The following is a 72,089-nucleotide window of genomic DNA, read 5'->3' on the forward strand; positions in this document are numbered from 1 at the left end:
TCTCATTTTTAATTCAGATTACAATTTAGAAACTTGAATTGTTTTGAATTGTTTTCCAGAAAGAAGCATAGAAAAATAAAATTTAAAAGAAGATTTTTAGAAAAACATTACATTTTAGTACATTTAAATAGTACTATTCACCACGAAAAGACACAATGATAATTCACATAAAACATTGTATTATCATGAATAACATTTCTAAACAACCTAGTGAATCTTAAAGACTCAAAAATAACTTGAAAAAAAAAATCTCAGAAATAACCTGAATGCATGAAACAACTATGTAGCTTTATCAGAAGGCTGTGAAAACCAAACTCTAAGGTTGTTGGGATGAGTTGTGAGTTTACACATATTACACCTGACTTTTTAAGCAGTTATGATGAACATCTTTTGGATATGGGACAGCATCAAAACCCTTCTAGTAAAGATACCTGGGAGCTTCAGGCTTACCATAACCTTCTCTACCTTATTCTATTTGATGAAGTACCATCCAGCTTAGGACTCAGAGGAAAACTGTATGGGTGATTATAACACTAGAGAAAAAGGCTAGAATTTTAGAGAAGACTAGAAAACAAAATACATTGGCTATTTTTTAGTAGATAAAACAACTCTTAGAAGACACCTAAGCAGTGTTTATCTTCAACTTCTGAGGCAAATTTCTACAATTATATTTATCTTGGGTATCTTCATAACTGATTTTTTTTGTTGTTTTTGTTTATCATCAAAACCAGTAGAATTACCTTTGTCTAGGCTAGCTTTATGTTGATGGTCACAGGACATCACAGAAAAAAATAGAAAATGGAACTCAAATTTGAGGAAATTTCCCAGTAAATATTAAGGGAAATGCACGGCAAGTGAGGCCTCATTTATACAGGAAAGTTTTAAAAAGTATGGATAAGCCAGTTGGTCTATAAGATTTGGAGCTTTAGTATTGTGCATAATCCCTATCAGCATTTCCCTCTTCCTCAAATACTAAACAAATACTTTTCATTTTCTTTTCAGAATAAAAAATCTATATTTTTCCTACTATAATACAAACAAGTATTTAAGCCAAATGTGATTGAACTTTTCCCATCATTTTACAGAATTCCTTTTATACTATTGACTTGGATTTTTTCTTACCTTTAGCAATCATTTCGTAAAGTCAGGGATAATAAAATTTAGCTTTTGAAACTGAAACACTGGATTTATTAAGCTCTTCAGAATGGAGAAATGCAAGTAATTCTGAAAGATGATACACTTCAAATTTCACATGGAGAAAAAGTTCTCTCTTTCAACTCTACCTCTGCGTAAGTAGGTTGGCCTGAGACACCAGCTCCACTAAAATACTCTTCCAAGGCCACGGTCATAAAACCATGACAGTGGAATATATACCCTCTTTCATATTCATGCTAGATTACTTCCACATCCTCATTCCATTTCCAAAATTGATAGTCTCATTTCTTTGACATGGTATATTATGAGGGGAATAGAGGTATGGAATAAGAGATCTGGAGAAGGTCTTTTCCTTTTTTTTTTTGTTTCTAGAAGCTTCATTGTTTAAATTAATTTTTAAACTACACAAAATAGATCTGAAAAACAAGGCAAAGCAGAACTTATATAGACTCAGAAAAAAAATGAAGAGGAGGAGTCATGGTTTGTGAATGTACAGACAAGAGGCTAGCAAAGTGAAGAACAGTATCTTGACTTTGTCACGTTGACGTATTTTAAGATGACTGCCATTGTAGATTATTCTGAGAAAGGTCCCACAGCACACAGTCACATCAGAGTTCACTCTTTTAAACTCAGATAAAACTCCAGTTAAATATTCTTAAATCTTCATCTCATAGCACCATTTTTACTTGGAGGAGAGGAAAAAGAGGAATTGATTTAATGTTTACATTAATAGTGACTCTGTGATCACTATCAGGTCTAAACAGATTAAGACATCTCTGTCTGGCAGAAGTGCAGCTCTAACACATGTGGATATTTCTGTAAATATGATACAAGGCTATATTTCTGACCATAATACCATTTTTTACTCTATAAGTAAATAAGTTGTTGTTTTCTTTGTTTTTCCATCTAAATTAATTCTATAAATATAATATAAATTAATTATATAATATAAATTAATACTATATAATATATTAATAAATAACAATATATAAATTAATTATGTGCTTTAGATGGAAAAACAAACAAAACAACAAAAACCCCACAAAGTCTATGCATATGGAAATATATATATATAAAACACCAATAGAAGTTCTTCCTAAATGTAATAGAAAATATTATATGTACATCTGCTAAGATCTATTAATTTGTCCTAATTATTTTATCATGCTGTGTCTCTGCAGTCTGTACTATGAGGTTGAGAATATTACTTTCTATTCTGGAGTATTAAGTAGTGATGGATTCTATGTCATCTGTTAATAATTAAGGGGAGATTAAAAAAAAAAAAAAAAACAGGTCTCTGGACTACTATCTCTATTGTAAATTTTTACTCTCTGGAAATAACCACTGTTTCCACAGTGAGGTATCACTCTTCACCTTCCCAATGTGTTTAAAACCACTAAGAACAAGAAATCATTCTAGGTTCTTGTAAGTTATTTTCATGTATATTTTGTGTGTGTATATATATATATATGTACTTTTATATATATATATACTTTGTGTATATATATACTTTGTGTGTATTGTGGTCATCTGAATGTTTATGCACCCAAGAACAACAGATGATGCCTTTGGCTCCAGATTGTAACCTACTTCCAGTGAGCTGTGAAGAATCTCCGCTAGGGTAAGAGTCTACACTTTCCTCCATTTCCAGTTAAGTATAGTTTGAGAATCTTAATGGAAAGTGTTATCCCCACCCTATACTTTTTTTTTTTTTTTCCCTCCCTGGAGTCACTGTGTGCCCACATGATGACAGGAGAACTGACATGACAAAACCTTGGAGGTGGAAAAGATAAGGAAAAAGAGGTGACAGTATTTTAGCTTTGCTAAAAAAAATCAGGGGAAGGGAAAATGGTATCAGTTAAGTCATTAAATAAGGGCTGACACACTCAGTGACAGCTAACAAGGCTAAACTCACAAGCAAAGTGATTTATCTGTAATAATGGAGCTGCTTCAAAATTATTTCTCTTACAGAAGATAGCCCCCTTCCCTCCTTTTTTTTTTTTGAATAGAGGGAACCAAAAGCCAGAAATGTTTGAGTCAAAAAATCCGCTCCAGTATCTCATTTAATTAACAGTCCACCTGCTTCATTTGGCCGTACTCTTGTATGGACTATGGTAGCAAAACTACACTGCCCAGTTGTTTCGAATATGGAACAAGGATTGATGTTAATGGACTTTGACAAACAGGTAAATGCATATAATCTGAATGTGTACGTCAAGAAAAAGAAATGAACTCTGTGCTATGATGTAGAGTGACAAGAAGAGGTGAGTTTTGTCAGCAGTGCCATGAGGGAAGTTCAGGATTATCTGTTTGAGCTTCTTGTTTGCTTTCTTGCTTTGAGGAAGCATGAGAAGTTTAATTTTGTTAAGGTTAAACTGAAGTCAGAACATCTAAAAGGCAATAGCAGAGAGATAGGATGATATACAGGAAGGAGATGAAGACGACAAGGCAGTAATAGGACTATTAATTCTTAAAAAGGAAAATACTGTCTTTCCTCAGGGAGAGGAAAAAAGAACAGTTAAACTTTTGTTTCTTTCGGGTATTAGTTATGAAAATTTGGCAAAATTTTTACTTCTGAAGGTGCTTGGATTTTAAGCTCACATTTATCTACTTGCAATATCTAGGCTATTATTTCTTTTGACATATTTACACTTTTTTCTGACAAGTAAATAACATTTATATTTATTTAGCAATTATGTGATATGAGCAGATAAATACTAGAAGGATATTTATCAAAACAGGAATGGAAGCTAATAAATATGCTTTTGTGTCAGCATAAATTATTTATGCTGTTTACAATAAATATTTTTGACTTAGTCACCTGGGAAATCAGACCTAACCACACATCAGTAGTCTGAATAGCAGTTCTAAGGAGGAAAATAATATATATATATATTTTTAAGGACTGTTGATCATAGATATAAGACAGAATCTGAATAAGAAGGAGAATAAGGAGAAACACCTAGTGAAGACACTTTGAGGATCAGGAGCCTTTCATTGCTCCAAATGCACATGGAGGAATGAAATCCATACTTGGCAATATTTACAGTACCAGAATGCAGCGAAGCAGACAATTACCTGTCATGTTGCTAAATGCAAAATAACTCGCCTTTCCCCCTTCTCCCAAGAGGATTCTCACCACAAGATATCACAGACTTATTTTCTTACAAGCAAAAAACCTGCACCTAATAATCCTTGGCCATTGCATTTAATACCATGATTATACTGTCAAAATCTATAAGTTGTATTAGGCTGCCTTTAATAGTTTATTTATAATTGTAATGACTCTTATTTCTGTTAAGAAAGAAAAGGGAAGAAGTCTTTACTTCCAAAAAGAAGGTAAATTCATGGATATTTGACACTGCAAATAAATAAATGGAATCTCAACTTCAGTCCAAATTATCGTAACTGTAACAATAATTTGAGTTAATTCTGTTCAATATTACTATCAAATTATATGAAACTTTCCTTTTACTGTTTGTAGGATTGTGCTTTCATATATATATGTATGTGCTACTAAATTAATCTCTACAATCTCTACAAACAAAAACCCAGCAGAACACTGTACCCTTTCTGAAAACAAATTAGTTTACATGTTTGGAATAGAATTTCCACAGCCTGGTAATTATATCATAAGTACAGGCTTTTTTTAAAAAAAAACAAATTCTAAGACTTAACATTTTTTTTTTTGACTATCTGAGAAATATAAGGTCACATAGAAGCCTTAATATTACCACTCAAATAATTAAATTTAAAACATATTATTCTTTAAAATATATAAATGAAAAATTGAAGTTATGATGCCAATTAACATATCTTAGCCCTTTAAAAATCATTCTCTTTAGAATAATACCTTCGCTTCTTTCCTCAAAAATATCATTGTGGAAAGCTGAGTATTAATAAAATTGATGAGCATTAGCTTCTGAATACTAATTAGAAAATTCAGTTTTTCCCCCACAGATCTCACAGATCTAAGTAAACAATTTTTATGACTATTATTATTTATTAGTCTCTATGCTTAGTATAGAAGCATTTATATATTTTTATATAAGCATTTATACATTTTTTCATTCCATAAGAATTAATAAATATACAAATGTCTGGACTAATACTAACTTCTATAATTCTTGCTTTTCTTTCCTTTTTTTCTGAGCTTTTCTCCATAGGGACCACACTATGGAAATACTGTTTTAGTAAATCTGCTTGTTAACACATTCAAAAGAAAATTCTGAAGTTAAATTTATAATATTTATTTAAATCTTATATATACATACATACAAAATAGTTATATGTTGTATAACCTTCTATATTGACATTTGTGTATATATATAAAAATGTGTGTGTGTAAGCATATGTATGTATGTATACATATATGTATGTGTAATGGCATCTGAATTACATTTTTCAGAGAGAAAACAGACTATTTTATTAATATTATAGTAATCAGGAAATATATATATATATATATATATATATATAAGAAACTACATTTTCTATTAGAAAAAGAAATAATAATTCTAGTTTACATGTTCAGCAAGATAGTCTTGCTTCTCTTACAAATAACTGTAGGTCATTGCTCATATTAAGGTCATATAAGGCCAGACAAAGGAATGAATTTTCTCTTTTATCATGAATCAGCAAATACCAATTTTGTGAATAGACTTGAAAAAACTGTTATGGATTATTGTAACAACTTTTAATTAGGTTTTCAGGTTTTCATATCAAATGACAAGAAGAGAGTGATTTCTGCCAGAGTAACTTATTCTAATGTAGGTGAGTTAAGAGCAGTGACAAAGCACAAGATGCAAGGAAATCTGCCATGAATCCTCAATACACAGAGCCCACCATGACCTTCAATCAAAGCTTGAGGAACTGTTGCTCATGATAAAAGACTTGATTTCCTGTTTTAAAAAGAAATAAAATCTAAGGAAATCAAAATGAGTAGGAACATGAGCAGGATAATTTATTTTTAAAGTGCTGTATAGGTTTCTTAATATCTTATGGAAATAGGGGTGTGAGGCTCCTTCAGAAATAAAACTGCTCCTGAAAATAATTTGTCAGAGTAAGAGTTGCTATTTAGAAAGCAGACAACATCAAAACTTTTCTCTAAACTTTCTTTTAGAGGAAAAATAAAAGCTTTTTTTTTTTTTTTTAGTTTTGCAGAATCCAAAGACAAAGCCTTAAACTTTGTTATGTGACAGGACAAGAGAAGATGATCTTTACTCGGCTTTCAGCTTTCCACTTCATTAATTTGCTATTTCAGGAGTAGCATTTAGAAATCTTTTTCTTTTCTTTTTAATTGAAATGCAAAGTACTATCTTATGTACTCTCAATAGGATTAAAGGGTGTGTCGTTCCCTCCTGCCTGGCTGGGTAATTGTACAGATGTATGTTAATTAGTTGTGTGTCAGAGTGTGCATCTTCCAAAGGTTCTGCTTTTTGGCTTGACTAGGTGTTCTCTCTTTTCAAGTTTGGAGTTCTTCTTGGTTCATTTTTTATTACTATTGTAAAACTTAAAAGTATACAAAATGCTTAAAACTACTTATTTCCACTTCTGATCACTTTCCTCAAATCAGGACTTCTGTGTGAGTGAATAAAGTTATGTACCATGTAAAGTATCTTTTTATGTACACAAATACCCTGTTTGATCAAAGATATCTAAAGTTATGCATATACAAACCATCACAATATATTATTTCTTTACCAGTTGCCACACACAAATAGGAATAGGTAAGCCATACTTTCCCTTACTATTCTTAGACTCCATATACCTTCACCTTAGAGGAGGTCCTAAGTTAGTGTTGCTCCTGAGCATTTAAATTTTATTGGTAGCCAGGATCACATTTCAGAATCAAACTAGAAAATAAATAGATATTTACACCCATACTTCCCCCCCCCTTTTTTTTTCTAAAGGTACTGCTCTGGGTATCTCATTTTTTAGGAATTTAATATAAGAGTTAGAAAAGTTCCTGATGACATAAAATACTAAGCAACTATCCATGACTGTTTTTTTTAAAAAAAAACTTATAATTCTCTATGAATATATATATATTTATGGTTAGCTCTACTCCTGCGAGAATTATTTATTTATTCAACACAACGAGGCAATTACCTCAAATTCTAAGATGGACACTTCATGTATTTTTGAGTCTGATAAAACTGGAAGACTTGATGAAAAGGAAAAAAAATGATGAGTTGGAAGTTATTCTGTATCAGGTTTAGAAATCAAGGATCATATACTTCTTCAAAACCAGTTAAATACTTTCCACTGCTGCTTTTAAATACAGTCCTTGGTATTCTGTAGGTACTACAGCCACAGAGTATGGAATGCAGTCTTTATACTTAAATGAGATAATTGACAGAAAAAGGTCTAATTTCCTGTGGTCTTTGCATCTCCATCTCTTGGCTGAAGAGTGAAAATCCCACATACATGTACATACATATATATGTGTATATAGATATATTTAAGTACATTCAGTAATGTTTTATTTTAGAAAGATATGAATATCAAAATAAATACATTGAAATGTACTTCAGTTATAGGAGGAATTGATTTTAGGGAGGAATAATGGGGTATCCCCTTCATATTCCATATCTGAACATACTGTTGAGGAAATAATTTTTATTCTGTGTCCTGAACAAGAAAGGATGAAAAAGACAACATGTGCATGGTACAGCATTATATGACATATATATGGTATGAAGTACAAGCCAGGGCCACTTAGGGCCTCAGAGCCCTGACAGCATCACATTCTTACTTCCCATGTGCTTATTTTACTGCTCCAGCTTAATACTGAAAGAAAGTCACATGGATACAATTCAGTATTACCCAGCTGTTCCTTCCATACATAGACCCAATCTTGCTCAATTTGTGTTCTTTATTATAACACTTTAACACTATACTTTGTGGGCTGCTTTATTAATCCCAGCATGAAATTTCTGAATTCTGCAGTCTCAAAGACCAAGGCTAATTCCTGAAATAAAGCAAATTTCTGGAAGATTTTCTTACTTTGGTTTATCCCCACCATCTTATCTGACAAAACTATTTTCAGCCTATGTTCTGCAAAGAAATGTGCTGAATGAGTGTATAGAATTATATCCATTATTTGAATACATTTGTTATATTAAAAGTTAATTTTGGTTTTCCAACCCTTTTTTAATTTTTTACAGTTTTGTGAATAGTTTTTTTTTTTTTTTTTTTTTTTTTTTCAGGAGTTTTCAGTCTTTTCCCCACTTATCTCTCCATATTATTTCTAGCTAGATCGACACACTTCCCAGTCAGTATTCATTTTAAAAATTTAGGAGTAGCTAAAGAAAATGAAAGTGGAAAAGTTCATTTAATTTATTTTAATGTTACCTTTTGGTAAAGTTCACTATTCTGTGAATAAGATACCAAAGAGAATGTGTATGACAGAGGATGTAAGAAACAGAAAAAATGGCCATTGAAACATTAATGACTTAAATTGCAAGTGATCCTTTTTGAGCATATTGTCATATGTATGCTGATTCCATTATATATCAGATAAAACACATAGTTTGAATCACACACATTTTCTTCTGCAAACATGCATCTACTAGAAATGCTAAAAATTGATGTCAAAGTTCTGTACTTGTATCTTGAATGTTGGGATTCACACGGAGGATCATTTTATTTTCTTTTATTCATGGCTAATACTAATACCTATTACATCCAGAAACATTTTTTTTTTGAAAATTAACTGTAAAATCTAGATTAAGCTTCTAAATCTATACATTCACTTATATTTTGCCTTTATCAATTATTTTGTTAGTACTTTATATCACAGTAAAAACTGACAATACAGTTCATGGAGATAAATGTTCATGGAAAAAAGAACACTGTTCTAATTCTATCATCCAGCACAAAATTCATAAATAAGAGAGGAGCAGAGGTAGCCATAATTACTAGTAGCAAAAGATCTGTGTTGTCTCTCTACAGGAAAAGAATACAGAAATAAGTTTAAATGCACTTTGTATTTTAACTATTATATTTTTTGCAACATTTTCTAAAGTTGCTAACATCACAGTATTCATACTTTTCTTGGAGATGCAATGCAAAGATGTATTCACTCAACAGACATGCTTATGATAAATAAGAAAGAAGACAGAAAAATGGAATGTCTATAAGATCAGCAGAACCTGAGGGGAAGATATAGGAGAAAAAGAGAGAAAGAGGAGGAAAGATAGATCTAATGCAGTGTGGGGGGAGAGCAGTATAAGTAACATTCTGACCCCAAAAGGAAATAAAAAGGAACACAAATGGAGAATAAACATACATAGGTGATTTAACTCGAATGATTTGTCAATCAAAGCAGTAGAGCAAGGACAGAAACAATGTATGTAACAAACAAATCAGATGCAAAAACTAGGACCAATGTTCTAAGTATTCATATAAAAAATAAAATGATCCATTAAATTATTGACCACAATAATTTGTGATCAAGAAAACTGACAGTTCATTCATGTTCATTAAAATATATTCTTTGCTGTTATCGGTCTTGAATGTCTTGACTTATATTTTTAGTATAGAACGTTCTGGATCCTCTTGTTCTTGTATTACATATCACAAAAAGCTGCTAGGAGCAGCCAACTGACCTTCACTGTACTATTCCAAGCACCAGTCGTGTGTTTCCTTTATGGCATTAGCTTCTTTCCTTTTTTTCTGTAAATACACCCTTAACATATTTTCCATGCTTCCCTGCACCCCTTCTTTCCCCACAGTGTCAGTAGCTGTAAATTGTCTACATTAGTTACAATTGTATTTGTTTTGAAAACTAGTAATTGACAATTCAGATAACATTATATAATATGAAATTTCTTTTTTTATTCATGTTTCATTATTATTATTTTATTTTTCAATAAGAGCTGGCAATTCAACTTGACTATGAACAGCTTACTGAATGATGGGCTTTATTAATTTTATTAAACAACCTACTATGTCACATAGACCTTTTCTTGAACAGTTACTGTTAATTTACAATTTAACATTTTGTGTGAGTTGTTGAAATTGTCTTGCAATGTGGATTATCTCATACTTGACCAGTATTGAATTTCACCTCCCTTCATGTTGACAAATAATCAGTAATGCAAGTAAATATGCCTCTGTGCACACAAAGGAAAAGATTTATAGTTTGAGAATGTACTATGAGTACAGCTGCTCTTTGCATATAACCATACTCTAAATATATTTTTACAAGTGTTTTCATCTACTGGGCTATAAAGGCATTGTAGCAAAATTATTGTAATCCTTTAAAATTCTTATTGTCCTCATAAATGAAAATTCATTGCACCCGAAAGACAAAGAAAGCAAAGCAGTAGCTGTTAGAATAAACCGTGTGACTAAAAATATAAAACTCCTCTACTTTTCTAGACTAAATAGTATTTTCAGATTCAGAAAGTTTAGTGCTTATCTAAATAATAACAATACACGCACAAGCACATAAATATATAATGCATGAGATGAATTATTCTGTTTAGAGATGTGTTTAGATACAAGCTTCTGGAATAAGGATAATTAGGATAGATAGCATCTAGCCAGAAAGTGTTTATTCATTTGTTGAGTTATATTAGGTGAAACTAAATATGATCTGAATAGAAGTAGGTATTTTCTGCTTCGTGTAGTGTTTTAGAAGACTATAAAATTGAAATACTTTTTTTTTTTTTTTTTTTTTGAGAGAGAGAGAGAGAGAGCAAGAGAAAAATGAAGAGAAAAAGCTATTTTGACTTTATGGATAACAAGAAAAATATTATTCTCAATGGATGGAGACAGCAGACTAAAACTTCTATCGTGATCTTTTTTTAAGTATCTGAGGTTCCATGTAAGTACAGATAATAGACTTCAAACACAGTTTAAAAGTTAATGATAAGGTTTTAAAAGTCAAAGGCTGTTTTCACTTTTTTGTTGCAAACAGATGTTAAACTTCTTCCACATGGAGATAACTTACGAACATCAATAAAGCCTTCAGAATGTATATGGTCTAAATCAAAAGTCATGGTTCAGTGTTGTGTAATTTAAGTCAACAATAAACAGCATAACATACCAATGACTAATGTTTTCTCCTTTTGCTTATCCATTTACTTGATACATTTACACATCTGCATTTTATTCTTAGAAAGAGATTAACTATTAGTAACTATAAGCTTTTGAATATTATATAGAAGATGCTACTTACTTGATATAGACTCAATCATATCAAGTAGGAAAACTAGCCACAAATATCAAATATATCAAATCTGAATTATTTCCTTTGCAGTTGATTTTATTTCCTTAAAATATTGTCTTCCACCTACTGAATTAAATACTTATTTACAATATGTTAAAATTTTTAATAGCTTGCAAAATATAAAGTTCATTTTCTCCAAATACATGGATATATATAGTGCAGCTGTTTGATTAGAAATAATCAAAAAAAAAAAGGCATGCACCATGATTTTTCAAAATCTCTGTTCTTATAATTAACTATTTCTGAATATATAATAACGCTTGAGCTATTTTATAGTGTTATTAAAGAACATTTATGAATCTGTTGAACAAGAAAAAGTTCTTCAGAACACTTTTAATAAAATAGACCTTCTAACAGAAGCAATTTTTTTTCTGTAAAATTTACAATTTGTCTGTGAAAATCAAATGCCCCACTTAGGAATTATCTTAGGATAAATAAATAAATAAATACTTTTCTGCATTATGTTGAAGAAAATGGAGTTAATTTGTGTCATGTCCAGAATCTTTGGTCCACAAGTCTACAACATACAAAATCCGCAGTCATTGCATGCCTATTATGCTCTCTCATAGGGTGACACTGGTGAGTCTTAAGGAACATCCTCTTGAATGAGAGAGTTTTGTCTATGAATGGAAGAGGAGACCATGACACATCCAAACTATACTTTACTAAAAAACTATAATGTCAATATGATAAATTTCCTGAATCGAAAATGACTTTGTTCAAATTATACAGATCTGGCTTCTCATTCTTTCACTTTGTGAAAGCTATTTTCTATGTTTGTTTACTTGTTTGGTTTCTGAGATCAGTTATAGAAGCTCCATCCTATTAATTCTGATCAGCCAGTGCTAGATCTAAGAACAGACCCTAAAATAATTTTAATGGAATTGCCTAGAGGAATGTAAATCATTAATAACTGTGGTTTTTCCCCTTCAAAAATATATCTGAATATGATTTTCTAGTTAAGATTTCTAACTATTTTTTTTTTTTAGATACGATTTCTAAAACCCTATAGTACACTTTTTCTCCTTAAGCTGTATTTGCAGATAGATACAACTTTTGAAGCTTCAGTCAGAATTAAAACATGTAGAATAATAATCCCAGAGCTAATTCCACAGTTAAACAAGCAACTTGGAGGTAAAAATTATGTTCATTTAGTCTTATTCCACCTCAGGCATTATTTGGCTTCAAGACTTACTGAAGATTGACGAGTAAAAACTCTGAAGCAATCCATTGTCAAATATAAATGCTTGTGGTAAGGGTGAATGATATAGGAATCACTGCATTAATACACCATAAAAATCAAGCCTATTTTACAAAGATAAATTGTTAATCCAAAATAAGAAAATCCAAATATTTTGATATTTATATATCTTTTTATAAGTTTCTGATATATAAACCTACATTCTTGAGGGGAAAAAAAGGAAACTTTAGTAGTAGGTTGACTAATCTGGTGTCATTTCAGTTTTCTTACAAAAGGCAGGAAAAACAAATGTAATTATATTTCTGTAATACGAGAATTGACTGTGTGATTTCCTGAGCCAAGGCCTCTGAATTTGATTTATTTTTACACCAAGCAACATGCCTCAAAACTAGAGAGTGCACACACAAGTAACAACTGTCACTGGTTACAACGCTGAGGAATTTGACCTGTGCTTTTTGTCCAAATGATACCTGGAACAACTAAGCAACCATGCTCAGCACATATCTCACAGTTTTTCTTTAAACTGTATGAGCATTTTGTTGATCCTCTGAAAGGATATAACTTGAGAACTATGAATGCTTCAGTAAGAGGCTGAAGTGAGAGAAGCAAGGATTGTCTACTGACAACAACCAAGAAACTATAGAAAAAAAGAAAGCCAAAAACAACCACAACAAAACAGAATCAAAAGCAATACCACTAGCAGTTTAAACAGAGAGGATATTTGTTCTTCACAATCTACCTAGTGATTCTCACTCATCACATAAGAATTTCCAAATTGCCACCAGCAGAGCATCCAGGGGAATTTATAACCTGTAGCAAAAATTCTGCCTGCTTCTATGGAGGTAAGATCTCCTTCACACATTCCTACTAAATTATGTTATATATATCTTGAAGGAACAAAAATAATGCTCTGAGGCATAAAATTAATATCGCATGGGTACGATGCAAAAAAACAGGATTAACAGAAAAAAGGTTTTTCACTCATTCCACAATCAGAGTCAAATGAATCATGGTATACAAGAATTCAGTAAATAATTTTTCCATCAAAATTATCTTCCTGTGCCATTTTTATACTTAATTGTGCTTTACTGGTGTTGGAGAATCTGTTTACAACATGGGATGACATTCACCATTCCCATATCCACAGCTACAGAGAACAACTTACTGAAATGTCAATTTTTCTTTAAATCTCCATTAATTCAGAGCATCTTATTATTTTTTCCTGATTAGAAATAGCATCTGATAAAAAAAAAAAAAAACAGAGTCTAACAAATCTGTGGGGTATATACATTTTTGATTATGTACATTTTTATGATGCATATGTTTTGTAAAAGTAAGCGTGCCTAGCAAATTATATACTCAATAATAACTGTCAAATGATCTTAGTTCTTATTTTAGGAGTAAGGGGACATACTAATATTAAATATGTTGTGGTTTTGAACAAATCATTCTTCTCTTCTGACAGAGTAATACTATTATAGTAATATGTCCCTGATGTCTAAGCTACATCTAACTGAAACACTGCTTATTACTGTCAAGCAAAGCAGAAGTCAAATATATATAATTTGTTTTGGCTCTGTCATCTAACACAGTATGGAATACAAAGTTAGTGTCTAATGTGGAAATTGTAAAGCAGGCTATAAATAACTTTTAAAAAGCAAGCATAATAAAGGTAATTTATGTGTTGAACAAGTACAGAACTTGCATTAATATCACAGTGCTGTTAAGCAAATAAAGGAGAATCTCATTAATCTCATTCTTCAGCTTGTGTATGTAAAGTTTCTGAAGGGGCATACAGAACTGGCGTAGCCACTTTATATTTTGAAACCTTATCATCATCAGTTTGTATGTTGATAACCAAAGTCATAGCCTTAATAAAATGCAGATCACATTCACATTGATTTGGGGGGAGGTAAGATTTCACCTGTGAAAATTTATTCTAGCTGAAGGTAGACAAACCCACAAACTGTTCCTGCTCCTTCTATTGTTGCTGCTTACCACATCCTCAGTTCTGCCAGAGAACTATTATAAACTAACACAGCCTGGTCTTACACATCTGAAATTACTGGGGTTGAGAAAGACAGCGATTGCACTGGTGGGAATATCCAGGCCTTCCTCCAGTTCCTGAGAGCTAAAGGAGCCCTGGAAATCCCCAGAGCTGGAGAAGACTCCTGGAGGAAGCTCCCACTTCACTACCAAGCTGTGAGCCCTGACTTGTGCAAAGGTCTGAACACCTATTCGAGCTAAGAAATTCCAGATTTATAAACCCAGAGAATGTGAGGTGGCAATATGGTTCTCATAAATCCAGGTGGGATGCCACAGTTCAGGATATCCAGACTGAAGACTATAAGTAATTGGGCCCTTGTGCACAGAGCTCCTGGAGTCCCTGCCAGGCAAGAGAATGTTTAGCCTAGATTTGGCTAATTGGTGTGTTTTCTATGTAACATTTCACCTTTTATTTATTTATTTATTTTCAGGACATTTTTGACCAGCTGCAGCTATTATAAAATTTGCCCACTCTTGGCTTTCAAATAACTCTGGTATTCAGTCTTAAATACTTGCTTCTGAATATTCACAGGTTATATTTTCAAGAAGTTTAATAGGTATTCCTTTGTGACATTACCCATTACAACTACTGCATTGCACTTTGCAATTATATGTTGTAGACGTGATTGCATGTATTTACACTAATTACACAATTACAGATAATTTCATGAATTATGGAGATGCACGAAGAGTCACTAAGCTTTATTAAAAGATATCAGATAAATCTGAAAAATATAAATGACCTTAGGAAAGTATGGAAATAGTGAAAGGATCCCACGAAATCAAATTTTTTCAAACTAAATAATTTACTTCCTGTGTATATTAGTATAAGTCAAACATTATTTTAGCTGAATTCATGGTTAATTCAATAAATAACAATTACTGCTTTTATTAAATCTGATTTTTCTAGAAGAGCCCTTCCTTGCAGTCATATGTTCTGTTACAAGACTACATAAATTTATGATCAGGCATAGCGTTTACTTCTGTAAAAATATCAGTGAGACTAGTTATGTATCTATGTTCTAGACACAGATATGGTGATAAGTATGAACATTTGATATTTCAAAAGGAGATGAATATATAGTTGGAAAACATCAAGTCGATCATCACATAATGCAAATTCTCTCTCTTCTCCTGCATCTCTTGTAGTCAATTAAATCTGCTCAGAACAAGCCAGCAGAGAGTTAAAAATATGTCCAAAATCATTATGGAAATATACACTACACAGTATATACACTAGGTGAGACTGTCAACAACATCTGTAGGGACAAGTGTCAGGAAAGCTTTCAAACGGGAAAAGAAAGGGTTCACTATAATAGTAGGAAAGCAGCAAACAACTAAGTGTTTGATCTCCTTTCTAAGCTGATTTAGAAAATAACAAGAAAATCAAAGTGTCTTCTCTGAACATCTTATATTCTCTTTCATGTAATTGTCTTAACCAACAAACTGATTGATTGAAGCCCATATAGTCCAAAAAGCTAGAAACTGAAAAAAAAAAAAAAAAAAAAAAAAGGAAAAAGAAATTATCACATAATGTCAAAATGATGGTAAATATATCCACTTTTCTCCAATTGGACTTAAAACTATAAATGGATTTAACAAAATTGAGCCCCCACTTGGCAAATATTTATGCATATGTATATTTACATGCATATTTCATTCATAGTACAGAATATCCTACAGAAAGTATTAAATCTACTCCTAATAATAAATTCCTCTTTTTATGATGCTGAAATATTAATGTATGGAATAACTTAATAATAGAGATATCTCACATAAGCAAAACGAATAATTAAAATTTCTTTTTAATTTACATTTTGCAATTGGGTAGGTATGATAGGTGCTTATCTGCTAGCCAGAAATCACCTAAGCTATTAGAAGCAGTTCTTATTGAATCATCTGCTCAGACTGCAGATGGTCAAAAGAAGCCATTTTATTTTCTCAACATAATTTTATGTGACACAAAGATTTTGAAAAGGAGCAAACCTAGAGCCACAAATGAGTGGGGTTCCATGTGTATGACATATTACACATTTTTTTAGATGACCAATGAATTTTATGGTGTTGTAAAGCCAAACAGATAACAAAATATTCTATGAGCACAGCCATACTATTTGTAGAAAACAAAGTAGATTTTGAATCCTATCTAAGGACATTAGAGCACTGGGAAACTGGTATGCTCACAGACAAACACGCCGTTGAAAACTTGGTGTTTACTACTTTAACAATTTTTCCTCACACTTAACAGCTTTCTGTATAGAAGAAGCAAGGACAGGCAGGTCAGGAAAAGTATTAGAGATGTCTAAGAAAGTATACAAATAACACCTGTAGGGAGTAAAAAAATGGTGCCAGGAAAGCTTTTAAACTGGAAGAAAGAAAAAAGTCATCATTGCAAAAAAAACAATTTGCAACAGGGATGAATAAGAACTCACTAAAAGAAATAGTCCAGAGGCACTAATTCAGAGACAGAAAAGGTTTTGGGGGCTGCCAGTTCATCTGCTAATGCATGTCAACGTAGTCTTTAAGGACTCAAATAGATTAGCTGTGCCAAATAATCATATTACTGAGCCTTACTATACACTTCCACTTCTATTTCTTCAAGCTATTCAATATTTCAGCTCTTTCACACCACAGCCTTGTAGCTTAGATTAAACCACTACTTCAGTCAACCCACACTGATACATCTTTTAAAAATTCTTGATTCGATGTTATTAGCTAACAACTTTCAGTAGAAAACTTAGACAACAAAAACATATAGCCTATTTTTTAATTAAATCAGCTTAATGGATTATATCACATACATGTTTTAACAGAGTTTGAAAAATAAGTTATAAATATATATATATTTATATATATATATATATATAAATGACAGTAACTGCCTGTTAAAAATGTATTTTTTATTATTATTTTTTAGATATTATTCACAAAATTTTTCATTTCCATCTGCCCTGTATTGGCATAACTTTAAGGAACATAAGTTTCAGTAGAACTTGAAGAAGGAATGACATAACATTGCTCTGTAAGGCCTCATCCAGCCTACAGCTAGTCAATAGAAGACACATTTGCCATAGCCTTAACAGGGAAATGAACAGACATCTTATCAACACCTATGTGATTTAAAATAGGTGTTTTTTAATAGGTGATGTGGTTTAAAATTTCTATAGCGTACATATTCATCCTGAATTGTATGATAACATATATGTCACATGTGGAGAGATAAGAAGAAGTTAGAAACACAGGCAAAGTAGAAGAAAGACAGGGTGATGATAAACAAACAGAAAGGCATTGCAAGAGGGTACCAGATGGCCGCAACCAGTAGGCTTTTGTACTTCCTCATCAGAAGATATACATAAACACAACAATGGCCTTCACCAGAATATCATGGCATTTTATGTGAGTGGAAATGAAGCTTCTCACAACTTGAGCACACATGCAGGTCCTTCTCACTGTGGAAAACAGAAAAATAAAATGTCATGTGGTTCAAGTTTAGCCTGACTTTAATAAATCACCGGCACTGCTGGTAGACATTTTTCTCCTCAGAAAAGTGTTATAACTCTCTAAATAAATCTTTCATCAAAATATATTGGCTTCAGTTATTCTTCTGATGGAACGGAGATGGCTTTAAGACAGTGCTTTCCAACATTTACCTGACTACCCTCCAGCTTCCCAACCCGACTCTTCTGACTACACCTCTGAAATAGACAGGGCTTCACAAGTCCATGACTAAAGCTAATCAAGTACTGGAGACAAGTCTGGGCCAACGACCATACACAGCCTCTTGGCTCAAAAACAGATAAATAAATACAGTCCATCAGCGCAACATTCAATCAAGGTATATGGCAAGACTGCATCAGGGTTTCAACTCTGAAAGTCCCTGTTTCAACCAAGGGCTGATGACTTATTCTGACTGGTCACAACCATTTTCAATACTATGCAACAAGAATCAAAACAATCTCAGGCAGGCTTAAGGAAAATGTTTCCTTTCAGAAGTGAGCAAAATATTTTCAGCTGTCCAAAATATGATCTTTCTTTCCAAAATTCAGTAAAAAGAAAGCTTGAAAACATAAAATATGCCATAAGACCCCCAAACCTAGACATTTCTGTTATTCCAGCGTGTACGTTATCTGTAAAAAAGCCAGCTACAAAGAACATCTAACTACCTTCTTACCTTCCTTTCTCCACATGCATAAACAGGTTTTCAAAACCGAAATAAAAATAGAAAATGCAACCAAATCTTAATATCACACTGAAATACAAACATCAGGACCTCTAAATAACACAGCCAAGCACTACAGAGAATGAAAATAGACTAGTAATTCAGAGGTAATCATGATGCCAATAGCAAAAAATTCCTGCTATTTTAGCTCCCCACAACCACTGTCTCCAAAACCCTGAATATTCTCACTGGTCATATCAAATCTTTAGCTCTTCCTTTGGTATATAAAGTTTGCAAAATAACATTTTTAAATGCGCTTAGATTCTGAAGCAAAAGCCTTGAACATTAGCAGGGGGAATAATCTTCCATCTGGAATTGTTTTCTAGTCAATATTCTTCCCAACACACAGTGAATTAAATATTTCTAGCATCATACTTAGTATTAGACATTTTTCTTCCCAGCAAGAAAAACAAAGAAAAAGTTTATACATAAATGAGATTAGCAATAAGCAACTCTTCCTCGTGTGTTTTGTTGTTGTTGTTAAAGTCCTGAGCACTGTCTAATCCCGAGTTTCTCCACCAAGTTACACGAAACTGCTAAATGTACCTGGTATGCACTAAACATATCAACTACCATACTAAACATAGCAAAAGAATTAAAGAACAGTAGATAAGAAGAATATTTCTTCATAATGCCTTTATAATTCCTAATAAAGTTTTCAGGGGCCAAGCTGCTGACTCCTGGGAGAGGTGGGCACCCTGCAGCACACGTTATATAATCCTGACACCAAAGAGAATTCAGAGAAACGATCTGGCTAAAGCACAGGTGCACAGATCCACTGATAGCTGGTGGAAAGTCAGTCATTTCACCCTTTCTTTCACAAAAAAAGAAAACAACTCATAAAATGAAGCTGTGATCACCTGAAGAAATAGATCCTAAAAACAAAAAGCAGGTCACAGCCCGCATCACAGAGGTGAAAATATAATCTTTGCCATTTTATCCTTTTCCTGTTTACACTAAAAGAATAGAGAAGTAAATGAAAGAGACTCCTTCATTTAATATCCTCTGATCAAAACAAAATTTTGTTCAGCTGGGAAATGTAATTTGTAACAAACAAAAAAACAAAGTGAAAAAAAATATATATAGGCTATTGATATTAGTTGCATTACAGTTTATATTGGAGTAAACTAGGATAGTGTTGTTGTGGCCATGAAGATCGAGGGCCACAGGCAAGACAAGTTTTACCAGTACAGCTAATACCTTTTGTTAGATCAGCTGGTATAATTGAAAAAAGCAGACAGGCCTGAGAACTTCTCTACTACTTTTAATTAGACCAGTCAGAGCTGAAAATAAATAAAAGATACTATCTCTCTGTACAGCATGTCTTGGAAAGCTATTAGTCCTCCAATTACAGACACATGGAGAATTGCTTCTGACGCCTATCTGACTTCCATACAATGTTAGAGCATGAGCTTATTTACACTGTCCTCTTGTTGAATTACCATGTCCTCCTATATAAATCTGAGATGATAGGATAACTAGTATTTTAAAAATTGAGTTCTGAGAACTTTTAACATAGGCTGTGAAAACTAAAAACAAAAGAATGTAAACTATACATCTTTAATCAGGGCACATGTAGAGCAGGTTTTATCTAGGTCTAGAGGTAATTATACTCCCTGCTCTTTGATCAAATATCTTCTAAATCAAAATGACCAAAAAAATTCAGGACCTGTTTTAAATGATTTTAACCTGCTTGCATTTCACTTAGGCATATTTAATACCAGAAGTATTTACTGCCCCAGATAGGCAGTTCTTGGAGCTTTTCTTAATTAGTCGCTATTGAAAATACTAGTAGATAAGGCTCAAGAAAGAATCTCAAGTTGTTCAAATCATCAGTAAAATTTCTAAGCCTTGCCAATTGAGTAGATGTTCTGGAACCATGTAAAAGTAACTCTATTCTTCAGGTTAAAGAAATGTGTATGTAATGTATGTATATAATGTATGTAATGTGTCAGGTAATGTATACATATGTAATCCTAAAAATACCTAACTATAGGCTAGAAGTAACTAAAGGAGAAATAAGTCAATAAATTAAAAATTATGAAGCAAACACATAAATAGTAGCTTTGAAACGGCCATCAAGTAAAATAGCAGGCTGTCAGAACACAAATCTATGATAGCATTTAAGGACATGGCAATAAGATGAAAGCAAAGCCAAAGCTCATTTCTAATTGCCAAATTGAGCTACCCAGTTACTGATGCAACAGCAGTTACTATCATCTTATTTTTCTCTCACCTGTCACTTTCCTAATAGAAGTAAGAACAAGGGAGACTGGCCTCTGTTGTCTTTTAGATTATTCATATGCTAGGAAGACATTAACAAAGAATAATTATAATGTTTTGCACAAACTATCTAATTAAGGAATTTAATATTTCAAACTACTCCATTAAATATATATACACATAATATAAAGATACATCATATATATTATGCATATATAAATTTTATGTATATATATTTGAGAGGAATTACAATATCTGTCTATACTGAGAGAGAAAATGATACTTGTTACTATTTTTTCTATTTTTCTAGATCAAATCAGCAGTTTACTTTCATTTTATGCATTTGCTATTGTATCAGTTCCTTAAAATAACTATACAAATATACATTTAGCACACATATACTACTTTTAATGCCAATTAAGTGTCAATTATACCTTAAGTGTGCTCAGAAAATATGGCTCAATGAGAAATCTAATGAATATCACTTTCCTGGCCTTAGTAGTGTTGCCTGTAATTTGCATATTCAGGGGTAATATCATTAGTTTTTACATTTGTTTAGGAGAGGTGTCTCATTCCTTATAGCTAATTTTTCATTTTAAGAAATATTTTAAACTTACAATGTTCACAAGTCATTCAAATATATTCTGTCCTATTCAGGTAAGATTATCTTTTCAAGACTAAACTATGCAAAATAAGGCTCTGAGTACAAATATTCTGTTCAGTATTACATACACTCATGACTTGAACATTGTCTCATAAAATGTTTGAAATGAATTGTAGATTTTGAAAATGAAAGACTGATTCCAGTCACATATGTTCAGAGTAGATCAATGACCCAATCAGAGTAGAAAGGACTCAGCAGAAAGGACCTGGTGCCTGTGCTATTCGTTACCTTGCTGGATCAATATCTTAACCATCAGTTAAAGTCCAGTACTGGTAGGTAGAAATTGCTATTCATTATAATCTGAAGGCTATTTAATGAGCGATATGGAGCTGATAGAAAATCTCAGTACCCAATAACTCTGTTACAAGTATCTGTATAACAAAAGTTACCACAATTGGCATTTCTACAGCTATTTCAGGAGAGACATTAGCAGAGAATGAAATGCACTGATACTAGAGGCTGTTATCTGCATCAAATAGTTTTTCCTGTAAAATTCCCATGCCACTGCCATTAACATGACTTCATCCCTGATCAGTCTAGTATAAAATGGTTGATGCTACATTAGCTACCGGAATATCTGAATCTACTCATTCTCAATGCTTTACCTGACAGGGTGATCTTTTATGTGAGCAAAAAGAAAAATCAATCAGATAGTGTGGAAAATCACTACTCATTTCTGTCTTCCTAGGGAGACACAAAAAAATAATAATTTTCAAAGTCATTTTTGAAGAGGAAATTCACTCAAACACACTGTATAATTTTATTTCATTTTGGAGACTCTTCAGAAGCACCCGATATGTATGACATATTGAACTGACACAATAACCAGACATTGAACATCAGTTTATAGATATCAGTTTATAGATATCAGTTTTAGCCATTTTTGTCTTTAAAAAATATTTATACTATATGATTTTATTAAGTAGTGAACATTTTTCTTCTCAAAATTTTTAAAATCTTGCAGTACAAAGGCTTGCACATTATTCCTTCAAATCCAGAGGAAGGAGAACAGTGCTGACAGCCAACATGGGCACTATGGTGTAACAATAATCTAGATGGAAGAGCACATGAATTTCAAACAGTCAGATTTTTAGTGAACTAATATTTTATAAGGATCTTTGCACTCCAGAATCTATTTTTTTCTATGATCCAAGGTACCTTACATTAAGTTTTTTTTGTTCTAAGATTTTCTGAAAACTGTAAATACCACCAGTAGCTGCAGAAAGATTATTTGTGCATTAGCTGATGAAATAGGTCTCAAGTCACCATAGGAAACCATGAAACTTTTACACTGGGGTACAAAGGTTATAGCTGCATACATTGAAAACAAATTGAAGTGATATGAACATTTCAAACACTGTATATGTTGTACCTTTCTTACAAATCTGGCAGAAATCCCATTGGATGATACATAGACTGTCAAACACAGTTTGGAAATATCAAATAAAATGAAGCTGTTAGATCTCTGAGCTGTCAAATCTCTGAGATTTCCTTGGACACGGTGGATTTTCAAAATCAGAATGCTTTCAGCAGCACAATCATTACTAAGGAGTTATATGAAGAACATATTTCTCTCTTCATAGTTCGATATATATTTAGTTATTTAAAATAAACTAAAACAGACTTGGAGGGAAGAAAAAAAAAAAAAAAGGATAAGGACAGTCTGAGTCTACAAGAGAGCTACAAGAACAGAAATGCAAAAACAGAATTGTGTTTGTTCAATGTCTTTAAGAAGGGAGACTGTTGCTTTCAGATAAATCTTCTTTACCAAAATTTGAATAACAAGTTATTTTTAGTTTCAAACAGTTTGGAGTTAGACAGTTACTAGTTGACCATGTAATATAGTTTGGATGAGGGAGTTTGCCAAGTAATATATAGATACCAGGAATATACATTCATCTTTCATTTTTATGAGATTAGGGGGATGGGAAGGCACAAAATAACCCAGGTAACACCAAAAATGTACAGCTAGGCTGAGAATATAAAATGAGGTGTCATAGAGAAAAATATTCAGAATTCTAGAAGACTGAAGATATATAGACACCTAATATATTGCTAGGTAATAAAAATGTCAAAAGTAGTGATTCAACATACATATTTTGCTATTGCATCCTCTTGGAGAGGTGTTCCTTATCGTTTTATACTTCAAAAGCTAACCCGGGTCAGATAAGATATTATTAAACTACACAGCTGCAGAACAGCTTTTACCCCTAAAACAGAAATTACATAGGAAAGCCTCACTTTTGTTAGCATAAATCTTAGCTATTCTGACCAGCTCAGGCCAGAAGTATTTAACTAAAAGTTCTGCTGAGAATGCACCAAAATAAAGATTTGCAGCTGCCTTGCATTATACTAAAACTTCTCTTTTGACTTGGAGATGGTAAGAGACCTCAGGTTGCTAGCCTGCAACTTGGTTAATTTTCAAACCAGAATTTTGCTTGGATAAAGTCATGCACAGGATAATCACACGCTTGCACATTAAGAATCTGAACTGAAAACACCTGTAAGTAATATAGATGACCTTATAAATCTCAATTTACTACATTTCCCTACTTTAATTTCCATTTAAGCAATGAGCTGCATTTTCTGGAGATACTGATTGAAACCTTGTCTCCTTACAGGAAATTCTTACTATGCATACAGCGAGGTATGCTATGCATACAGCTCACCACAGCTAATTTCATGAATTTTTTATTTCTTAAAGTATTGGCATTTCGTATTTTGCCAATTTTGCACATACACAAAAAAAGGAGGTAAGCATAATGCTTATAATTCTGAAGGATATATATCTGTAACTGATTTTATAAATTCCACAAAGCACCTTGGTACAAAAGATCATTATTTAGACACTATTAAAGATTTTAGCATTTCTAGGAAAATTCAAGAAGTATCTTTTCCTGATGGGACAGAATTTCTTGTTATTTTCTCCCTTTTTCTCCCGCACTTAATGTTGCTTCCTGAGCCCACTGCAGCAAACAGGAAAAACTCCAGTCTAAAGCTATTAGTCCTAGTCATAAGCAGAAAAACTATTACAAGTACAAGAATAAAAAATTCTGAACATGCAGGGAACAATCTAGCTGCTAGAAGAGTAATAAGCAGAAGAAACTAATCTGCATACCAATTAAAACTTCAGGTTGATTGAAACAAAATTAAGGATGTATAAAAATCTTAAGTAGTGTAGTTTACAATTAGTAGTAAATCAGTAAGAATGGTTGATAGAAATATGAAAAAAAAAGAAAAGAAAACAAAAACAAATACAGAGTAGAAGTCAAAAAGTACTTCTAAATGCAGTTGACTAATACTCTTTTGGAAAGCCTAAATGGCAATTTTTTTGTGAGGATGGAACAATGCAATCAAGAAGCAATTAGAGAGTAATGATGCATCAAAATGCATCTTCAAAAGGCTAAACAACACACACTAATGCCCAGTTGTTTTTCTGGTATTATGAATTACAAAATAAAAATCATAAAGAGGTAAACTCAGATGTGCAAAATTCCAGAATGTTGGATTTCTTTTTTCCTCTTAAATCACCATGAGAAACTAATGACAATGATTAGCTTTTGAATATCTTTAAAAGAGACAAACATTTAGTTTGAATCCAAAAGTGTGTGCTGGAGCAATGAATGAACTTCAAGTGTGTATAAATAAGAGTGAAGGAAAAGGGAGAAGCTAATGAAGTTCCAGGTAATACAAGATAAAAAGCACCATGCATGCTAGCACACATACCTATAAACACTGATTTTTCAAACAGTTAACTTCACACTTACTTTCTCTTTAAAATTGAGGCTATCTGGGAAAACAAGACCCTTCTCCACATCCAGTAACTCTAATTTAAGAAAAATGTGCATGACTTCTGGTTATCTTGCAAGTTTATACTCAGCACTGCAAATTGCTTTCACCAACAAAATAAAAATTTTGGCCTGCAAAATTTTTTTGCAAAACCAATGTCAATAACACTAAACCCAGGCAAATTAATAAGTAGTACTGAATACGACATTTTCATTTAATGTTAAGTTTATGTCATATTTGAGGATTAAATATTTTAATTAATCTGAATGAAGTAATGACTCACTGACTAGACAGCACAATTTTAATTTTTCTTTTTAGTGAGGAAGAGTTGCATGTTCTTTTATAGTTTCATTTACATGTTTGCTTATTTGAGAAGAACAGACTTTTACAACATATTTCTTTTCCTTATTCTAAACATGCTCCTATGTTTAACATAAATTCCATAATTTTTAATTCTTTTCTTCCTAATTATCAGTGTTCTACTTATTTCTTTACAAAATTATCAGAGCATTAGAAAATGTACACAATTAAATTGGACTGTTTTTTTTTCTTGGGGGGGGGGTGGGGAGCAGCTGGGGGAAATGGAGGTGATACACTCAATACCTAAGTGATTACACATTTAATTATTACCAGAAGACATTTATCTACAGACTTAGTACTTAAAAACACCTTTAGTCTACAAAGCCATGCACATGGAAATTAAGAACTGATGATTTCAAATTTGTATCTAATTTGACTCCTTTTACGCATTCTTCCTATATAATAAGGACTCAAATATTTTTTTTTCCCTCCACACATAATTTAACATTATTGTGTACAGTTATCATGTACACAGAAAAAAAGATGGAGCGGTTCAACGCATACAGACCTGCCATTTTCTAACTTTCAAGTGCTTCACTTTGAGACTTGCATTATATCTGCTCATTAAGGAAAATGTAACATATATCCAGCATAACACTTTTCATGACAGACAGATCTGAACCATTCATCATCACATCGCAAATGTCCATCCTTCAGATACAGGACTGGCTATCAGCAATAGTGAAAAAATCTCTATAGCAGACAGTGGGTTAATTTAATTTTTCAAGATCTATGCAATGATGCTAAGGACATAATGCCACTCGGTCAATGAATTAAAGGAAAAAGGGATATGTTGGTTCTTGCATAGATGAGAGTTATATTAGGATAAATCAGAAGTTGTGAAGGGAAGCCCAAGCTGATTTTGCCTCCTATTGCAAACCCTCTGCCATTTTCAAAGCAGCACTTCTTTCCAGCACTGCACAACACATACAGAAATACAAAATCGCTCAAGGAATTTATCTGATTTTTAGCAAAAGCCCCATGAGTGTAAGAAATAGCAAATGATTTTTGCTACTTTCTTCCCCCCACCCTTGGAGAGAAAAAAGACTATTTTTGAATACACTGAACTTGAATTAACTGAGTTTTAATTTCATGGAACACAGAAAAAGTAATTTTATGTCAGAGATTTGCTCTTGATAAATTTCAGACTAATACAAACTACGTGATAATATACCTTAACAATAAAATTCAAATAATTCTAAGTAACAAGAAGTTGTAGAAAAACTACGTATTAGAAGCAAATTCTAGTTCTTTCTACAACACTTGGCCACAAAGATTCATTATAGAATCATTTTTAAGATATGAAATAATAATTTGTATTAATAAAATGGGCCGAGAAACACAGTATTCGTCTGAAGTTTCTTTGCAAATTATTTACAAATGTCTAACAACCAGAGGTTGAAGTTATGCTAGTGTAATAATTTAGTATCTTATTCATGCAGAAGACAGTTATTAATGACTTCCATTAGTGCAGCTAAAATGCATAAAGTCAATCTTATTTATGAATTCTAATGCACTTATTTTCCAAGTTTAAACTACCACACAAAAAAAGTAAGGAAGCATTTAAAATCATTAATAGAAATGTGTTTGATAAGATTAATATTTAAAACTACTATTAGAGTATTAGAATAATAGAGACATTCAATGATTTTAAACACCTACTTCATGAGTTACTGTTTTATTGCTGTCTCAGTAATACATGTGAACAATGTTAAATATATTTTAAAATAAATCTTTGTTTCCTGATTTTTCTTCTGGAACAACATGGCTGTTACCTGAAGCATGCACTTCTTCACTTTAGCAAAAATGCCATATACAGTAGATTCAACCACCATTCTATTGGCAGCCTTTCAAAGAATTTCTCCAAAATTTGAATTGGAATGCTGGAAAAATCATACCTAGCATTATCAATTAAATTCCACCCAATTTAAGTGAAGTATTTTTTTAAAAAAAATCTAAAGAAGAAAACCTTATTGACTGAGTTCCTGGAGTCAGGTGCCCTTAATTCTTTTCCCTAAGTATCACAGAAGATTCATTTTGGCTTTTCTGTGGCTGATTTTAACTTTGACTTCAATAGGCTTACACTTTCTCTGAACCTTATATAAGAATATTATGAAATGTTTATTAGAATGTCTACTGGATTACTGAACTTTGGGACCCAATGTCCAGCTCATGCAAGGTGAGCTCTCATATCTATAGAGGATGCAAAATGAGCCCAAGCAGTTTTGGGGAGCTATTCTTTGTTTAATAGGTCTGTACTTCATATACTTCTCTCAATACGTTTTGGAGGAGGAGGAACCAATGAATTTCTGCACAAACATGAAAATGAAATTAAAATGAACACCAAGTCTTTTTTTTTCCCCCTCATGAAAAGATAGATTTTCAATAAAAGTTATATGCATAGATATAAACATTTCTAAGCTGTCTGATTTTCTGTTTTGAGGGTTACTCTTTTGGGAGGGAAATGCAGCAACTCATATTCACAACTTCTAATAAAAGTGTAGAAAAATAAAAGGGAGTTTTTTGTATTGAGGTTGCTTTCAGGAAGAAGCATAATATTGCCAAGACTATACTCTAGTTTTGATTGTTCCAGGGTGTCTAAGAATCCATTACCATCCAAAAGATACCCTTTAACCCTCACACTTTTTTTGTGTGAAGCATGTCAAATACAATACGGATTTTTTTTGCATAAATCCTTCTCATGTCTCAGTATGTCCTTTCAGCATTATGTATATATGATTTTCTTTTTTATGTTTACTTTCAGAACGTATTATTTCCAAGAATAATCTATGTGAACGTTATTAATATACTTGAAGTCCATACTCAATCTTATTCAGCAATGACTACTAAGGAAGCACAAGCATATACTACTTAGGAGCACATTTCCCCATTTATCTTATTGGAAATTAGAAAATATCTGCTCAGTGTGAAAAAGCAGGACATATATAATGGGAAATGTTATGCACAATATTTGATTTTCTAACTCATTATCTGACAGCTTACCACATCTGCAAGGATTTTTGATCATAAAAAATACTTTTATAGAGAAGATTTTGGAGTAGAGGTTCAGATCTTGCTAAAACTTCCTTTTGTGACTCATTTAGCATCTTTACCTGTCATTTCCAAATAACCATGTCTGTATTTTATATTTAAGAAGAAAAATAAAAAATAAACATAATGGAATCAGTGACTTTAAGCATACTTAAAGGAGTATGCTTAGGTGTAATGTATGTACTTACAGCTAAGTAAAATAATAGCAGAGTCAAATATATTGCATAAACTATGATTTCTGGGGATCCTTTTATAACTGCATGCATTTTACTGCTGTCATGTTCTTCAAGATTATTTGAAAATAAATAGTTGCCATAGCAACTACACTTCCACAAATTCTGGCCTATTCTTTCTTTAGGCATATTAGGAGTACAACATAAAAACTGCGTATGCTGAGGACAGTTTCTGGGAATGAATCAAGTTACAATACTTCCAAACACAAAGTTTGTAATGCCTCAAATTTTACAACACTGATAATGTGGGGCAAAGATAGCTTTGAAATGTCTTATCATTTGAGTATAGGATTATTTCCAACTCATCTGTCTTATTTCAGCTTAGAAAAACCTCTAATTTTAGGCAGTCTATTTTAAACTGCAATTAAAGAGAGGAGGAGCCAGATATTAAAAGGTAGGAAGGTACATTCACAAATCAAAACAAATTCCATTCAAAGACAAAATGCATGTGTTTACCATACAAAACCCAAGACAAACATCAAAGCAATTAAATAGTACAGAGAAAACCATATCTGGGCATCACATCAAAAATCGTGATAGTCCTGAGTACATGTCAATCCTTCCCCTTAAAGGGGGAAAAAAAAAAAAAAAAAAAAGAAAAAAAGAAAAATACCTATACTACTGTCCAAGTTCCACCTTTTTTAATACTAGAAGGCTACATTTTCAGGAAACTTACTAAAATGACACCTAATTGACACAGGAGCAGCCAGTTTCTAACACTGTGCTGTGCAATGCATTGCATTATTTCTCTAAAAATATGGATTGGTCTCAAATGTATATATAATATATTTATTCCCAACAGTCCACCTCTTAAAATTTCTCCTCATAAAAAAAAAGTCATTTTTCCTGTAGTAATGATTGTCCTTTATCTGTCCCTTTATTTTTTACAAGCTATTAAACACTACAATAGACTGCTCCAGTGGAACAAAATCACTCAAGATTAGTCAAATATAAGAACAGCAGTCTTGCTAATTCCTCCTTCTGGAGGAATGCAGCAATGAACTATGCTCACACTCTCTGTGGAATATCAGACGAAAGCATCACTGGAGGGAATGTCAAGGAGAAAGGATGATAGTCTAGTGGGAAATTCAACCACATATAAATTGTTGGGGATCTGTGACAATTTTCATCTTCCTTCTGTGCCCATACCTATCAGAAGAGGCCTCTTGTAAACCTCCAAAGATTAGTAAGAAATGGCTGCTTTGCTTTTGCAACATTAAAAAACTTGCCTAATTTAAACCGATACTAAGAATTTTCAACTTAGTATTTATTTTATTTATGTTCACTTCCTTGTCCTTTCCACTATGTTTCTTGCTTGCATGCTGTTTAAATGGTAGTTGTTTGGTTTAAAATTTGACCAGTCTGACAATTTTATAGCATTTTTTTTTCCCTGAAGAAGATCTGCTACCAGGTCAGGAAAGTATTTAGATTAATATTATAATTGGTAATATCATGATATGTGAAAATTAAAGAACACTTTGGAGTAACTAAAAAGGTCACAAGAGGATCAAGTCCACAAAGAATTATACATTTCTTTGTGTGCTGGCTATTTTTAAGAGAACTAAAGGAGTGGTTACTTATACTACCACTGTACAGCTGAAATCATAATTGGAAAAAGAAGAAGCTGATTGCTGGTTCAAAACAGCAATGAAATAAGTCAACCTCTGCTATACTCAACTGAATTTTGGCTCTGTTAGTTTAAAATGTACATGTAACTCATGCAGTTAGCAATTTCTGCAGGCAGCCAAACAATTAATCAAATAGAAGTCTAATTCGCATTTCTAGAAATACACTCCCAAGAGGAAAATAATTGAGTGCATGTTATTCGAACAACAAAGAAAGGCTTATATTGTTTACCATTATTAATCTATTTGATTAGAACGAAAATCTTTGCTACATAATGTACACTTTCCACTCAAGAGCTATGTTGAAGTATTAAGAGATGCCAGGTCACAATGGTGGCTTTCATCCTCTATAAACAAAAGAAGTAATAGGACCCACTCCCAAACAGTAAGATCTTCAAAAAGCATTTATTTTCCTAATCAGAAGAGAAGTCTTGTCAGTTCCCTAAGTGCAGAGAACATTTCTGGTCATTTTTATCACGGTTTCTACGGAAGCAGCTGCATGGATTGCAGGTAGGAATTGGTCTGCTAGCCCAGATGGAGATGGTCGGCTGTGGGAGCCTAAGGGGAAAAGGCAGTTCTGCCTCTGACTGTGGTTTCACCATGTTAGCATGAAATGTCACAAGAGGTTTTGACAAGAAAGTTTACTCAGTAGTAGCGAATGAGGTCTTTCCTTTCTCTTGACTTCAGCTTGACTTCAGCTGATTCTTAATGAAATGTTGACAGATTTCTTACCTGAGTAAAAGCATAAATAAGTATCTGATACAATCCTTTATGCACAAATTGTGCCCAAAGCACTGGAAGAACTGAAGTAAAAGTATGACTTCAGTTAATTTAAATCCACTATATTATCGCTTGCTTTTTCTTTAGATCAGCTCAAGAATACTGGCAAGAACTAAGTAAGCATTACAAATAATTCTGTATTAAAAAGACAAAACAAGCAAACAAACAAAAAAATAGAAATCCATATAGCTGTACTTCCAGTGCCTAGTAAGTTATCAGTGACAAAACAAAAGGCACATTAAAATATCACATATGCTGGGATAAATACACTGGGGCCTGAACAACAGACCTGAGTCGGGGTTGACTTACAGATGAATCCGCTACCGCCTTTGTAGAAGTAGACAAAACTCACATGATGCTAACTTGCTAACTTTTATAGGCTTTTATGTGATTATTTTGACTTTGTATGGAACTCCCCTGTCTGGGGCCTGGGCTCTGGCCAAGTCCCGGTCTCGGATGATGGGGAAGTATGCCACACCAGATGTTACTGCTCACAAAGAAAATGCAAGTTATCATGATTTGCTCTTTGGCTCTATAAGGACCGGACCCTCTTGCAGTGACTTTGGAGACCTCACTTATAGGTGGACGCACTGCATAAGACCTCTCAATTGCCAGGAAGGTTCTCCAAATCCTCACGGCAACAGGGGCTCCCCAGTGACAGTGGATCTGGATGATGGCAACATATTTAGGCAATTGGTGATGTACCTTTTTCTTAATCACTATTCTCTTGCTTGTATAGTAATGCATTACCTTGCTTATTTTGTCTGTTGCTAAAACCAAGAGCGTAGTAAGCTTATTGTTTTGTTATCATTTCATTTCTGTATTATTTAATATTAATAGTACATACAACCATTCTTTCCATTGGTGGCTGATTCTTTCCATCACCCCCATCAATTGGCAAAACAACTGGCTTAAACAAACAGCAGAATTTTCACTGGTTAGAATACCATGTGTTCTGGAGAAAAAAAATGAATTCTGTGAGTAGGTAAAGTTAACATAAACATCTGAATAATCAGGGTATTGCATATGATCCTGACTAGTTTTGTAATATAATTTATCTAGGACTCTTCCGCTAAATTCAGGCTCATCTACAGCTTTCCTAGGGCTGACAGCCTAATAAGTGCATATTCCTTGAGACTATAACATGTGCAATTGCCTTTCTGAGTGCGTAATGGCTATACGATCATTATATGTATATAATATATATATGATTAATATATACATGTGTTTCAGAGAGAGAGATCTTTCTTACAATGTAACAATAAACATGGCAATAGCCAATGACCCTTAGCAACCTTAGAAGCAAGGGTCTCAGATTAACATATGCTTTGCTGGATGTATTCTTGGAGTAATACAGTAGCATGGAAACATTACTTATTTATAGCAGAAAGTGACCACAAGGCAATAAGAGGATACAGAGAAGGAATAAATACAAAGGATAAGGGAAAGGGAAAAAGAAACTTTTAATGTAAGCTTTGCAGAGAGCTCATCAGCTCAGTGGGGAGGAAGAATTTTTGAAAGATCAGGGACAGAAGATGAAAGAATCAGAACACACTGAAAATACAAAGACAGCAAAAAATGTATAGTTCCTATTTTATGTATTTTCCTTTTTCATCCAATTAGATTTTTTTTTTTCAAAGAAACAGCTTCTGGAGAACTATACATGTTAAATTCTTGAATCGTGGTATCATACTCCATATAGTGTATATAGCAAATTAGATACAAAAATTGTGAAAGCCCTTGTGATAGGCCAGAATTCTCAGGCTAGGATGTAAAAAGTATACCTTTAATTAAATATTTAGAAACTCCAAAGACAAGATTTAATGTCAGCAGTGATGAAATGTATAAGGAAGTATAATTTTAGTAAGTACATTATAAAAATTCAGGCTTGTCTAATAATGTGACAAATATCTATTTGTATGAAGACCATTGTATGAAATATTTAACAAATACACTTTTACTTTATTTATTTTACTTACTTTATTTTGTTAAAAATAACACTTACATGCAACTACAATGTTTAATGCATACAGATTTAATATATATTTTTTTAAAAAGCTCCAATGACAGTAATAATTTTACCCAAGCAAGCACATGTGCTGTTTAACTAGTCAATCTGTTCAACATGAAAGAAAGTAAACATAATAATTATACACAGAAAGAAAATTAAATGATTTAAATTTCCCAGCTTATTTTAAAAACTTCCAAATCATCACTTCACTATGTATTTGTTAGGAAGTTTCCACATGAGTTTTCTTGGAGTAAGATCTTAATATTCTCCAAACTATTAATTCCTTTATATTCTATTTAGGAACAGGCAATTTTTGGCGATCAACAGATATATGTTCCAGTTATATAGATATGATTAATATATATTACTTTGCAAAACTTTGCGTTAGTGTAAAAATCCTTGTTTTTCTATCCGAGAACTTCCTAATTTTCTTTCTTCAGGTCTTTATGACATGGAGTTTGATGTTTTAGATTATTTTGGATTTGAATACTTATTTAGAGATTCTTACATCATAACCCATGATGCTGTATTTCTACACCCAGTGGACATTCTCCCAGTGACAACTGGATAAGGAAATGTTTATGACTATCTTTATGTTTGATTAAGTAGGCAAAATGGAGTGTAATATTCCTAATAGCTTCACTGACTATAGCTTTGTCAGCTTACAGTGCAACTACTGCACTCATGAATTCAACAGGCTCATGTATGTGTATAACTATTTAATCATAAAGTTACTTAGGCAGAATGTTCTTGAGTAGTTTTATACACTTTCATATTGCAGTAAGATTGTTTTTATACTCACATTTCTCAATTATCCCAAGATTTCTCTATCAGTTCTTAAAACGGCTACCAACTCACCTCTCCCCCACACACCCGATAACATTGAAATGTCCTTATTGCATTTTTACCTCATTGGAATAACTATCCAGGAAAACTAGAAAGGGAGGAGGAAGTGATTTAAGTGGGCACAAGCAAAGAGCTATGCTATTAAATCTTCTCTTATAATGATGGCAGTAAAAGGAAGATCCCTTGATATCTCCAATATAAATGTGAGAACTCATTAAATCTTCAATGAGCAGTTATGGAAAAAACTCTACGTCAATAAGCAAACTGTGATTTAAGAGAAAAAAAAAAGGAATTTTAATACACTGTGTATATATTTAACAATGGCCGAGACAGATGTTAGATGTAACATAACAGATGCTAAATGATTCTCTTTTTTTATAAGACATTTATAAAAGAGAAACAAAATTAAATGTAAAAATGATAGAGCTACTCTCAGTTCAGAGATACTAGGCACTCCAAACTCATTAAACTGGAAATAACAGCTAAAACAGGTGTTCATGTAAATGGGATTTAGGTTTACATTTTTTCATATATTTGGATATTCCAGCATACCCATTGTCTCCATCTTAGTAAGTAGACGATCTTCCAGCTTCTTAGCCAACACTTATGTTCAACAATATAAACAATATAACAATATAAATTACTCATTGATAGCAATGTACCTTTTCCCACAATGGCCACCAAACAAAGATAGATATATAACATAAATAATATTGAGGAGAAAAGAAGTAAAATAATGCTGATTAGGGAGCATAAAAGGAGATAACATGAACTTAAGAACTAAGAGTCACATGCTTTATAACATTTTTTTCCACTATAAATGGAAGTAAAGGTGTATTCTCATATCAAATTCTAGTACATCTTTAGTTTCTGCTGTTTCATAGATCTCATTCTGAATTTTGGAGTCCAAATATCCAATAAAATCACAGAAGTGCATGTTAGGGAATATTTCAAGGGATCATTTGGCCCCTCAACTGAGGTACAGACACATGTAACTTCATACTTTATTATGATCTATTCATGATAATGAAAAAGTTTTAATGTGGGCTTAATTCATCAGCAATTTAATTGGAACAGGAAGAAATCTAACACAAAAAAAGACTTATTTTTATTAAATAAAATATTTTTAAGTACTTATTTAAGACAAGAGCACAAAACTGGTATGTTAGGTCATGAGAAGAACAGAGGAATGAATAAAAGCATCAGGCAAAACCTAGTAGCACAAAAGAGTTTATATTCATTAGAGATAATGAATCTATATTGGTAATTTAGTTTTTAGTTGATTAAGAGTATACTGTTCAAACTCGTATCCTATTTTCAAAATAATTTTTGTAGTTGAAATTCCTTAAAAAACAGTAAAAGCACAAACTGTTTACACTTTTTGGTCAAAAAAAGTAGTTCACATTGTGGTTCATTCTGGTTCACAAAATTGATTTTTTTTTCCCTAATCATAGAATGCTTAAGGTTGGAAGGGACCTCGAGAGATCATCTAGTCCAACCCGCCTGCACACGCAGGGTCACCTAGAGCACGTGGCACAGGACTGCGTCCAAGCGGGTTTTGAAGATCTCCAGAGAAGGAGACTCCACAACCTCTCTGGGCAGCCTGTTCCAGGGCTCTGTCACCTTCACTGTTAAAAAATTTTTCCTTAAGTTCATGTGGAACTTTTGGTGCTTCAGTTTGTGGCCATTACCTCTAGTTCTGTCGGTGGCCACCAGTGAAAAGAGACCAGCACCACCCTCTTCACTCCCTCCCTTGAGGTACTTATAGACACTGATTAGATCCCCTCTCAGCCTTCTCTTCTCCAGGCTGAACAGGCCCAGCTCCCTCAGTCTCTCCTCATAGGGCAGAAGTTCCAGGCCCCTGATCATCCTTGTAGCCGTGCACTGGACTCTCTCCAGCAGCTCCACATCCCTCTTGTACTGTGGAGCCCAGAACTGGACACAATACTCCAGATGTGGCCTCAGCAGGACTGAGTAGAGGGGCAGGATCACCTCCCTCGAGCTGCTGGAGACACTCTTCTTAATGCACCCCAAGATCCCATTGGCCTTCTTGGCCACAAGAGCACACTGCTGCCTCATAGTCAACTTGTCGTTCACCATGACACCCAGGTCCCTCTCTGCAGAGCTGCTCTCCAGAAGGTCAGTCCCAAGCCTGTACTGGTGTCTGGGGTTATTCCTCCCCAGGTGCAGGACCTTGCACTTGGCCTTGTTGAATTGCATGAGGTTTTTCACTACCCAGTTGTCTAGCCTGTCCAGGTCCCTCTGGATGGCAGTGCAGCCCTCTGGGGTATCAGCTACTCCTTCCAGTTTGGTATCATCAGCAAACTTGCTGAGGGAGCACTCTGTGCCTTCATCCAGGTCATTGATGAATAAATTGAACAGGACTGGACCAAGGACTGACCGCTGGTGGACCCCGCTAGCTACAGGCCTCCAACTAGTCTTAGCACCGCTGATCACCACCCTCCGAGCTCTGCCATCCAGCCAGTTCCTAATCCACCTCACTGTGCACTCCTCCAACCCACACTTCCGGAGCTTGCCCAGGAGGATGTTGTGAGGGACAGTGTCAAAAGCCTTGGTGAAGTCAAGATAGACAACATCCACCGCTGTCCCCTCATCTATCAAGCTAGTCATTCCATCATAGAAGGCTATCAGGTTAGTCAAGCATGATTTCCCCTTGGTGAATCCATGCTGACTACTCTTGAGCACCTTCTTGTCCTCCATGTGCCTGGAGACAACGGCCAGTATGAGCCGTTCCATCACTTTTCCGGGGACAGAGGTGAGGCTGACTGGCCTGTAGTTGCCTAGGTCCTCCTTCTTGCCTTTTTTGAAGACTGGCATGACATTGGCCTTCTTCCAGTCTTCCGGCACCTCCCCCCCATTCTCCAGGATCTTTCAAAGATGATGGAGAGCGGCTTAGCTATGACCTCTGCCAGCTCACGCAGCACCCTGGGTTGCATCCCATCAGGGCCCATGGATTTGTGGGTATCGAGGTTCCTTAGGTGCTCTATGACCCAATCCTCCTCAACCCAGGGCAAGTCTTCCTTTCCACCGGCTTCTTCTCTTGTCCCTAGGGCCTGAGGCTCTAAAGAGCTGCCCTTGGTAAACACCGAAGCAAAGAAGGAATTCAGCAACTCTGCTTTTTCTGTGTTATTTGTAACCAGGGTGCCCATCTTGTCCGCCAGTGGACCCACGTTTTTCCTGGTCTTCCTTTTGCTGTTAATATACTTGAAGAACTTTTTCTTGTTATTTTTAACGTCCCTTGCCAGATTGCATTCCAACCGTGCCTTAGCTTTCCTTGTCACATCTTTGAATTGCCTGACTACGTTCCTGTATTTCTCCCAGGGGGCCTGTCCTTTTTGCCACATTCTGTATACCGTCGCCTTCTGCTTGAGCATTGCCACAAGCTCCTTGCTCATCCACGCAGGTCTCCTGCCCCCTCTGCCTGACTTCTTACACACAGGGATGCACTGTTGCTGGGCGTGGAGGCAGTGCCACTTGAAAAATAACCAGCTCTCTTGGGCCCCCCTACCTTCTAGAGCTCTAGCCCATGGGATTCTTCTGAGGAGGTCTCTGAAGAGGCTAAAGTTGGCCCTCCTGGGGCCGCACACAGATCTCCAGTTTTTCCTGCTTATTCCGCATGCTTCGCGCATTGGTGTACAGGCATTTCAGGGAAGTAACTGAGCCCGCAGGTTTCCCAGGAGGGGTGAAAGAGGACCCTCCGTGATCATTTTCTATCCTTACTTCCCCACTAGCATACTCCCGCTGGAAGCCATCTGACCTAGGCTGCGTGGTAGAGTAGTTTTGATCAGAAACATTTTTCAGACTGCAAATAAAAATTCAAAAGAGAAACAAATTTTCCATTATCTAGACAGCTATGGCACTCACCTGTGCTTCCAGAAAGTGTATTTATCATTATATTTGGAAATTATTAAAAGTAAAAAATCATACCATGTTTCCTATGACTATGTATCCCAAATGCCACTACGCCATCAGTTGAACAATTTGGAGAGATCTTCTCTTTTATTCCCCCAAAACATGTGTGTGTGTATATATGAAATGTTTTGCAGCTCATTTATTACAATGTCAATGCATTTATTTAAACATGAAAGGGTCACTTTATAATACGCACCTTTAAATTGAAGGTTTTATGCTACAGAAAACAAATCTGCAAATATGTTATTAATACTTCTATGATACTTCTATAATCAACCATCAATTTATTAAATGGAGAACCTGAAGTTCAAATTCCAAAATCTCTATAAGAATTTCAAGTCTGAGCCCAGTTTAAAGTATAAAGGTCTTGTAAGTTTGAAAAATAGGAGAGCACTTACAGCTTTGAAAAACGTACAGTCAATAAAGAGAGCTGTCATTCACATACAGGCCAAGGACAATAGATTTTCAGCAAATCCCACACACAGCTCATTGCTCACTCAGCACCAAGCAGAATTTATATGTTCTGGAGACCAGCTCAAGCCCCTTCAACCAATGTTATAAGGATTGAGCCCAGCCTACAGGGATATTATGTAAACAATAAGAGCCCAAACACATTTATCAAACCGTCAACAGGCTCTTACCTGCATATTACAGAATTAAAGACACAGTCTATGTAGCATGCTAAAGGGAAAAGCAATTAGCATGAACTAAAAATGAAGATGTGCATGAGAAAAAAGCTGGTGAAATAGGGGATCCTTTTAATTTTTGTTCTTTTAGAAAATAAGTAAAGGCATTTGAATTTCTTTTTTTTTTATTATTCCCTCTATTTTCATTGTAATTTATTTTAATGTTTAACACGCCAAAGCAATAAAAATGATGCATTAGTAAGAGAAAAATTGTAAATAAAACAAGAAATATTTTTACAAAAATACTGACTTAAACTGCTGTTTCTTGTACATTTGGGATGCTTTTTGTCATAGATCTTTTTTCAAGATCAGAGATTGCTAACAAAATGGGAACAGGCAAAGTAAAGCATTCAATACCTTATTTTTTTACAGACAGAAAGAAAATACTACAACCTTCTTTTATAAACTTGACAAGAAGTCACAATGCTTAGAAGTACACTTACTATTTTCAAGTTTTTTGGTTAAACCTGCTCAAGGTTTAACCTAATTAAACCTTTTAAACCAAATTAAATCTTTTCCCTACCCTCCTTTTTTCTTTGTGTGTCTATGCATGTGCATATGTATGCCAACATAATACAAAATTTCATCTGTAAAGTTATATGAAGTTTTATACATATTCCAAGGCAAAGGGATATATAACCTCTCAGACGTAAGTCTGTGGTATAAGTCTTTTTCCCATTATCTCTTAAATTATACACTACAGTTCTTGTGGCTTTTCTTTCTTTGATCTTTTCTTTTAATAATAAGCTCCTGAGGACAGGAATCATGACTCTGGCTACATTTTGGACAGCAATCCCAGCTCAGTGGGACCTGGCTTACAGTCAGGCATTTTTATGATGATAAATGATAATTCTAATACTCTAGTATTCCAAAATAATTTATAGCACAATCATTCATTTTAATGACATTCATGTTTACTCAGGAGACAGTCTGTGCTCTTGCTTGAGTGCAAAGGATATATGAAGAGGTAAGGAAAGTAACTGTTTCCTTTCTGTTCGGAAAATGTCTGTGCCTATTACAGGCAGATGAGAACGAGCTCTCCCTGTGCTGTGGGTGGAGGGGCGGAGGGAGGGAGGAAGGTGCCTACAGTCACAGTACTGATCCTAGGCTAAAGTTTCTTGCAGAGATATTTGGCTACAGAATTGAACTGGTTTGAAGTGTGGAGCATGGGCAGAGTTCAATTATGTTCCGGCAATGTGCAAGGAAGGCAGATAAAAGGACAGGTCAGAAGAGTAGATAACTGGGCAGATGGATTGTCTCATCTGTGGTTCTTCTGAGAAACAAGTACGGGCATAGTTTCATGTTTCGTTTATGAAGCACTGGATCACATCATCAACCTTCCACAAATCTTTCAGTTTTAGCGGCATAGCTGAAGTACCAGATGACAAAGAAAAGCAGTGGACTGACCTAGACTAGGAGAAATCTGCTTCTCTGCACAGTTTTTGTGTTGGGTAAGTTCAGTGATGAAGTTACAGCAAGACCTCTCAAACAGTAGCAGCCACAACTAACTGTATATGACTGCCAATATGGTTGGGGGGAGAGCAATGGTTAGTGTCTATTTGAATGTGAATGAGGAAAGTATAACACATAAAATACATCTTGCCTTTGGTAAGGCTTCCTCTCCCGTAACATTTTTACTTGGAAGCTGAGGAAGCACGAACTGTCTGCTGCACTGAAACCAGGCTGGAGCATGGAGTCATAACTAACATCCTAACTTTTAGCAGGCAGAGAGCAGAGTACCTCAAGGCTGCTACTGAGGTCCATCTCACTCAATATCATCAGCTGTATGATAACAAGCCTCCAGACAATAATAAAATAAGAGAAGATCTTGACAATAAACAATAGAGTTTCTGGCCAAAGGGACCACTGGCTGGATGGATGATGGGAAAGCTATGGATGTTGTCTACCTTGACTTCAGCAAAGCTTTCAACACAATGTCCCATAACATCCTCATAGGGAAGCTCCAGAAATGAGGATTGGTTGAGTAAACAGGGAGGTGGATTGAGAACTAGCTGGATGGCAGAGCCCAGGGGGTGGGGATAAATGGTGCCAAGTCAAGTTGGAGGCCTGTGTCCAGTGGTGTTCCACAGGGGTCATTACTGGGCACGGAACTCTTCAACTTGTTCATCACTGGCTTGTACAAGAGGACAGAATGCACCCTCAGCAAGTTTGCAGACGACACAAAACTGGGTGGAGTGGCCGACACTCCCAAGGGCTGTGCTGTCATTCAGAGGGACCTGGATAGGTTAGAGAGTTGGGCAGAGAGGAACCTCATGAGGTTTTACAAAGACAAGTGCAGGGTCCTGCACCTGGGGAGGAATAACCCCAGGCACCAGTACAGATTAGGGGTGGACCTCCTGGAAAGCAGCTCCACGGAGAAGGATTTGGGAGTCCTGGTCAAAAACAAGTTAACCATGAGTCAGCAATGTGCCCTTGTGGTCACGAAGGCCAACAGGATCCTGGCCTGCATCAGGAGAAATGTTGCCAGCAGGTTGAGGGAGGTGACCCAGGGCCTCTGTTCAGCTCTGGTGAGGCCACACCTGGAGTATTGGGTGCAGTTCTGGGCTCTCCAGTACAAGAGGGATGTGGAGGCTCCAACATAGAGCCGCGAAGATGATTAAGGGACTAGAGGATCTATCTTATGAGGAAAGACCTAGTGAGTTGGGCCTGTTTAGCCTAGAGAAGACGGAGAGGAGATCTGGTCAATATGTATGAGTACCTTAAGGGAGAATGTAAAGAGGATGGGGCCAAAATCTTCTTGGTGGTGGCCAGTGATAGGACAAGGGATAATGGGTACAAGTTGAAACACAGGAAGTCCCATCTCCATGTGAGGAAGAACTTCTCTACTGTGCGGGTGACAGAGCCCTGGCACAGGCTGCCCAGAGAGGTTGTGGAGTCTGTTTCTCTGGAGATCTTCAAAACCTGCTTGGATGCAACCCTTTGCCATGTGCTCCCTGCTTGAGCAGGGGGTCTGGACTAGATGATCCCTAGAGATACCTTCCAACTTTAACCATTCTGTGATTCTGTGATCTTGGTAAATATGAGGACTGGGCTAACAGGTGTGATGAAGTTCAGCAGTTGAAATTGCAAAATGCTACACCTTGGACACAACTCAGTGCCTGGAAAGCAACTGGCTGATGGCAGCCCTGTTTGAAAGGACCTGGGGAGTAAAAGATGCCAGGTTGAACATGAGCCAGCAGTGTCACAAATGGAGCAGGCTGCATCCTGAGCTATAGTGACAGCAGATCTAGGGAAATTATCACCACTTTCTGCTTGGCATTGGTGAGGCTGCATCTGGAATACTATCAAAATGAATGTTGAGAAACTGGTGAGGGTCCTGTGGAGAACTATCAAGATTGTCAGGGAGATACTGCATGTGTGCTGCTAAGAAAGCTAGGCTTGTTTCAGTTGATGAAAAGTTGGTGCAATCTGAGAGCATCCAACAGCTATTGGAGTTACAGGGAAGACAGTCATGCCCTTCTCAGGAAGGGCAAATTAAGATAACCTGGGGAACTAACTACAGGCTGGAGAGGTTCAGATGGACATTAAGAAAAACATATTTTTGAGGGAAGGGGAATAATATAACACTGGAAGAGGATATCCTGTTCCAGTGTTGGCAACAGTCCTGTTTCATACAGGAGGCTGAACTAAATGGTCTCCAGAGGTTTCTTCCAAAGAGGTTTTCTATTCTGCAAGTTTACTCTCTTGCATCTGTGCTTTTTGTCATGGATGCAAACTTTCATGTTGACTAATTTGTTCTTTCTGAGAATGTACTTCTTCTCTCCAAGAAACTTTTAGAAAGCCACCAATACTGAAAGGAATGTTCAGTATCCATGCTAGACCACAAGCAAATGTAAAATACCTTCGCTGTAAGTATAGTTACTTCAAATGATGTAAACAAAATCTTTTACAAGCAAAAAAGAAATCAAGGAAAATCACAAAGAAAAAGCACTGTACACAGACAGCACTACTCACCTTTTCTATTACAATATGACCCAATCATTAATTGGATATATGCTTTAACAAATATTTTCACTTACATAAGTAATCTAAAATGTTGTAAATATGCAATAGTATTCTCATTAATGCCCCCACTTTGGTATTTTCATAAATGCACTTGAGAAGATTATGATTTTAGTAATAGAATTAAGTTGGAAAAAAGGGAAGACTATGCTGCATATTAGTAAGGTTTCAAGATCAACAACTGTGCATTTTAAGAATGTATAGTGATAATTACTTAATAATTGCTGTTACTTGGTTAATATATTCTAATTAAGTGCCTGATCCTTTGTTAGAAATATTAATGTACTAGTAAGAATTTAAATCTGAATTTATTACTTATTTAAAGATGAGCCAAGAGAAGAACAATTAGATTGATCAATCGTTTGCTTACTAAACCTCAGTTAAATTCTCACTAGTATATATGAGTGAATGAGTGCTATATTAAATAGAAATAATTGCTTTCTTAAGGTATAATATTTGCCACTTAAATAAATACCTATATCAATTGAATTTGGATAAAAAAGTAACAGTTTATTTTCCAAAAAGATGAAAAATCTTTCAGATGTGATCATTTACTTACACACCCAATTCGAAATATAATATTTGGGAAAAATCCTAGGAGAAATCACCGCTAAAGAGCAGGTCTATAAAAGTTTAGTCTATTAAAATAGATTATTTTTAATACTTCAAATATCAGCGGAGTGTTAATGGCAAATCTTGGGAGCAGCCTAGTAGTGAACTATATAGACACTTTTGTACTTTAGGACCCAGATTTTGAAAAGGCTCTAAAACATATAATTTGTCATATATTTTGGAGTTTTAGTTTACCATAGCCTGGAAAAACTCTTTCTTAATTTTCCTTGACCTTGAAAGGACATTAAGGGTGCAATAATCTTTAGCATTAAAATTACTAACCCACCTGGCAGGGCACATGACTCCTGTTTTTGTGGCACCCAGCAGCTACCGTGATTTAAAGTCCCCCATGAAGAAAGCAATATCTCGGCCCAAGAAGCCTACGTGGCGCTAAATCTTTGTCTCAGTTAAATCAATGAATGCTTAAGGAAAGGCAGACCAGCTCTTTCTGGAGCTCTGTTCACACAATCAGAAGCATACAAATCCCTACATTTTAGTAAACTACCACAACTCAGCCTAAGCTGCAAGTCTTGGCTAATCAATCATTGTTGCTTCAAAAGTATCATGTTCTGCAAATACACATACAGGGCACTGTGATTGCTTGATTGATGGAAGGCAGATTGACCCACTGAAATTAGAGGGTTGAATGTGGCCTTTCCTTCTTCATTTTACTACATTCAGAAATTATGAATCATGTTTTAAATCTGCAAATTGGGTTTTGGTTTTGTCCCTGGCAACAAATGTTTTCCACATAATGATTAAGACAGAAATTCTGCCAGTCAGAGAGCTAAATAAATGATCATGTTATCAAATATTTCTCATGGTGGAACAACATGAATAGATGATTTTGGATTTAATGATTGATTCAGAAAAGAGAAATAAGTGTTTCAGGTGATATTTTGCTACAAATAGAATTTCTTATCATTTCTACATCTTTTTAATATATTTATTTTTAATTTTTATATTTGACTGAATTTCAAAGATTAAATGATTTGCTGAAATTAAAAGCCTAAGTATTCACTTATGTAATGAAAACACTGAAAAATTATTTTAATTTTTTCTCATACAATATCAGCTGCATTTTTCTTGATTCCAAGTCATTTTTAGCAAATGATTTATTTAATGTTTTCTTTATATTTGTCTAGTAATATGTACATTCATTTCGTTTAAAGTACAAAAGTTCCAACCATTTAGCATAAATTTAAATCTTTTTGAAGTTTGTGTTCTATGTGTTAAAAGTATTGTCCAATTGTACCACTGCTTTGAAATGACAAAATTATTTATCTTGAAAGGCTCTGTAAGTATTTATATGCATATTTCAAAGTGCTTGTTCATCAATTATTTTTATATTTTATTTAAGATTTGGTTTTGGGTGGAGATCAAGAGTGGGTAAGGAGCACTAACACTATAATACTCTCTGTTTTTCTGTCAACAAAACTCATTCAATAAATGTTCATTTTCAACTGGTAGGCCCTCAAATCACTTCTGTGCTTGTGGTGAAGTCTTCTCAAATAAGAAGCAAAGTAACAATATTTTTTCAGCCCTTAAAGAGCTTAAAAATAAAAATAAATGAAATATGAAGGTAATAAGAGCAATGCAAGAATAATCAATGCATTAAGCCTCACACTTATAGCAAAACTTTATTTGGAAACAAAAAGATAATTGTCACAGATAAGAATTTGTTTCAGCATACAAAAAATAATCAGGCAGACTCTCTGTGATCTTATGCAGAAAGAAGCTCTGAAGTCTGGCAGGATGCAAATCACACTAGACCACAGACACAACTCTAAGAATTGCATGGTAGATGATTTTGTTTCTAATTATTTTATCAGGGTTATGCTGGGTTATTTATGCAGTGTTTCTAGGGTCATGTATTTCTGAAATACTATAAAAACTGTAATAGTCTGCAGTGGTTATGTAAAATACATCATCATCACCCCCAACAATGTGCTTTTATGCAGATCATATTTCAAAATATTTTTTCTTATTAATTTTCCTGTGCTATTCTCTATTATTTACATAACTTTTCCATTTCCTGTCAATGACAGACTTTTCTGCAAACAAAAGATATTTACCTCCCCCATAAATCAATTCTGTTTGAAAGTCTTGGTTTGTATGATGCTTCCCTATTTGTTTTCTAACCAATTAATCTTTTGTTGCATAAGCACTATGGCTTTAAAACCATATATTTAAGTGCTTCTTAACTGCTTTTTTTCACTCTCACCTCGGCTATGGCAAAAACAGTTATAAAAACTTTTTTTTCTCCAAAGAATATTGTTATTCCTGCATTTAGATTAGGTTCAAACAAACCCTATTCTATCTGACTTTCTTGTGGCAGTCTGTCTTTGAAATGCATAGCTTGAGGCACAGGGAGTCTACATCATGAAGATTTAAGCCTATATTCATGCACTCTGCCAAAAGGTTAACAAGTTTTTCGTTTACCATTTCTTCCTCCTGCACAATTTCACTTGATGGGAGTCTCACTCAGAACTTGTCATATTTTAAATTGTTGACAATTGTACACTGGAACAGTAAGAGGATTTTAGAAGAAACATTGACAGTGCTATACTGGGCATCCAAGCATGCTAAAAGTTACTTAATTATTTTAAGTAAGCATTTGAAAATTAAATGATACATCAAACTAAATGATTAACATATTAATGAGATTCATTAATATTATAAGAAAATTAAATAAATAAATAAGAATGGAGATTCTAATGGTTAGTTTAATGTTCAAACCAATTCTTAGTTTATTTCATAACAGTATCTAGTAAGAGTGGATACAGAATTAAAGATCTTAAAGTTTCATTTTAAATATTGCTAATATCTTCTGCAGTATCTATCTCAGGCAACTAAAAATGGTCTATAAAGGTATGAAATTACAGTCAAAATAGCATTTTTTTCTGCAAAATTTTAAGAATGACTTTTAATTCTGTTTCAAGGACAAAGATTGTCTTTGTATGGAAAGCTCTTTCAAAGGGGAAAATAAATCAATTTCCGCTCTTAATTACCTCAAACTTGCAGGAAGTTTGTAAATCTCTTTATTTTAAAGTAATACTAATTCCACTGTATGAATCGAAAATGCTAATGGAATTATAAGAATAAATTAAAGATGCCATTTTAAGAATTTGATTTTCATTCCCCACAGCATGATCAACTCTTTTATACTGCATTAAAGATCATTCAAATTAGCTAGATATCATCACCTAAAGTTATTTCTTTGTCAAGAAAATGTGATAAATCATTCCTTTTAATGTCATAACCTAAATGACTAATTTTTAACAGGGTTTGACATATTTGTATGAAAAAAAACCAGCAGAGTCAACTGACATTAAAAAATACTTGCTTGTGAAGTGTGCTGTATGCTCGGAATACAGTATGTTTTCTGCTGAAGTGCAATTGCCTAGAAGGACCCTTTTACAGCAAACTGACTGGAACTGATTATTTACCTTGATGAGGTACATGAAGACACTTTCCAGAGCTTTGACAACACTGATGCAGAGGAAGCTGGCATATTCAGCACAGAGCATCTGCTACAAGAATAGGGATCCCTGAACCCCAGCAGCCCAAAAGGATGCCCATGCTGGGGCTGGTAGAGAGCCACATACCCCCACACTGGCAATCTGGCACGCTTGATGCCTGAGTTTTGCCTGTCTTCAGTTCCTGACAGGCACATAAGCATTCTTTCCTTAGGAAGAAAAAGCACAGTTTTTGGTTGGTGTCTCAGTTTGCCATTTAAAGATTTTCTATGAGTTTTAGGAGACATATTCCCTCTGCTTCTGCAAATTAGCAAGCCAAGCAGGAGGGCACAGTAGGACAATGTGACAAGTAGGACAATTCAACGCCAAGATACTATGGAAATTAATTTACTAAAGCTCAGAAAAGCAAATGATCACAGACTATGGTATGAAGGAGGAAAACAACTCCATGTCAGTAGCAATCCTCCTTCCAGGAGCATATGTGGCTTTAACCCCTGCTATCTTTGTTTGGATACATGCTGTGGCTGCCTCCAAACAGCTGAAGTCAGGAGGAGGTAAAATGTTTAAATCAATGGCAGTATTTCTGCATTTCCCCTCCCTGTGGTGGCACAGGACAGACATTGAGCACTGAACTCTAGAGCAGATTTCAGACCTTCTTCCATCTTCCACAGGTAAGCAAAGGCCAGTTACAAAACTCAAAATGTTGAATGAACAGAGAAGCAGAAAAGTATTAAAAGCTATTATCCTTATGGCTCATATATATTTATGGATCCTGGATCATAGAAATGCATTTAATTAAGTACTTTCTTGGTTATTGCCTAGCTTTGTCAGATCATTGTTGCCCTCTGGCTCTGATTTCAGATTGTCATTGACCATTGGGAAGGCCTAGGCATTGTTCTTATTCTTGGAATTCATCACGAGATGCTTTTCCTATTATGGATTATTCCACTGCACACAATTTTAACATATGTGCTTGTTGCATTTTCCATAATTTATTTTTGTTAGTGTAATGATATGGCGTATTTTTTTTCTAAATGGAAAATACAATAAAAAGTATTTTTGGAAATTCTGTATGCTGCAAGTAATAATAATTGAGGAGGAGCTGCTTAACAAACTAGTAATCACTAGTAGTAGACTGCCTTTAGTATGCCTTCGCAAGTCTGTGCTCCTGTAATCTGCATTCTCTCACAAGCTCCCTGAAGTCTGCTGCACTTTCAGATTTTTAAAACTATGACTAAAGTCATTGGTTACAAGGGTCTCAAGCTTGGCTCTGTGTCTTAGTAGCCAAATACAAATAACAAAATATATAGCAGTCAAATAATTTATTCTGTGGCACACATAAAATCAGATAACCTCCTGACAACCAGATTAGCAGGGTCTAGTAAAGAATCTGGTTCTGAGTAAAGAATCCACATGTTTCCTAAACCTTTCAGCCCCCACTTTCTGGGAGGAGAACAATTCCTGTGGCTCACAGTCTTCAGTTTATCTAGGCTCAAGCTTCAACTAGACAAGCGTCTGGAGATATTTTTCTCTCTAAATCCTTTCTGCAAGCATAGAATAGAAAAAAAGAAATTAAAAAAAAGTCATTTTCACAACTTCTATCAGAATAGTAACACCTCATTCAGAGATAAAAACCTCAAGTTTGATTAAAGGCTCCATTTTCACATTTTTTTAATATTATCTCTATATAATGTTGATGAAAGAAGACTTTTTTTTTCCCAAAAACTTATTTATCAAGTTGTGCTTTTAATTTCTAACACAGGTACATGAATATTCACAAAATTATCTCCATCTCAGAAAAAATCGATCATATAGCCACTAAGTGAGAAAACAGGTATATGTATAAAATATGCTTCACTATTTTTGTGCAAAACAATTTCACATTGAGGCCTCAACCCTGCCAGTGGCCAAGTTAATGAGTGTTATTTGGAGGCAGATATGCAGATGAAATGGCAAGAACATGATTTAAGACACAGAGATGCGTATCTAAATAAAAACAGAGACTTGAGTGTTTCATTTCCTTGAATCTTTCCTTGAATCCCTTGAATCCAAGGGAACACAGACTTTTCTCTTTCCTAGGAGATGCAAGGCAAGTACCATATCCCTTCACTCTTTAGGAAGCCATATGCTCAGGCAGTCCTGAACTATTTGCATAGGCTGGACAGGATGTGATGCCTATAGTATTCACAGGCAGGGTGAATAACCCCAATGGCACCAAGTGAAAGTAGGATATGGATAAAGTGAAGAATGAGTGGGAGCAATCCTGCTTTTCTGTCAGGTAAGAAGTTCAGAATTAAGACAGCCAAATTCATTAACCCCCCTTCTCCCAACAATGGAAGATGACACTGGGAGGAAATAACAAAGTCAATGAGGAAAAGTTAGCAATGGAAAAGGCCTAGGTTATTGTGCATCAGAGTTGATAGATATAGATATAGATAGATATATAGTTGTTTTTAAGATAACTGCAAAATTATTTTGAGGAGCTCAGTGTACCCGGAGCATATTCCAGCCACATATCTACCAAATTAAAATTAAGCTCTGCTAGTGATGTAAATCAGTATTGGCATCAAAGAACAGAAACTGATACTGTATCCCTATGGAAAAAAAAAGAAAGGTAATATATATTAAAAAAATTCAAACACTCCCTCCACCCCCAAAACTTTCCTTCTTGGACATTATCCAGTTCTCTAAAAGACGACATAACAGAAATAGGATCTCTATTTCATGGAATAGAAATGATGAATATTTTTACAATTCCACGTCATATCTGGATTTTAATCTTAAAAGTATTTGTGATTATGGATGCATTTTTCTTTCAATGCACAAAAATGTTAATATCCTAGATATACAGGGCACACGCTGAGAAGATAATTTGCCCCTTAAATGTGCAAATCCTATTACAGTATTCGTCCAGAGCCTGGATTAATACTGGGCTGCTGCTTTTGCTAGCTCATCATAATTTTACCATTGCTTATGCTTGAACCGTGAGAATGCTAATGGCTCACACAGCAGGCACTACATGTTGTAATGGAGTCCAATTACTCTTGACTATTCTAATATGCTTCAAATTTGAAAGATAGTTCCCATCTGACTACTTTCTCAAGAAGCTGAATTATGAACCTTGATCTACTTATATATATATATTTAAATGATAAGTAGTAAACTGCATTACCTCATTTTTGTTGTAGCTAGCTGTATTATTATCATTTTTCTTATTTTTTTTCCTAACACCATATTTCTTTTTCTAAGCCCTTTTCTTAAAGAAAAAAGTCTAGAGCACCTGTTGCTTATTTTGATAAAGAATTCAACATTTTGACCTCTGTTTTGTAGTCTTTCTCATGAAATAGCAAAAGCACTTTTTATCAAAATAATTTCTGAAAGTTTCAGTATATTTTTAGCACGAGGCCTATATGTGTTTCCCTCTTAAATGAAGAGCTCATTTATTTATGTGTTTCAAAAAGACATGAGGCTGATATCTATTCTGTGATGGTATCAGATGGTTCAAAAGCTGACAGAGACTTTTGTTCAAGGTTCATCCAGACTGCAGATTTAAATTAGAAAACGTAACCCAAACCCACAGCTTTCAAACTAATGATCAACTACGTCCAGGAGTAAAAAATGATAGGGGCTTTTGTGATAAAGGTGAGAACAGAAAGAGTAAGAAATGCTTAATTCCAGTAACATACTTTTCATCTTGGCAAGACCTTGCACTATGTATGAAATTTAAAGGGTAAAATTGCCCCAAAATTCTTAGAGTTTAAAAACAGTAATAGTCAATTTTTTCACAATGAATTCCTGGAGTTTAGTCATGTTTCTGAAATTCCCATTTAGTGTCAACAGACCTATTAACGAAAATAGACCTGACCTTGGTCTATTAATGAAAACAGACCCACCTCAGAGCAGCTGAGCATGCCACCCTTTATTGCCTTAGTCATGCTAATAAAATAAATTATTAAAATAAAAGCTTTTAATATAGCAGAGGTATCATTTTGGAGATTATATCTTACATGGTGCTGAATGCTTCTGCACTTCTGCATTTCTAACAAGCTTTACTTCATCTGACAGTCATTAATTTTATTTACTATGTGCCACATATCACTCACTGATGCTTAGTCGCCTAACAGTTCTGATGATACTCTCTTCCTCTGGGTAAGGATATTAATATAGCTCATTTTCTTGACTCCATAAGGCTTCTTTAGCCTTAGCTAATGATTTAGGACTATAATAAGGACAAGATTCCAGGTCAATCTGAAGCAATTTCTTTTAACCCACTGCTTAAAAATTTAGTGCCCCTTTGTAATAGTTCCACTCCACCCACACATATTGCAGAAAAAGCTTTATGTCTCCACCTCTTCACACTATGATGGTTACTAACTGCCTGGCCTTCAGATACAGCCATGGTAGTACCAATCCAAACGTAACATACTGCTCAGGGAAAGAAATACTAAAGATATTATTCTGTGTCAAATACATTAAATGTCAATATAATTACTTTGGGGGAAAAGGAGTCAGCTGTTAATAGCACAAAGGTTGGGAAATAAAGGGTAGAAGTAATCCTGGAGTGATTGGAGAGAATCCAAATACAGCCATACCAGCTCAGTACTGTCCATGTGATTCTGATCACAACTCTTGAACCAAAGTACACTATCTTCATTATGTTACACTGTACATCATGATATATCTTGAGCAAATACTAGTTTAACCATATTTGCAAAAGCTGTCATGCAGTACAGGGAAGTCTGTAGGTAGTATATGCCATTTCAATAAACTCATGTTGTTAAGTCCTTTCATCTGTCAAGGATGTACAAGCATCTAGGCGCACATACATAGGACATGGCCTCCCGATTCACTTAAATTTGAAGTTGTTACTTGAACTTTTATTCCTATCTGTACCACCTGATGACTGAGCCGAAGGCTCAAATCTCTTGTCCTAATTTTTACGGGATTTGCAGGCACTCGTAACTCTCATTTAAGTATTCACCAATTAACAACTCATTACTAAGCCAGATGGTCTATATTGGCTATTAAATCCCATCTGCTGGAAAGCTTTTGTCTATACCAAATATGAGAATGTATGAAACATGAGTTTTCTGTCTTTGTCTGAATGTGATTGGCACAGAGATAGACAAATTATTCTGAATATATTAGAAGAAAATGTATTTTCCCCCTTTCTTTTTTATCTAGCTACATTCAAGATAAGAAATTCTAAACATTTGCCTGAAGTACTTCAGGCTTGCATATAAAACATTACATCAAAGGAATGTTTAGGTTATGAAGGGGAGCACTTGAAAATTAAGAAATGTCAAGATTAAGATCAACTTTGCCATTTGATTTGAGTTTCCCTGCATGTTGACATTTTGATGTCATCTTCAACTATATACATATTACTCTCTGCTGAGCCTTTTTCCCCCTTAATAAGCAGCCATCTTGTCTCAGTGCAGGCACAGGGTCCATCCTGTGCTCTGAAAAAGCTGAAACCCTCCCTTTCATTTCCTGACCAGGTCCCTGCTATGTTGGCTTTCACTCCAGTCTCCTTAGCACCCTAGTTTTCTTGCCAGATGCAGTAGTCTACCATTTTAATTCCTGCCGGGGTCACTCTGCTGCTTCCTTTTCTGAGGAAAAATAAAGCAGGAAATGCTGACAGTATCCTGTCTGTTTTCACACAACCTGTTCACAAGCGTATTTTTGAACCAGAGCACAGACCTTGGCTTCAGACCAAATCCATCCTATCACCTAAGCATGTACATGCTCAGGCGAACATGCAAGCCTTGGACTACTGAAAAGAACGGGTCACTGCTACAGATAAAACACAGTCACATCCCCATCTCGGTGTGATACACCTGGTTAGATACTCCAAATCATCTCATATCAGACAGTGACATGAGGTCAACAAATTGGATATTATGCTCTAAAACACTTTATATACATATATATATACAAAATGGATCTCATCTCCTCCAAGGAGATGGGATACATCATTAGTTCACTTAATACTTTAACTGCGCAATAGTCCAAAGCATTAGTTCATTTACAATAACACTAGCTGTTCAAACTATTAAAAAAAAAAGACTTTGTCAATAATATTCCTAACACTGTCATGGCAGATTCTTGACTAATACCCCGTCTCTATCTTTGAAGCAGTGTTCATCTTTCCCAGGTGATCACCGCCAGCCCTCCCGAAGACGGATGGGGCCAATAGCTCACAGCCAGGCACTGGCACCCCACAGCCTTTGCCAGGGGAACCTGGCACTCATGAGGAAGGTCCCTTCCTCCTGGTATCGGGTCAGCTTGTGGCTGCTTTCATACACTTTCCTTACACAGTCTGCTGCCCATCCATTGGCACTGCCAAGGGGCAGTAGGAGTGGGACTGCTGTGCAGCAGTCAAGCTGGGATCCAGGAACCCTGGCATAGACTGTGCCAGGTGCCGGGGCACCCTGTGGATGACCACCAGCCGTGGCCAGAGCCTTGCCAGAGGGACAGGTCTGGAGACAGAAACAAAGCATCCTTGATAAAATGGGCATCCTAATCATAAAATATTTATGGTGCATTTACGGAATTATATCTGTGGAACGCTTCAGTGCAGAACACTAAAAGAAAAAAAAGCGTTACAAATTCCCATTATAATTTTGGGGTACCTGTTAGGATGATAATGTGTAGAATAAGCGAAAGACTCAAATACATTAAATTTAGAAATCACCTTCAACACTTATAACTTTCTATTTTAAGCAAAATTTCATTTAAATACTTCGTGAAAGCTCCTACAAGTATGGTACCAGGAAGGGTCTTTCCATTTCTTTTTTTTTTTCTTTTTCTGAAAATTTTTTACCTTTTTGAGTATATAATAAAAATCATTGTGTACAGAGTGTTTCTAGTCTCTGTGTCATTCATTATACCATAGACTAAACAAAACAACTAAGAAGACTTACCTGACTGCTACCCTAAAAAGTAAACATTCCTATTTCCTTCCTACCCACAAAGCACTCAGCTCCTTTAGGTAGCTATGTGCACAAAGTCCTTGAAGTCCTCCATATGTGGTTTAACTTTGAACTGTTATTTCCAGGTCCTAAGGGAAGTACAAAATAAGCCCTTCTGTCTCTTCAGCACATTTTATGGATAAGTTACAAGCATGAATCACTATATAAGAATATATAGTATATATAGAATATAGGGAGGAGGTTAATATCATGTTTTTTGTTCCCTCACAAACTTTGATTCAGCTCCTAGAGCCCTTATCCAAACCCTGGGTTAGTACTAGGACTGAAGTACTGCTAAAACCAAGTCTCCCAGTCCTCAGGAAAGTGCTGGAAACAATATACCAAGGAATCATGAGGGGAGGCGAGTGAGGAAGAGAGCTACTTACTGCACAAGGGAAAGAGAAGGACTTGTTTTCTGCTGATTTTGCTAGTGGGAAAGTGCCAACAGAGGAAAGGGAAGGGGTGCAGAGGCAAAGCTGGCAGAAGACAATGGGTCCCTTTTGGCAGCAGTTCAAATTGGACAGATCACATTGCCTCGCTCTTTAGTTTTCTTCCCCTCCAGTAATACTACCTATTTTTTCATAATTTAATATTTAGTAAACAAGATTGAAACCTAACTCAAACCTATTTCACTGCAGAAAGAAATATATTTTTGAAAAGCAAGAAAAAATACCACCCAAACTGACAAACATATTGTGGAAACCCCACCTCGCCTTTCATCAAGTTTGGCACTCTCACTAAAAGCCTCCGTGCAAAAAGGTTCATCTGCTGGCTGGCAACGAACTGCACACTGCCTGCAGCAGGCAGAGCAGGAGCTGGGCTGAACCCTCGTCTGGATCTGCTGCAGGGGCCAAGCTCTGCTGGAGCAGGCAGAGAGCAGATTGCATTTTGGATAAAGAAAGTCTCCAGAAAGAGAAAGAAGAGGCCATGGTAGCAAGTGCATGGTTGAAGCCCTGCATTTACTTGCAAGGGATCAAGCAATGCACTGCACTGCCACACCTGAGAATTAGGTCCTATCAGTTCCATGTTTAGTCTGAAAGGTTAATTATAATTTGATTGGACTGTTTAAGGACTAAATGTCTGATCTGACTGATGAATGAGGATATATTTCTAAAATTAGCCAAGAGGAAAAAAAAAGAGAAACAGCTCCTTAGTTACACATATATTAGACTGATTAAAATTCTAGACTGTGGAAATTGAAATCTTAATGTATTTGCATCTGCTTTGTTATTCCTGACAGTACAGAAAGACTGTATCCGCCCTTCCTATTGTCCATGTAGAATGCAAACAATGATTTTTCTTTTTTTCTTTTTTCTTTTTTTTTTAAAGGGAGGAAACAGATGTGATCATTTCCATATTAAATTTGATTAAAAAGTCTCTGAAACATGATTTCAATAGCCATTTCCCATTTAAGTAACTGACTCTGTAATTATAGTATTTCAAATAAGCTTCATATTTTTAAATCAGCCTAGTATACACTTCATTAACTGGCTCTCTACTGAGAAGAAAATTTTGTTTAAAAACCCATTTCAGTTGTTTCAATTACTTTCCCTGGCTTACACTTTCAGCATTCCTATTAAGGGTAGCTTAAAGCAGTGGAGAATCTACTCTCTTACTTCAGTATGTTTATATAGAAACCATTTGTTTGTTTGCAGTATGTAAAAAAAATAATAATAATAATTAGGAGCAAGCTAATGTTTGTTGCTGCAATCTCCAGTCTAAACTTCACTTCATAGTGTGCTAAATATAACAGCAGCGCTGATGTGTAAAATATTTCCTTTGGGGATATCAAAGACCTATGTGTATTAAATAGCAATGTCCCACAAATTTCACAAACATCACAGTCCTAGAAAAGCCTATTTTCTTTTGGTATATCTTAAGTTTAAAATATAATTCACAAGGTCGAGCTTTAATGTATAGTGAGATGCAGAGAGAAGAGAAAGCTAACTTCATATGCACAGAACTGAGCATGAAGCCACTGCCAGCTATTGATTCATTAGTGTTAGCCTTTGTAACTATATTAAGCAAGTATTAATTTAATACTTCAATAATTTTACCTTCCCCTGCCATCCCATCTCATCCTCCAGAGTTCTAATTTCCTCTCTGATTAATTCTTTGCTTTGATAATAATGAAAAAATCCTCTGAGTTATGGTTTCCATTTCAATCTATAAGAATTCACGTTCTTCCTTCTATTTAATATACCCTTCAATCATTTATTAGACAACTTCCAATTCTTAATCACATTTATTTTCTGTTTAAAAGTTGACAGTAATTGCTTGTTTCAGATCCATTTAGTATTTTTACAATATATGTCCATATGTGCTTAGATAAGATTTCTACTTTTACTTCCCAAACATATATGTACATATGAAATATTAGTATAAAAATAGCAGTAGATGCACATTTGTCTTGGAAATACATTAAGGTGATTTGTTGCAATTTTGTCTCTGGGTAAAGTATGTACAAATGCTTTGTTCATTTCTATTCACAGTGATTGCCCTTTTACTCACTCTAATCTTACGATTTTAGTTTTTCCTTGCCTTCCCCAGAGCAAGTCCATATCTCATCCACAGCGCTTCCACAGAACTCTTACCAACTGGAATAAGCTTAAAGAAAACCAAACAGCTCTTTTAGCACCAAAGTGATGGAAACCTGCTTTGTATGCATTTGTGATTCTTGTTTCTAACTCAAGCTCTAATTGAAACATTTCTTCTTACTGGGGCATTTATTAAAAGGCACTTTCCCATGTGTGGACACTAACAGCTGAGACTTTTTGCTGGTCAGATCTTTCAAAGGCAATATCCAAAAGGTGTTGTTCCCATGGGTTACTTATTCCCACAAAACATAGAGGAAATGATTTATCTACAAGATTCCTATCCCTCTGTAAAATATGAAGAAAAGAAAGGTGCGTGATTTTAAAAGCCACTAGGAGGTTTATCTTCTAAAAATATAAAAAGGAAGAGTAGTGAGTGAATAAAAATAAGTTTCCTCACATAATTTGTAGTGCACTGAACTTAAGGTCAATGTAGGTTAAATACTAAATCATAGTGTGTTACATATTTTCAGCTTTGTTTTTTTTTTTTTTGTTTTGTTTTGTTTTGGGTAACAACTGAAGGTATGAGACTACAAATTCAACTAAGACTTCAAAATTAATGTCAACATCTTTCATAGTAAGTGAATAAGTTATTTCCAAAAGATTATATTCCAAAGACAAGGAACTTAATCTGACATCAGAAACAGAAATAAATAATTAGAAACACGCACTCCTTACAACATATGTCTTAGCTTTGGAAATAGCATCTGAGTAAACTACTTGATAAATATTGTTCAAAAAATCGATTACACTTGTGAAAAATTAAGCAACTGTTGCTTTTCCCAGAAAGACAGATTACTTATAAAGCAGTTGCAAGCCTTGGCATATGAAATTGCTATAAATCAAAATGTCTATTACAGTGGTCAGTAGCCAATGAAACTATTAACAGGATAAATCATCCAGCGGAGCTACCAATATCTACTAATTGGAACAGTCATTTTTCCTTACAGTTTCTGTTTCAGAAACAACATTATAATGCTCAAACTCAAAGCTCTAAGAAGTATTTTACATAAAATGGTTCAGAAAAATGAGTGCAACAATATGAATGAATTAATGAACTGACCTCTCCATTTTTATTCTTGGCTGTGGTTGCAGGACCAGTTATACTTCTCTTTCTGATTTTCCTGAATGCAGAACGACAGGTTTCTGAGATCTTGCCCCGAGAAGGAGTGTTCTTCCAACTTACGAAAGGACCTGGTTGTCATTCTGCATGCCATTCCCCAAGTGCAAAATTGTTCTTCACTCTTTCTGATACATCTTCAGGTACCTTGCTTCTCTACTGTTTTAAGATACAATAAGTACCACATAAATATTATTTTGATTTAGCAATTGGTACAAATCAATACAAATCAAAGTAATTCATATATATTCTTAGTTTCTTAAATGGCTTTCTTACAAAACCAGATGGACATTCCTGCTCTCTTCTCATACCTTGTAAGAGAAAGCTTTCAGTTTTAAACTCAGTGGAGCTTTTTTTGTCTAAATTAGCTTATTTTGGCTAGACCTTTTACATCTCCAGAAGTCTTATTGTACAGTGATCTTACCAAGCTTAATCAAGTGGAAAACTGTGTTTTGTTTCAGAACGACATGCCCAATCCTTCAAAATAGAGCTCTTGAGAAAATGCTTCAGTGACAAACTCTTTCAACCTTACTGGTTTGTAACTGGTCTGAGAACAAGCATGCCAGCTGTGATGGCATGTTGGATTTTCCATCCCTTCTGTGAATGAGCTGAAGCAGACATTGAACTGCACGTGAGGTTGGGCTTCTGCAGTCTCTCTTCATTCTTACTCTCCTACCTTGACACAAATATTTTCTTGGCCCTTTTACCTCCAGATGTGAGATGCTTTGCTGTCACCTGTGACTTTTGGTAACGCTATTCCATACAAACAGATAAATCATCTCTTGATGATTTCTATTTCTAAAATAGGTTTTCTAAAGGTTTTCTAAGGGTTTCTAAAGGTTTTCTATTTCTAAAAATAACACTATTTATGTGTGGGGGATCTTCACTCTGCTGCCATGCAAGCACTGTATGCAAACCCTTAGTCTCAGTTTCTGGGGAATATACCATCTAGGTATCTCTATTTTATACTATCATTTTTTTTTTCATTAACGGCATTTAAAAATATTTTTTTTTCTCATAGATAATCCACTATTATATCCCATTTCCTGCTTTCAAAGAACATTGTATGAAGTACTGTATATGTACAGTATAATTTGGTAATTTACTTCAATTAAAACATTCAATAAAATATTCATGAAAGTGGCCTCTTGTTGAGATACACCATCCTTTTGCTTAAAGGTAGGGTTGTAGCACTAACAAGTATAATCCATTAGGCAAGCTAATTGACATTTTGACCAATAGATTTTTCATGACCTCTCCCCATGAATCTTGACAAAGGCTACTGGTCAAAGTATCAATTCTCACACCTTCTGGATTACACCTACAAGTAAAATACATGTATTTTTAATAGAACACTCTGTCTAAGTGACCCTCTCTCAGTGAGTAGACACTGTCATGAATATTTATTTTGTGCTACATTTAATGGATCCTCATACTGAGGGACACTTACAATGCAAAGAAGTCAAGATCTATTCATTATCCAAAACCACCACTTACAATAGCTTGCTGCTAAAATAATATTTGCTAGTTTACCACATTTTCATCTACCACATAATGAACTTATTGAGATTAGACTATATGTCAATTTTGGGGGATGCAAATATAAAGGATAGATATGACAAACATGAAATCAGGTCTTGATTCAGGAAACCATCCCTTCTGTGCTAATCTTTATATAGTCATGCAGTCTCTGAACACATGTGAATACAGTATAATATCTGTACCTGCATAAGGGATTCAGGACTTGAATTGGAAAGTACAAGATCTTATCCATGTACTTTGGCTGCACTTTTCTAAGAACTATAAAACAATTAGGAGGACAATTACCAGCATCTAATAGAGTGGATGATCTTAAATTATGTTAGTCTGAAGTGATTATAGTGCCTGGCTTTTTTTGCCAAGAGCAGGAAGATATAATTTCTGCATGTATCTGGGATAGAAATTGCTGAAGTTTTAATGGTATCTCTTCCTTGCTGTTATGTGTGTTATGTATGCCAATCACCCATTAATCAACTGATTATATCTAGCAAGGATTATCTATAGGAAACTCTTTGGAGTTAAAAGAAATTGAACTGAAGAATTTGTCCCATTAGGGCGTTGTTTTTTTTTTTTTTGAACAGAAATAAGGTGAAGTATAAAACAACAGCCTTTCTCAGTCCTAAACTATGTTTTATTGTTCCATTGTTCAAAATACAGTATCACTGTTTATTAGAAATTATGCTACAAATATAAGCTTTTTTTTACTGTTTTTTTTTACTGCCACTTGCAACACTAATACCAGTGCATGCTTAATCAAGATTATTATAAAGTGCCTATGTAGGAGGTGTTTTGTTTTCCCAATTAAAAACCTTTATGGCATTTCCACTGAAGAGAAAGAGAATAAATATATATGTTAAATACATGAAACAAAACAAAAAGCTCTCCTTTGTTCAATTACACAGATCATTTCCTCTTTAAGCAGCATCACCTATTGAACTACTAATACCATTTCATATAAGAATAAAAAATATATAATCTTGACCTCATTTCATTAAGGAACCTTAAAATAAACATGAAGAGTAAGCATCTTGAATTTCACTTACATTAGGAGATGGTCAAACAGGTGGGTAGAAGGATATGTTGGAAATATGACAGCTACCTTTTCCAGGTTACTAAATGGGAAAGGGAAAAAGGGGGACGCAGCTTTGAAGGAAGAAGACTCAGAAGTTAGAAAAGAGGTTAACAGTTGGGAAAAGCAGAAAAACCATGTATTGCAGGAATGGATGAACAAAGAGAATGTTGGAATGTAACAAACGCTTTTAGAGCTCTCCGTGGAAGTGAGATAAGAGGAATGCAAGCATTCAAAGATTCTAAAAATAATGGAATGATCTAATAGGAGCTGTCTAAAAGGCAATATTTCAGAAAGACAGGAACAAAAACATTTTTGACCCAGTTGTTTGTGTTTTCCAACACGTAAGAAGGTTTTATGTTTTCTGTCAAAAGTTAGAAAAAAAAGAGATGTACTTTTTTTCTGTCTCCTGGGGTATTGAAAAGAAACAACATTTCAGTCCCAAGAGAGAGTCTTAAACCCTTACAGAATAAAAACATTGGTCATTCATAAGGAGATATGTAATCCTATGAGCATTGATAGCATCTTCTGCAAAGAGAATATGAAGACCATGGTGCTCTGGCAGTCTTTTTTAAAACAAGGTGGGTGCAAATTTACTCACACATACAAGATGTGAAACTGCTGTCAGATGGGGATGGTGAAAGAATAATTTTAGCCTGACTGCTCTGTGGCTTACAGAAATATAATCAATATTTCCTATTGAGTGGGGTAAAGTATGTCTTTGGGTCAGCCACTGAAATTTAAAGGGCCTTCAGTCTTTGTATTGCATTACACTGAAGAGCCAAAGATAGATTTTTATGTGTTTGAAGCCATTAATGGGTATTCCTATCCTGATCACATTAGCAAATTATTTTGGCAATGAAATACACTCAGTACATTACAGCTAGACTTGACAGTGGGAAAAAAAAAAAAAAAAAAAGCTGTTTCAGAACCTTAGCTGTAAAAAATCCTTAGATGTACAAGTCCTTCAACACTGTAAAATTCGGCTAGCAGACTTCTGAAGATACAATGAATTTGCAAAGATATCTTGGCGAAAAGCAGGGGTTAAAGCACACGATCCTTCTGTTTATAATGATATATTTTTAAGCAACTTAAAATTAAGCAACTACGTAACCCAAGCTTTGATTCCAGGAAGGGCATTAAACTTAATGTCATATAAGAGAGAAAAAAAAAGATTTTCTAAATTTCACAAAATTTCAACATCAGTGTTTTGCCATTCTCATGTTACTCCAAGAATGTATCACAGAATTTGGTCCAAGAAGAGACAACACTTCAAAATAGCATAGTCAAAGACTAGGCAAACTCCAGTCGAAGATGGAGTTTGATTCAGATTCAGGACAATACTCAAAAAAGCTTCTAGAGAGCCATCCTTGGAATCAGAAATGTTGGATTGACTGAACGTGGAGCAGTGTTGTTCAATCAACTAATTATCAATAATACATACTGAATTTCATGGGTACATAAAATATTTCATTTTGTTTTGTTAACGGAAAATCAAAAACTAGCAAAATATTTTCTTGTCCCCTCAAAATTACATTTTCCCAGTAACCATTTTCAACAAAAAATAATGTTAATAAAAGTTTTCTATTAAAATTCAAAAAAAATGTTTCTTTGGAAGGTGAAAATTCTGCTTATGGCTTTTCAAAAAATATTTTTCAAGTTCTCATATTTTGATTAATTTCAGTTGTGGTGAAATAACCTTCCCAAAATTTTCAAGATTTTTCAGGTAATTTTCACAAAAGGAAAATACCTTAAAAATCAAAAAAGTTTGGGAGAAATATTTCCCAATATGGTTGTAAAACAAAGATGTCTTAGCAAATGGAGTGCTAGTCTCTTCCAAGATTACTTGTCCAAGGACAAGTGCAGGGCCCAAGCACCAATACAGGTTAGAGGTTGACCTGCTGGAAAGCAGCTCCGCGGAGAGGGATTTGGGAGTCTTGGTTGACGACAAGTTAACCATGAGTCAGCAGCGTGCCCTTGTGGTCACGAAGGCCAATGGGATCCTGGCCTGCATCAGGAGGAGTGTTGCTAGCAGGTCGAGGGAGGGGATCCTCCCCCTCTGCTCAGTTCTGGTGAGGCCTCATCTGGAGTATTGGGTGCAGTTCTGGGCTCCCCAGAACAAGAGGGACGAGGAGCTTCTAGAGAGGGTCCAGCGTAGAGCAACAAAGATGATTAAGGGACACAAACATCTATCTTATGAGGAAAGACCTAGTGAGCTGGGCCTGTTTAGCCTAGAGAAGACGGAGAGGAGATCTGGTCAATATGTATAAGTACCTGAGGAGAGAATGTAAAGAGGATGGGGCCCAACTCTTCTTGGTGGTGGCCAGTGACAGGACAAGGGTTAATGGGTGCAAGTTGAAACACAGGAAGTTCCATCTCCATGTGAGGAAGAACTTCTTTACTGTGTGGGTGACAGAGCCCTGGCACAGGCTGCCCGGAGAGGTTGTGGAGTCTGTTTCTCTGGAGATCTTCAAAACCTGCTTGGATGCAACCCTTTGCTATGTGCTCTAGGTGTCCCTGCTTTAGCAAGGGCAGTTGGACTAGATGCTCTCCAGAGGTTCCTTCCAACCTTAACCATTCTGTGATTCTGTGATTACTCTGTTATAGCATACATTTTCTCAATACACGAGATATTTAACATTTCCATTTGCTTATTTATTAGAATTGGAGGGTACTCCTCAGCTCCTCAGTCAAGTTTCAGATGTCTTCATCAGTACTGCTAAAAAAATTCTCCATCTGGCATCACTGCAGGCATCTGACTGAAGAGGGACCCTCTTTAGAGTATCTCATGAGAAAAGCTTCAATAGGGCTATTTTAAATGTTTCTATCCTTTTTTTTACCCCCCCCAAAAAAAAATAGAGGAGAGACTGAAGTTTTTGCTTATCTCCTCTTTTATGTGAAGAAAGATCTGGCAGTTATCAATAGCATAAATAGGACAAATTATTAGAATTATGTTCTAATACATAATAAAAAAATGAAACTGAAAAAGTCTATAAATAAAATAATACATAGTGTGTAAGTAAAGGTGTAAAATAATAGACAGAACTTTAATTATTACCTTACTAGGGTATACAGTTGCACAATCTTTATGCTATCTGATATTATATTTACATAGCACTTTTTTTTCAGCATATCATTTCAGTTTATTAGTAAAGATATGCACTACATCTCCCATACAATGGGAATACTTGAAAATTAATGGCTTGAAAAGCCTACTTTTTGCTGTCTTTTGGAACAATTAAAAGTGAAAGCAATGGTTCAAACAATGCAGTATTTTAGGTATATTTTTCACAACCTATTCCTACCAATCCACTCTACAAAAATCACCTGCCTAAAGAATTAATTTGGTAAATAACATGGCATGCTTAAGATAAAAAATAGAGCTAAAATAGAGTATTAGTTAACTGAATGGGATAGGAATCACATTTAAGTCCAACATTTATATTACACCAGATCATCACGATTAACTTTGTTCCACTGGATTCTATAGAGTAATCATCCTCTAATCATGAAACATCACTAATGACATTCACGAGACTACAATATACGTTGAGTTTCAGATTACAATTTTCAATTACAAATTCATAAATATTGCACAACAAACACTCCATCTCATCAGTTCAGAGCATAGGAGGATGGTTAGTTTTCTGAGGTTGGAGCAAGTGGGAATTCAAGCCTTGAGGAGATCATTCCTATCTCATAATTGCCCGGCCCTCAGTTTCTGATCACATCCCTCTAGAAGAATTAGGCCTATGGGTATTATAAATACTAAAGGGGTCAACAGTGTATTATGCTAGCAGCAGTGCTTGTCTAAGCAGTTTCAAGATAAAGTTTTGTGATCCAGAAGTTGTATCACACTTAGGGAACTTTATTTCCATGCTCAAGATTTCATATAAGAGGTAGAATCATTAATACTGATAAATACATTTTTAATTTGGGACTAGCTGTTGATTAAATATAACATTTCAAACAGTTGGTGAAGCCAGTACTACTCAGTGAAATCACAGCTATAATGTGTAGGTTATAAAATGAAAACGCTAAATTTAACAGACATACTAGCTAGGGGAATAATCTGCTTATGCATACTAGTGTACCTGTGACATTAAACTGAAAAACAACATACTTGATGCATTTATCATTTATAGTAAAATACAAATAAATGAAAATCTGTTGAGGGACAAAATGTGAAGACTTTGGTTAGTCCTATGGAAGTGTCAGTTCTATACTTAGTGTAATTAGTAAATGTAAATTAGTCGTGAGTTCTCTTGCCTGCATCTTTGCTTTTTTGCTTTAGTTTTATGAGAATGATGCATCATAGTTATTTATAAGCATTGGCTGCCATTTTTCCCCTGTCCGATACAAGGAAGACACAGTACCAAATGGGGTCTTCCATATACTACGCTACTGGAATATCTGAAATTTATAATCTCAGAGCTGTTGCAGCTAAAGGAAAATTTCACTAGCACTATACACACCTGTTTAGCAATGCAATATTGAAGCATTCACTGACAATGAATTACATTAAAAGAAACAGAGCATCTTCCCTAAGTTGAAGTGAAAGACTTCTTGATAAATTTCTCACTTCAGATAAACATATTTTCCTAAATTTTCCAAATAATGGAAATTATTTCATGGCTTTTAAAATTTTATGGTGTTTTGGAGAAAGTTTACTACAGTAACCAGAGATCTTAAAGTTCAAAAGTTAATCTTAAATATTTTTATATTTGAAAAGAATATCTATAATATGTTATAAAATATATTTTACATTAACAGCAAAGAAGAATCAATATTAGGAGGGTTTGCAGGACGAAGAGGAAGAGAGGAGGGAGAATGTTTCCAGGATAGCAAAACTTTTGTCTTCTCAACTCATCTAAATATATAATAAAATATTCTTGTCAGTTTTAATATTAAAAAAGACCAAATATAAGACCACCGTAATATTTTGAAAAATAAAATATTTTTCCTTTCATAACAAACAAGACATATGTTTGCAGTAAATATGCTTTTTGCTTTTGGAGGTGTTTATGTAAATAAATCAATAAATAAATGTAATGATTTTGAAGTCTTTTTTTCATCAGGTTTAGTGATCATTTGCTTTGCCTCTCTAGCATTTTCTATGGAAGTGTGGTAAAGGTTTTCAAAAATTCATTTTTTTAGAGATACTAGAGATGTTTTGATTAATTTTGCATCATAATGAATGGGTAGTATATATTCCAATAGACTTGTAACATGTATCAGTATAAATCTAGAATGCCAGAATAGCTCTGTAGCCAAAAATATATTTAAATGACAAAATTTTTATTTCTGAAAATTTAAAGAAAATGTCAGAAAAATATAATTTGCTGAAAAAAATCTAGCCTTTGTTGCTTTAGTAAGAATAAAGATTTTCAATACGATATGACATCTTTAAGAAAATATACTTGGCATTGAAGGTATGCATGCTCTAAATATTGTAGATAAAAAATGCATTTTATCGTTTTGCTCAAAAGTTCTTTTCAAACATGTCTCTTTTTTTTAATGACTCTTTTCCATATTATACTCTGAGGTTCCACCGTTTTGGAACTCATATATATTGAATTTGCCTTCCTGACTGCATGGCTTATTCCTATTGAGCAATACAGAGTGGTGAAAAGGGAGCACACATAAAAACACTGACACTGAGGCATATAGCATCCAGCTCTGAAACAAAAAATATACAGCAAAAAATGACCCAATCATAATAAAATGTATGTATTTATAATATAATTAGAAGAGCTTATAAAGACCAGTAGTGGGAAATTATGATTCCTCTTTGCTTCTCCTTAGGAACAAGAGGCTGTCCAGGATTACAAACAAAATTAGTCCAGCCTGATCTTCTGGCATCTGACTTAGTGACTTACCACCACTAGATGTGCAGGAAAATGCACAGTACAGGAACATGAAATGACTTGGACAGAGCTATCAAAGCAGATTAGCAAAAAGCTTAAAAAATCTTGTGTTTCCTGACTATGATTGCACCTGACTTGCAGCATTTCTAGAGGAAGCATTTCTCAGATGAGGCAGAACAAAACAGGGCTCCTATACAGACAGTTATGCGACGCCTGAGCTTCCAAACTCCCTGCAAATGAATCCTTTTTCCTGAAAAGATGATAAACTGACTTTTTTTTGTTTCATAACCAGCAAAGCTCTCTTTGTTCCTACTTAAACTTAGAGTAATCTTACAATCAAGCCTTGAGCCATTCTTTCTTGTTGGAAGGGCTATTTATTTTAGTCCTTCTTTATTTGCCCTTCATTGCTCCTTCTGACCTTTCTTAGCATATTATGCAACTCACACAGCCTTCATAGATCTTTAAATCCTGCTGGCAAGACAGACTAGTGTTTAACACAGTTCAAAATTTAGGATGCTAAGGCCTACAGCAGCATGTGATTTGTTCAAAGTTACACAGGAAGCCTCAAGGCCAGAGTATAAACTGACATTTTCCGAGTACACAAGAACTTTATAGTGAATGAATTTCTTTCAAAAATTGCCTAAACTTTAACTGTTCTCAGAAAAGCCATTATATAACCCATATATAACAAAATCTGAAGTGGCAGGTACAAGCCCAATTGGTATTGTTTTAGGATTAAGTGAGATATTTTGAAACAAATTTAGGGAAGTTCAGGTTTTATAAGATTTAAAACATTATTTTGACCTTGAATTCATACACACCTTTTTTCAATTTCATTTCCTGTCTTAAATTAGTTCAAAAAAAATCTTTTTTTCATTTGGTAGTCGATGAAATCTAAGTTCACAGTTCGTTACAAGTTCCTTACTGTACAGTTCCTTACAAGTTCCAAGCACGGTTCCTTACAAGCGCCCGGACCAGAGAGGCTATTTCTATTCATTCCATATTTTTCATATGCTTTCCCCTCTTTGTCATATTCTTCCTTGCTTTATCCTTGTTAGCAAGTTTGAAGAGAAAATTAAAACAGTCATATGAACTAAAAACTTATCATTTAAAAATTTGAACTAAAATTCATTAAAAATTAAAGCAATTACAGTATTCTTTTTTATTATTTTTTAGTATGCACTGAATAAAATTAATGTTACTCACTGAAACGCAGTTGCAATACAACAGTATTATCTAAACCTGTAAGTGCTTGAAATCATTTGCCTGGTGTCCATTGTGGCAAGCATTAGAAAAGGTGGAAGAACAAGATAATCTCTACCTCTAAATATTTAGTTAAGCTATCTTTGGAGTCCATATTGGCTTCAAGGCAGTCACAGATTTTCCGTGGGACACAGCAAGGTCTTTGTCTATTTCCTCCCTGCACTGCCAGATACAGTACATCACAGGTCACATAACAGCTTTGGGACTATTCTGTACTTTTTCCATATTATTTGTCTCCAACCCTTCCAGTCCAGAGAGCAGGAACATTGACCTCTGTGTAGCTCAGATTTCTGTGGAGCTGAATGCAGACTTACCACTTCAGAGCACCTTTTCCTTTCTTCATACAAACAATAGCAAGCCCAGACAGAAATATCCTGGTTGTTCCTCTTTCTGGATATTTTTTCCACCTCCATTAGCTTCTGGGAGCTGCACGATGGATGATGACTGCCTGAGCTAGGACAGTATGGCTACTTTCCACATGAATTGTGTTTTGTAGCCTGCTTTTATTCAAGAAAGGAAAGGATGTGAAGGAAAAAGCTCTGTACAGAGAGAACATTGCCAGAATTTTTTACTCTGTCATCTCTGAAATTATGTTATTTATACGCTCAGGCACAACTCTAGATAACACACATATATTCTACTGGAAAATTTCTCTGCTTCTTGCAAAACAAAAGGAAATGAAAAAGATAGAGTGAGACACAAAGTGATCTCTTTACTTGTAGAGACAGTTTCAGTCCTTCCAGAAAAAACAGATTGCAGTCATATTGCAATTGCGAGTTGCCAGGACACTACTTAAAGCATGCGCAAACCAAAACCACATGGCCTACAGAGCATATCTAGTGCTGCTTTTGTAAAAAGAGCAGAAGTAGAGAATAGAGAAGAAAGATTTCTGAAGTATGTTAGAGTTCTAACAGAAAAACAAAGATACATACAATTAAAACATAGGAAATTTGATTAAGAACAAAATCAAGACATTCAAGAAATACAGATTCAGGGCATTTCTGGAAGGTATACCTTTACTTGACCAAAATATAACTTGCTATTGGAATAGAATAAACTTTATTAGATACATTTCATGAGGGTATCACACAGTCCTTTTTGTTCTAAACTCCACTCACTCCACTTTTGTTCTTCCCCCCTCAAAAAAATAATCATTTGCATGAGGGAAAGATAATATTTCCCTCATATAATTATTTAAAACCAGTTCTGTTAAGCTGAATTACCCAGCTGTATTCTTTAAATTTTCAAAAAGTTGGAAAGAGATCAAGTTAAATTACTCAAAAAAAAAATCATATAATCATCAGCCGCTCTTATACAACAGGTAATAGTAAAGCAAAGCTCTATTACAACAAGCAGTCTCAAGAAAATATATCTTTTTCCCTCTAGATCCTGCCGCTTTCCCATCTCAGGAGGTGCAGCTCCTGACATGCCAGGCAAGTAGGAGCAGGGACTTGTTGTGAGTCAGGCAATGCTCTATTGTCCCTCCAAAACAGAGCAAGGAAGTTGCTAAGGTGAGCTGTATTTTGCAGGAATTTAATAGCCTACTCATCTCCCATCTCAGGGAAGTGCTTTTTCTCCGAGTCAAACCTAGTGATAAAGAAGCGATAATTTTGCAGTAAGATCAAGTACACTGCTTTCTCTTATGTGACTTTCTTTTTTTTTCAGAAATAAATCCTAATATAACAAACTACTTTTTTACTGAGTAACTACTGAGCTACCTATTACTTTTTTGTTTCCATTTCAAACATTTCAAGACCAAAGCACTTCAAAGTGTTAATGTGGTGACTGATCAAGTAAGATTGCTAACCTAAGTTTATAATTTAGCTACCTTTAATAACATTGAAATATTTGCTTAGAAAACAACAATAACAACAAGAGATGGAATTCAATACACACACACACTCCCCTCAAAACAAAACAAAAGCTATAGAACTCCAAGTTTCCAAGAGGAATTCAAAATACAGTTTTTTTTTCCTCATGAATTTCCTATGTGAGTTGGGCTCACTAAGGGAAATGCTTCAGTACTTAGAATAGTTAGCAGTTAGTATGAGAGCACTCACTTCCAGATTCTTGCTTGGTCTTACACATAGTGTCACTTTTCATGCCTTAACTATGCTTTAGACTCAATGATTCACTCAGGCTCAGACTGAATGAATCCTATTAAAAAGATGTACTTCTGAAAAAAATCTATCTTAACATATTTCATGTTTCTTTTGAATATGGAAATTAAACAAAGGTTTTTGATTTTGATGCATGGGCATTCCCTTATTTCTTTACTAATCAGTGGTTTTAAGTAGGTCAGTGACTAGAAAAGCTTTTCATTTCATGTTACACTTATATGCTACCCTGAAGTCAACCCTGTATATTCAGATGTTTTTTATTTCTTCTTTCTTGAATTATGTGCAGTTGATCAGACAGCAATGCTGACCAGGAGCTCTGCCTTTCAACAAACTCTCCAAAAAAATAACTAAGGATAATTTTTTTGATTATTATTTTGAGCCCTGAGATTAGCGCACACTGAGAAATGCAGCTGCTACATTATGCAAGTCCCAGCCATGATTTTTTTCAGAAATAGAATTCAAAATATGTTTAAATACATTGCCTTGACTAACTCATATTTTTTGAAAACATGACTCCCTACCACCAAAGCACCAGAACATTGGAGCTGATGAAAGTATTCAAACCGTGTGTCAAAAAGTAGAAAAGCAAGCCCACTCTTTTACAGTATTTTGAAGTGTCCTAGAGAGATTTAATAGAGAACAGTTTTTAAAGTATACTTTGGTTAACTTATGTTTCCAACTTATCTGTTATTATCCCATCATTTAAGGTAAAAAAAACCTCACCAAGAACTAAATGAAAAAATGCAAAGGTTTTCAGGTTTCTCCTAGCCATTTTCATGGAAAGGAAGTACTTGACTGAGCTCTCTATATGATGAATATGAACTGTGGAACAGAAGATTGCAGGATAAACACCTCTAGCTAAAGCTGAATGAGAAATAAACTGCATACTAGCACATCATAGTTGGCTCAGACCACAACAAGTTCAACAAAATTAATATCACTAGACTTTCCAGATGAAGAGTTTGCTGTGTGGATGTTGATTGATTACTCTGAACTCATTCCAAGCTCAGAGGAGTTGGCGGGGGAGGAAGGGAGGAAGGGGAGAGGGGAAAAAAAAAAAAAAAAAGAGAAAAACCTGAGTAGCATCATGCAGTTGGCAACTATGCAGATCAATCAAAGCAATACCTCATTGCTCATGAGACAATGATAGGAACTGATGTTATATTTGACAGGTTCACAGACATCAGCTCTAATAAGAGCACAGTTCAGTTTAAGAGCGTTAGCCAGCAAACTGCTGCCTGTTATAGTCCCTGGAGATGTAAAATGTGATTTGATTCACATGATATAGGGCAGATGGGCTCTGAGATGTTGCAGACTATACATAGCCTGCATAGTGGAAGTGACGTGCCTCAGCTCTTCAGTAATTTTTGCTGTGGAAATTGTTTGGCTAAAAGCAAACATTTAGTTAAAAATATTGGACTACCAGGAAAATAAATGAACAAAATAAAAGGCAAATAGCTGACAATTTGTTCAAAGCAGAATAAAAATTATATTTTTTATAAATTATGTGGCCAAGTTTTCCAGACATCTCACTATACTGGGGGAAAATATTCAAATACAAAGGAGTACATGACCTGAACAACCATGTAATTTCAAGAGACTAGTATTTCAGCACAGGAATTTGTTTATATTTGTAGGTTGCAAAAACAAAAGTTTGTAATTTATAAGGTAAAAATCCTTAGAGAGTCTTAAATAGCTTTTGAAATCTATTATTACTGTTATTTGTAGAGCATGCCACCATCTTCCAGAAGGATCATAGGCATACAATAAACAAAAACAAGTAAGGCGAACTGATGCCCATGTTGACAAATTCATCTGTGAAAAATAGGAATAAAAAAAAAATGAAGATGCTAACTATGTGCACTCCTTTAAATTCTGGAATACCAAAAAAAAAAAAAAACTTCACCCTTAGTAGGAAACGTAAAATATTTTTAAGGATGTTGATATAAAATAAGAGGATTGCTTTTACAAAGCAAAAAAGTCAGAAAAGAAATATCATCTTGACTGTATGTATTAGTGCTGTGAGAAATGTTCCCTATATAAGATATATATATATATGTATATATTTATATATATATAAATAAGAATTTTCTCATTCCAAATGAATATTTTTTGCTTTTACAAACAATCTTACATTTTTGCTGAAGATAAGAACTGAAATTGAAGCAGCATTGTAGAGAAAGGCTCCTATCTATGGTAAAACCAAAACCAGAGCAGGCTCTGTTAGGAATACTCTTGTTAAAATTTTGGGGGGAACTGTAAGACTGCACTTTGCAGCAGGAAATCTTATTTTCCCCCTCATAAAAAGTTTGCTTTAAACAGAGAAAATCGAAATGAGATGGAGATTTTCAGGTGATTTGAATGCAA

Source organism: Tinamus guttatus, unplaced genomic scaffold (genome assembly GCF_059628265.1).
Source record: "Tinamus guttatus ecotype Peru unplaced genomic scaffold, ASM5962826v1 Tinamus_guttatus_pri_ptg000347l, whole genome shotgun sequence".
NCBI lineage: Eukaryota > Metazoa > Chordata > Aves > Tinamiformes > Tinamidae > Tinamus > Tinamus guttatus.